General features: G+C 41.0%; 1 protein-coding gene across 1 annotated transcript; it reads right to left on the bottom strand.

The window, feature by feature from the left end:
• Window positions 1-9,920: 9,920 nt before the first annotated feature.
• sema3ab (sema domain, immunoglobulin domain (Ig), short basic domain, secreted, (semaphorin) 3Ab) lies at window positions 9,921-34,122 on the bottom strand. The gene is made up of 17 exons (XM_086108964.1): window positions 33,606-34,122; window positions 24,551-24,711; window positions 24,171-24,233; window positions 21,614-21,733; window positions 20,427-20,517; window positions 19,731-19,850; window positions 18,966-19,108; window positions 18,488-18,602; window positions 18,339-18,408; window positions 17,150-17,294; window positions 16,855-17,074; window positions 16,691-16,782; window positions 16,573-16,614; window positions 15,996-16,153; window positions 14,994-15,061; window positions 13,904-14,049; window positions 9,921-11,891 (listed from the first exon to the last, which is right to left on the bottom strand). Exons 1-17 carry the CDS (start codon window positions 33,724-33,726, stop codon window positions 11,382-11,384), a joined length of 2,385 nt encoding a protein of 794 aa, XP_085965090.1. The 5' UTR covers window positions 33,727-34,122; the 3' UTR covers window positions 9,921-11,381.
• Window positions 34,123-60,948: the final 26,826 nt, after the last annotated feature.

The following is a 60,948-nucleotide window of genomic DNA, read 5'->3' as shown; positions in this document are numbered from 1 at the left end:
TGCTCATCATAGCATAAGTGTGTGCGTGAGTGGAGCGGAGAGCCATCTGATGTTTAATGGTTGTATGACCACAAGAAAAAGTGTTGTGAAAAAGGTATATAGGTTTGCAATGTTGAACTGGTCAATTGCGGAAGTTTGACTGATTGAAAAGTAGATCTTCATTAAAAAAATTCCCCCTGCTGGTATGATGGTGCATACAGACTAATACCCTCATATTTGATGATGAAATACAAAAGATGGTCATAAAATAAGCTGAAGCAATATTAGTCGTCTCTTGATTTATTTATTTATTCATTTATTTATTGTAAAGAGAAAAAAAAGCTATTTATGTCGATCCCATCCATGACATCGATGATTTCGGAATCAGTAGCCAGTGTATTGGCAGTTTCCATGAAGTTTTCGGATTGATCTCGCTAGTTGTTTAAAAACCTAAGTTACATGTACTGTATTGTGTAAGTAAACATGTAATTCTCTTTGTTTTATATTTGGTTTCACAGGAAACTTCAACTGGGAGCTGCAATAAAAATCTAAAGCAAGCGTCTTTTTGGAGGAACCGTTCACGATCTTGCGAAATGGAAAAGACATTTCAATCGAGCACTCATGACAAACTTTTGCCTGTATCTCAAGACAACAACAATTGGCCGTGCAACAACGAGTAAGTCAGGTCGCTCAATCAGTTGAGCTGCATGTAAGTCTGTCGAAATCTCTTTCGAACGCTGTTAGTGTTGTGGCTAAATAATTTCCTATCACAATCATTTAGCGACCCCTTATGAGCTTTCAACATTTTTTTCTTATAATTTTTTTTCACTTTAATTTTCCTCCTATACCCATCATATGCTGACAACTGCAGACTAAACATCTGCCTCCAGCATGTACTTATGGCCTGTTTTCCTCTCGCTCGCCTTCGGGTGATTGATGCCCACACTGAAATGACCGACATTTCATACAACATCAAAGCACACGGACATTAGCGGATTGTCAGAATACAATAACCTTGAGAGGAATGTGAAATCGTTTCCAACCAAACAGTGAATAATATTATAGATTTGCCCACATTGGCCTCCTCAGCGTATATGAAGCTCGTGCAAAATCCGACAGTTACGCTAGACAAAAACAGACGTTTCATACCACACTCCACATATTTGGGCGACATGCTACGTAGTAGAACCTCCACTGTCTAGCGCAATGTTTCATGACATTGTTTTTGTTTTCTTAGTGCAGAACATTTTTTTAATGTGGAGAATTACAGCTACCCCTCGCCAGTTGGCCCTTCATGTTTTGCGGCTTCAGCGGTTTGTGGGTTTTTCCAAAATGCTGTATTTAAAAAAAACACTCATCAAATAATAAAAATACAGCCATATCGGCAGCCAAATTGCGGCAAGAAGCATTGTTTCATGTTGAAGCGCAAGAGATGTTTCCCTGCATGCCGAATAAAGAGCGGATGCAACTCAGAGGCTTTGATCATGCCTGTACTGTACTATACATGCCTCCTCATACAAAACGCATGATTTTTTTTCATGCAACATCAACCAATGAGAGCACGAGTGGATTGATCCCGTGAGCTGATTGGCTACGCATCATCGCAGCCTCACCCAGCACCTTCTCTTGTTGTGTCAAGTCACGCTTTTGACTGTCTGGCATATATGTATCGTAGTGTTGTGTTCGGGATAACTTTTTAATTCAGCTGGGCTCCAGTACCTTGCCGCCATTGAGGCAATGTTTCCCGTGTGTGTGGGAGCTGGGAAGCCCGCTCGTCCCTCCACGGGGTTGGCACCATCAACAGGGACACGGTGGTGTGGAGTTGGTTCGCAGCCTTGACCAGGTCGGGGAGCCTTCTTTTGAAGGTGATCTCCATTCACCGTGAAAAACAAGGGATTTCTGTACAGTAATCCCTCGTTCATCGCGGTTAATGGGAACCAAAACCACCCGCAATAAACGAAAATCCGCGAAGTAGCGACCAATGAACATATTAAATTGTTTTTGTTTTGTTTTTTAAGTCCGCAAACGGTCCGCGAGAAGCTGCGAAAGTCAGAAAAACAACAGCGAGTCACATAGAGCAACATATACAGTACTGTACTCCATGTATATGATTTTTATTATTTATTTATTTTTTTTATGAATACGTTTGAAAAAATCAGCGATGCACTGAAGCCGCGATAAACGAACCGCGAAATCACGAGGGGTCACTGTATTTCAGTATAAATATTGCATCATTTGATTGATTGATTGCCAACACTTGCCAACACTTTGATTCGCTCCTCTTTCATCTATAACTGCTTCAGACAACAAACTGTATGCAAGAAAGTGGTTAAGATTGCACGATTGTCTGTCTCATGTGTTGTTTTGTATTATTTTGTCATTTTTTTAAACTTTATTTTGATGGCGGCGCGGACACCCGCAGCAGCTCCTCTTGTTTTATGTTTTCTTGAGGGGGAAGAAATTTCATATGTGCTGTATGTTACACATTTGACAATAAAGTTGTATCCAATCCAATCCAATCATTAAACCTTTACTGTGCAAGCAAATTTTGACTTCACATTTGAGCTACTCAGAGTCAGTTATGGTCTTGCTTGAAACTATTTTTGAGTCAAATTAATCAAGTGATTGGAATAAACACGGCGGCCCTAAAATGATTAGATGCTAAAGACTCGCCAGGTTTTATGACATCTGGCTTTAAGTTGCACATGATGATGATTTGAACTGTGGAAATGTTTTTTTAGGCATATTTTGTTTGGATTCAAAATGTAACCCCTTTTGGGGCATTTGAATCTTTCCTAAAATTAATTCCATATAACAACCGGTACATATACCCCCAAGAAAGTCCTTTTGTGAGAAGAGGCTGTCCTGAGAGCTTTTTGTCTTTTGTTAATTTCACAGACATCGATTTTTCTCCCAAAAACAAATAGATCTCTCTGTTTTTTGGAGGAACACCACTAAAGGAAGACAAATGAGTTATGTTGAAAATCAGTTCTTAATAAAGTTGCCCACAACCATGAATCAAGTGTTGAGTCACGCTTTGGGTGTATCCTTCCTGAGTACATTACAGCATCCTGGGTCCTGTTTTTCATATGTGTTTGTTTTTTTAGTTTTTTTTTTTTTTAAATCTTTGACACCTATGCCCTGTCTTAACTCACGCCTTCCTTATCTCCACCTGCGTACACCATGAAGACCTCAACCTCCACCCAACACATCACTCACACCAGTTAGCGGCATTAGTCACTGTCACCCCTCAGCAAGAATACGAGGTGAAAAAAAGAGAATGTCATTGGGAGCATTCGGGCTAAACGCTTCTTCCAGATGTCTTCCGTCTGGCATTGTAAACGTGTTAAGGCTCAATAAATTCCTGGGACCGCTTGAAATGCCATTATCAGTGACCCACGTGAAAATCCTCCAGATATGGATGACACAGTGTTTACAGTTCTCCATGGCAATTGATGAATTCCATAAGTCTTGAATGTGGAAATCTTCCACATTTCTCACTGCAGGCTGACAATGCCTTTCTGATATAAAGTGTAAAGTGTTGTGCGGTCGAAATATGTCTTCTAACTTGGCCATGGAGAGGCGTGTTGTGAACAACCCTTCCGAATTGGAAAGTTAGAAAAAAAATATGTGAGGGTGAAGGCATAGCCAGCTGGTTAACTGTACGTCGCTGATACGAACAAAGGTGCTCAAGTTGTTATGCAGTATACGTGGGAGGGGAACGCAACTTATGCCGGATTTCATTTTAGCCACGCCCACAACAATTGGGAACGCTGAAATGGTGTCAAACCATTTAATGTGACAGCTCCACAATCCAGAACTACATTGTTCTCAGTCTGCTCTTGTTTTAAGCAATGATAAAAATGGATCATATCTTTGGAACAAATCTCAAAATTCACTTTTTATCGTCTTTTTGTGTATAGCCCGAAAGACAGTATCATAAGACAATTTAGTCTTCAAGGAAGCTACCATGCATGTTTCTGAAATGTATGTGTGTGTGTGTGTGTGTGTGTGTGTGTGTGTGGTGGGGGATGGAAACCAATGTTTTGATGACGTTTTTGAGGGACGGGGGAACACTTGAGGTTTTCATCGTCAAGAAATTTCAACAGTATGTGTCAGTAGACAAGCTCTCTCCTTGTCTATCTTTTATTTCAACCCACCCATCAAGTGCTGTCAAGAGAGCTGTTCCAGTTGTGAAAAGTTAATTCGTCCAAGGCTCTCTGGACCTGCAAAATCCACTGCAGTGAATATGCAGAAAGCAACGTTTTATATAAATGGAAAAAAAAAAGAAAAATTGCAGTACTGGCCGACACCAGCCAACTTTAGTCCAGAGGCGGGAATGGTCACGAGTTAAATCAAAAGGGATTCATCGCATACAGTATACACTCCTCCCAGAAAGTATTCGGCTGTTCTTGAAGAAGGAGCTCAACAGCAAAATGTACAAGTGTTTTATCCATCAACTTTTCCAACAATGTGATTTCTCTGGTTTTCATTGCCATTTCCGGTCTCTTTGCATCATCTTGCAACGTGTTAGTGACACTCCGTGATACCTGGAGCTCAGTGTCCACTTGGAACATCATCTGTGGCGAGGTTCTGGTGACCAAATGTGTCGTCTTGGTCCGAGGACTGTAAAGTAACCAATTTGTGGATCAAACAGCAAATAGTACTGAAACATTTAACAGTCGAACATTTGCCTTGAAAAGTGTTGACCAGGACAAACTAAGTATCTGTAAAACCTATAACGCATTTTAGGTCCATTCTGATATTTCACTCAAAAGCCCCAAACCCAAAAGTGTATGTGTTACATTATACAAAACACAACAAAATGTTCTTGATTGTTGATCTCCACCTTGTTGATATTGTACTGTGCTACAATAATCCATACTAAAAAACAATCAATAACCTTTTGTTCCGCTATGATAAAGTCCATATGGCCCTTGCATTTTTCATCCGGTGTCAGCCAAGCCTTCCACTTGATCAGGTCATTCCCAACCAGAGATTTTTATTTTGTTCATCTATTTATGCCTGTGTTGTATAAAAACATTCACAACAACTAAATGTTTCTCCACCAAGACGCAGAAGGTTCACTTGACTTGTATATTCACTTTCTGTGGCGTTATTGTAAGGTGGTGTGCCGACAAATTCTTTGAATGTCAGATATGTGCCTTGGAAACACCGCGCTAGATGATAAAGTATGTTCCAGCAGCTTGTGCCAACCTGAAGAATTCTGTCAATTTATAGACAGAAACAGCCCTGAGAGCAAAAATTCACAGTACGCTACCAGGACCTTTTTGTTTTTGGGATTGACCGTTGACCCATAGCTGGCTCATGCCTCGATTGTCCAATCGTATCACACCAGTTTCTTGGGCCTCTGGCAACATATCGTTGACATTCACCTCGCATGCGAGTGTAAACTAAGAGTTGTCAGCAGGATTTTTCACATGGAAAATATCTTAGTTGCAGTATTTCCACATCTGTTTCAATAGTTTCCATGATGGTAATCAACATTTACCTCTCATGTATTTGTGACATTGCTTGCCATAGCACACACCCTTCTTTGCTCTTGGCGGTCAAAAACAGAATAATAAAGCAGCAAATCCATACAAACCATGGTCATTTTATCTTGGGTGGGACCACGATGAGTCATAGGTCTACTTTGTTATTTTCCATCTTTGTGTACTGTAGTATAAAGTGTCTGACAGAATATAACAAATTCTCTCCGACGGTGTTGAGACTTGCCATGCGTCAAAACGGTTGTGATGCCACTTTACAGGACAACTTGCGCAAATAAGTACTTGACAACTACCAGTGGAAGTTGTTTAAAAGTCACACAGAGGATGACGATTTCATTGGATTTAGTGATTTGGTGTGACACTGATGGTTTGGTAAACTTGTACATACTATAGTTATCTGAATATGTTGTTGTTTATGCATCATGTAACATTAGCATATCATACACTTATTCAACCTGTTGTTCTCTATTTTATTTTTATTTAAAATTGCCTGTAAAGATGACGTCTGTTCTCGGTGTTGGATTTTATCAAAGAAATCCCCCCCCCCCCAAAAAAAATGTGATTTATACTCCAGTGCGATTTATAATCCGGAAAATACTATATATATATATATATATATATATATATATATATATATATATTAGACCCAGGCTGGGGAAATTTCCAGCAAAAGTGCAGACAGGAAATTAAAAAAAACAGCTTGCAAGAGAAAATGGCGTGTGAGCATATTAAATTAGTGATCAAACATGATTTTGTGATACTGTCGTGTTGATGTTGGAGCACAATGGGATGATAGCAAAAGTAGGTATAATACCAACTTAATGAAGCAATATGTTTGATAACTCAAGCAAGATGGTTATTTTTATTGACTGAAAAGCAGTGGTTTCAGTGATGCAGGGACTCCCCCCGGCAGCGGAGATATGGTACTGTACAAATGTCATACAATGCAGTCGTTTTTTTCAGCTCATTCTAATGGGAAATGTCATTTTCTTTCATCTCTAATATGAATTTATTTTTTATAGAGGGATCTACCTGCAACATCATTAAGCTCTGACCTCTGAGTGAGTGAGAGTTAAAGCATAAATCAAAACCTTTAGTTCAGACGTTCTACTTTACAGCAGAGGGATGGGCTCGCACACGCTTGTTATTTCTCACCAAGCTAATGCACTGGAGGTGTCACAGGTCATTCTTAAGAGTGCATGTCAGACATGTTTCGTCATCTGTCAAGGAGGTGTTTGACTGCCCACTGGGTCCCTCAGCTGTTGGGCTGAATGGAAAAAAAGCTAAACATTTGTGTTTGATTCACATTCTATCCTTTGAAACTGAAAGCATGAAAACATCACAGAAGTCATGAATTACTCCAAAATAACTCAATAAAAGTCCCATTTTAGGCTCCAAGCCAAGTTTGGGGAAACCCTGATCTAAGCCAGTGTGTTTTTTCTCTGGATCAGAATTGAAGGAACATAAGTGAGCAGTTGCGTTGAGCAGAGGAGTCGCTGTGGCTCGATTAAAGTCATCTCTTGTTACTTTTAAATTTGCAAACATCTTATATTTGGGTCAATTGGAATTAGTGATGCATCCTCGAGAGAATACTGACACTAGTATTGTCTCAAGGATTGTTCAGCGCAATTCTAAGTGCTATGTGGACATGATGTATTTTCTCTCGTGTAGTTTGTGTGTCGTCAATGAGAGAAAAAAAGAACACAGAAAGTGTTGAGAGAGATGGTTGCTGGAAATATTGCACTTCCAGTGTCAACAGCTTGCTTTCATTCATCCTTTGACTACTACAGAATGAGCAACCCAGTGTATGCTTGCAAGTGGGTTACATCCAAGTCTTTCCAACTCATCACAAAAGATGCCTTTTATCTAAGCAGACACATTTTTCTATGTCACTGTCATTGTTGTAAACATGGTCGCTTTCAGAGTGTTGGACAATACAAAGAAGAGGGAGTACTGGTAGTCGAACTTGAACTGGGAGTTTTAGCTTCTCAGGTAACCGTATTACGGTAGCAAACGATTCTTTTCACAATGCCAAGTAACTTGTGAGACACATTATGCAATCACTTAAAACAACCATTTACTCCTCCTCTATATGGTATTTATCAGCTTCAAAACACTTCCTATTGTTCCATCACAATCACAGAGTTAGCTTTAAACTAGCTTGGTGTCGACTGTTTTGGGGGTGGGTCATGGAAGCTCACACAATGTCACAATGCCAAAATTCAGACCTCTACTCTACTTGCACAAACTACCTTGATACCGAGACTGAAAAAATAGAATGAGAAAGACCTAAAACATCGGTGCAGCAATGGAGTCATAGATAATAAAACTTGCAAGATTTTACTCAAAATCATCATGTTTCCTGGTGATAATATTAGCGATTAAACATTGAAATGCTAATGAACATAATAATAATATTAATACAATTTTTCATGGCTGTTCCGATTCGAAACTTTTGGAATTGCTTCACAAAAGATTTTTTTCCCTTAATCACAGAAATGTTGCCTTGCAGGCTGCACTGTCACTATCACTCTTAAACTATCGGTACCGAAAACACTAGTATCGTGTTGCTTTTTTTCTTGTTGTTGTTGTTGTTGTTTGTTTGTTTTGTTTTGGTTTCTAACGAGCTATTGGTACTTTTCTTGTACCAGTTTCTGTGTAACTCTACACCCCCTCACCACAATATAATCACTCAAGATAATGTTTGAGAGACCTATAGTAATCAGACATTTCATAAGTGAACAAAAATGCTCAAATGTGCCTTTGTGCGTGTCTGTGTCCCCTGTTTAAGGAAGCAAGTCATCTTGTGACATGAATGCCAGATATATCGCAACTATTGCAGTGGTGTCCAAAGTCGGTCCTCAAGGGCCGATGTCCTGCCTGTTTTCGAGCTCTCCCAGGAGCAACACACCTGATTGAAATAATCAGGATCGTTCTAATGCTGCTTCAGAGCTGGTTGATGAGCTGATCATCTGAATCAGGTGTGTTGCCGCCGAGACAGCTGAAAAACAGGCAGGACGGTGGCCCTCCAGGCCACCGTCCTGCCTGTTTTTCTATTGTATTGTGCTTGTTTAAGCATCCCTGAAATCACATGCAGTTTTCTTCCCTTCAGCTGTATATTCACATTTTTCCATTGCAGCATCACTTGTGATACTGACACTTTTATCTTTTACACCTTGATCCCTTTTTTTTTTTTCTATTAAAGTGTTAGCTAGCAGTCCCACACAAATATGTTCAAGCTCCCACACAAGAGTTTCATGGCCCAAATAATAAATGAGAAGGTTTGACATTCCCCTTAATCTAAGTATGTTAGTCACTTCTCCGTTTCTGTGTTTTGGCACTTGTATGAGAGGGCGACCCCACTCTTCCATGGGTTGGGACTCACCAAATTTCCATAATTCACATTAGGTAAGTTTGCTGTAAATACAGGATATTATATCAACTCTTGAATAAGGAACTGTTTATCAAACCTTGAACAAAAATACGGTGCTTTGTACTTCTCCATGACGACCACTGGAGGGAAGTAGAGCAGCACAATGCAAGTGTCTTGTTTCTTTCTGACCGGGCGTTTATGCTTTGCAATTGATGTGGGTAGTCAAGATTATTTCCAAGTGTTTTTGCGCAGCTTGAACTATTTGATACTGTGCGGGTTAAACAGCAGAATGTGCTAAAAGCGGGAGATGTCATACAATATTCACATCACCACCTTACTGTCGAGTATGCATACAAAATAAATTTAGAAGTGTCAAAAGTGGACTATGAACTGTTTCCAACATTTGACAGAACATCTTAATGCTTTTCAACTCCAGTCAGTCGGGTGAGTTATGAGCTCTGAAGTGAGGTACAAACAACTAATTGATTATCAAAGTAATCGTCAACTATTTTAAGAATGGAGTAATGTTTTAGAGCCGTTGTTTAACTTAAAATTGTCCACATTTTCTGATTTCAGCTTCTCGAAAAGTAATTTTTCTCTAACCTTTGTCGTCCTTCATGAAAGCAGAGTAAGTATTGGAATCAAAGTAATAAAAAAAATAAGAAAGAAAAACATCTGCTTGTACTTTGGAAAACAATGGCAGAACCCGCGACTGGATCATTTTCAAAAAGACTTCAGTCACTGTCACTCTTCTGATCTTGTGTTGTTGTTTAGTTATTTTTGATCAGTAAAATGGACCAAATAAACAACATCGATTGGGTCACAGTAGTCGAAGAAAATTAGTTTTGTAATACACTTCTACAAACTAAAATGTATCCACTTTTTAGATTCATCGATTGGGAGATATATTCGATGGTGACAGCCTTACAATTTGCTCTTCACACCTTGGGAACTGGTAGCCTTCCATCTCTGTAATCAAATGGGGGGAGAGTGAATGTAAATTATTTGCACTGAATGATTATATTGTAAATGAAACCAAAAAACACTTCAGGAAGGCATTTTATGAAGAGACATTTATTTAAACAGTAGAATATATCACAATGGCAACGCAGCAGCAGAGGTTGATATCCTCACTTGGAACCATATATTATCTCTTTATGATCATCAACTTATCACATTGATGAATTTTGTTACCTTATCGTTGAGCTCACATTGTGTTTCTCATCTGCCACAGTCAAAATGATCAACAAGCTTTAGAAACACTCCAAAGACGACATACTGTACTGATGTGCTGCACATTTGTTTCTAAATATTATACATTGTTGCTTGGTACCATGTTAGCTGGTGTGTAGACGTCTGACTAGATCTTTACCCCGCGTTAATAATCAGGGAATCAAACACCCAAATAAAACAGTATTTACATTGTTACTGTGTGCGCTCACTATGGGACGATTACATTACTGCCATCGCAAAATGGAAACGCTACAGTAGAAGTCACATGCACGAACACGCCGTGTCCTCAGAAATGGAGAATAGCGTCTATATTTACAAACTGTTCACAGCTACATTCCAGCTTGTGGGTGTGCTTCGTAGAAAGATTCTGAGGATATTTAATGAAGCAATACATGGCGAGGGATATTGCGTTATTGCTCAGTGCACATCATTGACCCTTAGTGACAAATGTCTCCTTGATACTTCCAGTCCTAAAGTACTTGTGATAATACGCTTGGTCCAATAAAAAAGCCAGACATTGTAATCAAGAAGCATTTCCACAATGCACATAGGAGTACAAGCAATAAATATATAGGTAGCAGAAGATTATATTCAGCGACGCATTTCATGCACGGAGAACAGGCGTTTGAAGAATTTGAAGGAGCGCCGTCAAGAATCTGCTGAGATGGACGAAACAGCAGCATTTTGTTTGTGAAGCTTATCTCTGTCACAGACACACAGACAAGTACAAAATGGCTTCTTAAATAAATCTCTATCATGAAGAACAACATGGGGAAAAAAATGCATTACACTCGATCCCTTTTTGTATGTCATCTCGTATGTACACAATTTTAGCTACATATTTGTGGTGCCGTTGCGTTGCTCCACAGTGCCATGCAGTGCTCGGGCTCTCGTCTTGTGATTCTATCAGCACCTTATTGAAACCACATCGCCTCCACCAGTTCAGTCACGTCCGTGTCGTGGCCAGTAAATTGTCATTGGACTCGCAAGCCCACAAAGCCACCGAGTGTCTATAAGGCGGGTTTGTGTGTTCACTCCTTGTGCTATTTGACACTTTGTGTCCCCAAGCAGCTGAGGCCAGCTGAGATAACATGACTCAACCATCCGTTGCAACACACCGGTACGCCCGTGCAAGGGAGACAGCAGCTGGCACTTTGGGGCGGAAGAAATATGCTTTCAAAGCCAGTCACTGCGGAAAGAGTCTGCAGTTCAGTTAATGGGAACGGTCATGAAGGACACAGAATGAGAATCGGGGATGTGCTTTCAGATTTATGGTTTATGGGTCAGACACTGCGGGGGGCCCGCTCCAGCTCGTGGGTCCTGCGGTTGCGCCCCCTTTGCCTCTCTTGCAGGTGTTTCCACTTGGCTGCCAGACCTTGATTGTGCATGTGACCGTGGGTGTTCAGCTCCGCCTTCTGCTGGTGCTGCACCGGGTGGGCTTTCTGCTTCTTGTGCTTGCGTTCTCGCTTCCAGACCTGCTCGCAGAACTCGTCCATGCTGTTCAGAGTCGGGTGATTGACCAAAGACAGGAAGTCTCGGTACCACAGTTTGTGATTGGCCGTTTCCCGAGGCGGTAAGAGGTCCTGGACTGACGTGTTGGCGATGGCCTCGTCATCACCGTGCAGCAGATCCTCAAGGTGCTCGGTTTCGATCACCTCCAAGGTCACCTTTAGAAGAGTCTGCACGAATCCGTGCTCCACAGCCTGGCACAGATAGATTCCAGTATCCTTCCTGTTGAGCGTGCGGATCAACAGACCTTGCTCAGTGTGGATGAAGCGTTCTTCTGATTTGATCTGTGTGGTGGGGGAGAACATTTTCAAATGAGCAATGACAGTATCATATGAACCTGGCAATTTTAACAGCGAGCGTTTCCTATGGCTGGATTTACACAGTAGGCCCAAGTGTGAAATTACAGTTGAATGCCCATGTGTGATTATTTTGACTGTCTTCCTTTATTTCAAGTGAAATATATCGAATATGGCTGCGGTAGCACTGTAAGAACATATGGAACAACTTGCATGTGTAGACCGCCAAGTTGTAATTTCTCGTGTATAGGACACTTTTTTGTCTTTTTATTCAAACCCTTTGACGTCTAAAAGCGTCAATTAGCGCATAGTCCCTGCCTCCCTATGACGTCTAAAGGCGTATTTTTTCATGGGGGAGGGTGCAAGAGAGTCTGATGCAACTTCTCACTGAAGGAGCAGGCTTGACTGCAATGTTAAATAGTAAAAAAAATGGCCAGCAGATGGCAGTGGTGCAAAAGTCCACCAGGATCATGCCGCAGAAGTCGTTGAGGGGGCGTGATAGTGGAGGAGTGATGGATGTGGATAGTGAATTGGAATATTAGCAACTAGCAAGTTAGAAACGATGGAGAAAAGAATTTTCTAATGCTGATTGCCAAAAGCAAAAAACAGTGTCAAACTTGAAATGATGCTTGAAATGCATGCTTTTACAAAAAGCTAATTTTCTCTGGATTTCTGAAGAAAATCAGCCTTTTCCATAAAACTTTTAAGGAATCAGCAATTTTCTCATGCTGATTGCCAACAAATGGAGAAAGATAGAAACAAACTTTTTTTTCTGCTTAAAGAAGGGAGTCTCACCTTTCTTCTGACAGGATTTATGCATGTTTATATACCCGTAGAACAAAAAATTCTGTGGGTCTTGCAAATCAGTCAAAATTCTGTAAAATGTGAGGGATTGAGGGCGTTGCTCCAGTAAAAAAGGGTGGCATTCAATGGTTAATTAAAAGTTAGTGGTGCGTAATAGACATAAGTGCAAGGAAAATTGGCGAAAGAGACGTCCCATTGTGTCGACTGGTACTTGGGGTTTGTGAGAAATGTGTTATGTAATGCCAAATGAATTTATGTAGAAAAAAAAGGTCAAAGAAACAGTTCCACTTTCCATGACATCATGGTCTCTAGTTGGCTACATTTATATATTTTGCTTGGGAAACTGAGCCCTTCTGGCATTGCTTCTATGCTTTGCTATCCAAACTAGCTATTGCTGCGAGCTTCTTGAGACGTGCAGCACAACATCAGTCGGCAAAATAACAACGTCTAGGTTGTTATACACAAACGACTTGACTCATCCAAGTCTTAGGCTACAAAGGGAGCCCTCACATGTACCCTAGTGGATTTTTATGCCTGGTACCGGCTGTGCTTTTCTCACTATGAGTTTCTTTATATAATAGCATGATATTCAAATTGGGCGGCCCGGTAGTCCAGTGGTTAGCACGTTGGCTTCACAGTGCAGAGGTACCGGGTTCGATTCCAGCTCCGGCCTCCCTGTGTGGAGTTTGCATGTTCTCCCCGGGCCTGCGTGGGTTTTCTCCGGGTGCTCCGGTTTCCTCCCACATTCCAAAAACATGCGTGGCAGGCTGATTGAACACTCTAAATTGTCCCTAGGTGTGAGTGTGAGCATGGATGGTTGTTCGTCTCTGTGTGCCCTGCGATTGACTGGCAACCGATTCAAGGTGTCCCCCACCTACTGCCCGGAGACAGCTGGAATAGGTTCCAGCACCCCCCGCGACCCTAGTGAGGATCAAGCGGTTCGGAAGATGAATGAATGAATGATATTCAAATTACTGTAGGGCTAATACCATCCTCTATTTTTGAGCATGGGCACCAGCAATTTTGATGGGCGGCATATTATACGTAGGAATAAGGAAAATCCATCTGTGAGAGGATGATTGTTGGCGGTACATATTGTATTCGAGTGTATATTATACTTGAGAAATTACGGTAAATAACACCACAAGTGTCAACACCCGGCAGTGACTACATAGAAGTGTCGAGGAATCGCCAACCTCCTGTTTGCGCTCATCAGGTGAAGGCTGAAACTGCCAGTAAGTCAGCGCTCGCTGAGACTTGGGGCTGCACTCGAGGAAGGTGCTGCTGTTCTCCACACCATAAACACTCTTGTCCTCCAGGGTTGTCTGTTCACTGAGTTCATCTAAGACAAATAATCAAAGCGTATAGCGTAAGTCACGCATGTTTATACCTCACTTCAGAGCTCATAACTCACCCGACTGACTGGAGTTGAAAAGCATAAAGATGTTCTGTCAAATGTTGGAAACAGTTCATCGTCCACTTTTGCACAATGGGAAACACATGTTGCTGTGTCAACTCATCTCTGTACTGAAACATGATGTGGTATCATTTGGATAGCATGTTGGCTAGACAGGAAGAAAGGCTTGTCTGTCGTTACTTACCACTTAAGTGCTAAATATTAGACTGGATTCAACTTTTTAACACCTACTGTCAAAAATGTATCAGAACAAAAATGCTGACTACTTCAACAGGCACCAAACCCTCGATAAGTAATGAATATAGAGCCAAAATAGGTAATTTCTTACTATAACGTCAGATACAGTTTGCTGTTTTGTAATGTTTTTGATTCCACCATTAGGCAGTCCAGACCAAGCCGCTCACTGTTTATTAGCATGCTATGCGTGTCGATTAATTAATTAATTAATTAATTGGCTTTGTTGTCGAGAGCCTCTGAAACTGTCTTTTCCATTTCTGCCACCTTCACTTTACTCAATCTAAATCTTGTACTATGGCACAATGTTATTTGAATGTTGAGCACAAATCTATACTTTAGAAAATGTAAATGTTCCAGTAGAATCCGGCCTTCTGTTTTGGATTAGTCATTTCTTTTGTCTGCCTTCATCCAGTTTCTACCAACGCAAATAGTCGCCACTTAAAAGGCATCATAAATTCACATTCAGGCACATACTTTCATTGCACTCATTAGACTGTCTCAAATTTTAAATGAAAAGCACATTGTGGAAATCTAGGCCCAGTTGTTTGTTCCGGTCTTTCAAAGAAAGATGCTATCATTCAGTTGAACGAACACCAACATCTTCAATTCAACCATCATGATCATTGCTGTACCGTGCTGCTGCAGATCTGAACATTGCGTAAGAGGGTCTCCATTCCTGATATCTTGTCTCCTGGTTCGCCTGCAGAAACACAAAGGGCAGTCAGCAGCGACCTTACGCTTGTGTAGATCATGAATCCCGAGGTTGGAGCTTCATCTTGCTGTGTTTATCATGTAAGGGTTTTTTTTTTGCCCCCCCCCCCCCCCACACACACACAAAATAAGGTTGCTGTTGCGCATGAAAATCAATAAGCCCCAGGCAATTTTGCGTAGGATTAAATCTCAGAAAACGAAGAGAGTTTCACAAAACTGGTTCTTGGTCATGCTGACCCCGCAACATCACCAACATTGGTTTTGGTAAACCCAGAAGTCCATCTTAGGGATTTGAACAAAACTTGCGCTGTAACTTGACCCGTGTTTATGTCTTCTCTGCAATCGCCTGGCTCATCTCTGTGATCACTGTCGTCATTTAAGTACATATCTTGTGTGGTCGTTTGTGCTATGTGCAATGCTTGAGTTGCGTGTATGTGTCGACTTTATTTGTATGAAAATACAGATTGTTTTGGAATTTGCATTACTTCATCTCAAATTGAATCTTCTTCATTAGGACATATATGGGTAAGGTGCAACCCACGGTCCACATCTAGCTCATCCTCTGACTTGCCCTCACAGTGGTCATGAAGTCAAAATAAAATGTCAACAATGCAGTGCTTAAACAGGTATTTTGAAAGTTGTGCTTTTATTTTGATGTGCTCGTGTGAGGTCTCAACTCAATTAACTTGATTTATACATTTAAGATTTGGGATTCCCGACCACAAATTGAGTTAGGATGCAACGACATGGTAGCAGCTTATCAAAACAAAATAATGACGTTTTATATAACTGAATTCAGTGAATATTGCACAAGGTTATCACCTTGACAACAATTCCAGTTTCTCATGTGCCCTCCTTGGAAAATTTACTAACTGCCCCTGGCTCCTGATTTAGTATATGATCATAAAAGATGTGCCCACTACCTCTTAGCCATGGGGAAGTATCTAGAGCACTCGGTCCCATCCCAAGCACAGTAGGGGTCCCTTGCCAGGCAGCATTCGGCGCAGGCCTTTCCGTAAACCTCACAGCGATGCAAAGGCATTTGGGACACACCCATATCCGAGCCCAGGTACAGTTGTTGCTGCGCAGATAAATCAGAATATAGGCTTATTTCTTTCAGAACAACGAAACATGGATGGTTTGTGCCAAGGTTCTAGACACTTGGATTTGACTAGACACTTCGATTGGCCTGTATTTGTTTTCCTGACCTTTTCAAACAATAGCAAACGATTTGGATATTTATGCAGTAACGGTTTACCCCTGACGATCCAATCTAATGACGGGTTTGCTGCCGATACCAACACCCCACTGGTACATGAAATAAAAGGCCCAGTCACATGTTTTGACTACTTATAGAAAAGGGTTAGTTCACTGAATGTATTATTAGGTTGTTAAAATCAAATAACACGAATTACCGTCTCTGACTTTATCTCTGGCTATACAACAGACTTGTTTTGAACACTTTAGCATGACTATTGTTTTTCTGTTGATTATAAATACCTGCTTTGTTGAGAGCTCCATCGCTGTAATGGCTGTCGGCTTCTGTAACACACAGTATGGTAAGCTTAGACAACTTACAAGGATAACGGTTATAAAATTAAGGCGAGGAAGAACTTACTCTGAAAACAGTCATTTCCTCCAGCAGCACTTCCTCCAGGTCATGCCACGAGCCTCTTGGGATTGATACCACTTTCAAAATTGTTCCGATGTCTGGTACAAAACGACAGTATTCATTACGTAAATTACATTCAGTTTTCCAAAGAGCCTCATTACTAGTCATACCCGTGCCAATGAACATGACGTCATACTGGCCATCTTCTGCTTCTACTTTATCCACCACTATCTGTGTGAACTGATAGTCCACGTCGGTTCTAACAATGATCGGTCGATTGTTGATTGGGTAGACAGGATTGAACATAGCTGGGTGGCTTCGTGCAAAGACTACGACTTCATCAGGAAGGTCCTTGGTCGTACCGAATCCTCCGAACGTCTTGCTGGGACACTGCCGAGAAAGTGAATCATCAGTGAATCCCATCCATTCAAATTGGAATTAGTTCATTTTGATTAATACACTCACTGTGCCAGGCCTTGGGTAAGGAACTCGCCCCTGGAAGGGCACCCACTGATAGTTAGGTCCATCTCTATGAGCGTAAGGACCCAGGAAGACTCTTCGAATGTCAGTCATGCTGTACATGCACACGGCTGAGCCTTTGAAGATGTTGCTAATGGAATGAAAAGAACACGTGCAGCTGTGAAATCAGTAATTCTAATGAAATTATTGGGCCAAATTACATTTAATTTTAGCCATGGTAACCATTTACGGCAGATAAACACAAGTAACACTGGCCTCAATATTAACTACACGTAAATATACACTGTAACCTTATATCATGAATTTTGTATGAAGAATTTCATTAAAGGTCCTGGTGGACGAGTGCTTTAACGGGTCGACCTCACAGTGCAGAGGTCGTGGGTTCGATCCTGTGTGGAGTTTGCATGTTTTCCCGGGCGTGCGTGGGTTTTCTCCGGGTACTCCGGTTTCCTCCTACATTCCAAAAACATGCATGGCAGGCTGATTGAACACTCTAAAGTCTAAATTGTCCTTAGGTGTGAGTGTGAGCATAGATGGTTCTTCGTCTCTGTGTGCCCTGCCGGCTGGCAACCGGTTCAGGGTGCCCCCCGCCTACTGCCCGAAGACAGGTGGGATAGGCTCCAGCACCCGCCACTACCCTTGTGAGGATAAAGCGGATCAGAAAATGGATGGATGGATGAAGAATTTCATTGATGAGGTTACTCTTTAGGTCGCGGGCGTGCTGGCGCCGATCGCAGCCGGAGGAAACCGTAGCACCCAGAGAGAAGCCTCACAGGCATGAGGAAAACTCTACACAGGAAGTCCGCAGCCAAAAATGGACAAGTGCTTTCACAAGACAGTGACGATGTACAGGTGTGTGTATATATACATTATATATGTATATATATACAGTATATATATAAAATGTCAGTGATGACATGCTTTGTTTGACTGACTTTTTGTGGCCAATAGATGTTTCATTTAATATTTTAAAAAAATATATTTTTATTGTGAGCTCTATAGGATGTCCGGAGCATCTTCAAAATTACTTTATTCTATGCATGATATATTATTTAAATAATCCACGGATTAATCAATCGATTATTTTCTGCCAAAAATCGGCATCACCTTCAGCCTAAAATAAAAATCTATTTTGGTCGAACCGTAGAAATTATTCCACAGTCAGCCCCAGTACCTTGATGTGGTGAAGACCGCATAGACAATTGGGCTCTTGGGATCCTTGGTGCTTATCAGAAAAACATCCTCTGAAAGCCAAAAAGAGAGCAACATATAATAAAGACATTTCCTGCACTGAATAGTACAATTTATTTTGGGGCGACTTACGTAATTCATCAAAATGTGTGTCAATGCCGTTACTTCCTGGCACAGAGCAGACAAGACGAGCCTTTAAGAAGGTGGTCCACTTATTCACCAGACTCCTGTGGCCCCCGAGGTCATTCTGAGTAGTTAAGAGCACTATTCTAAATCTGAAGGTGAGTGATTAAGCATCTCCAAGTTCTGGAGATCATTCAGTAAAAATTCCAGTGATGCCACTGAGCTTCATGTGTCATTTAGTATTTCTCTCAAGGTTTTGTCATGTGAAGTGATTGTACTTTACACAATAAAGCCCCCTCTCTTATAAGAACTACGTAAATATGTCCATAGACAAGAACCTCTAAGAGCAGCCATTATGCAAGCCCCTCAGACAGAGGAAGAAAAAGAAAAAAACATTTTTTTTCTTTTTTTCATGCGCTAAGTATTGACGCCTCTTCACATAAAGTAGCGTGTGATTGAGCCTGTGTCGATTTCTTATTGTTCACACCTTGCAGAGCTGGCCAATTCGAGCCTGTGTGGCTTTCCCGGCGTACTCTCCATCAATGGCGTTCTCTCTGAAGAACAAGTAGATTTTATCGTCCTCTGGGTTGTCGCTCTCTGGAATCAGATGGACACCAACGAACCTGGGATCTGCCTCACATGTAGAGAGACGCACATTCAGCAAAATACACGCACTAAACAATTATTCATTTAACCCTCAGGGGTTGAGCTAGTCTTGGACCGTGTGGTACGCAATTCCAATTTTTATTTGTTCTCAAATGTCATAGGTGGGATATGCATCATGGCAGTGCAAAGAGGGGGGAAAAATGATGGAATTTAATATGTGAATCTGGTCTCGTCCAGATGTAGAGAAAAATCTTTTGTCATATTTGCTAATGCAAGGGCAGCGTGAACTCACAGATCAGATGTCGTCCGAAATACACCAATTGCTGAAGTACAGGCTACGTAATTGTCTCTGCTCGGACAACACAAATGAATCCAACCAACAGCAAAAGCCTAAACAAACAATTATGGACAATTGATTATGCACTTAATAGCATAGCAGCTCCTCATCTTGCCAGTCATTTTAGGGCTTTTTGACTGATTTACTCAGACCCAGAATATTTCCTTTTGGCTTGTCCTGATTGGGCTCGCCGTCATGTGTCATGTTTTCCTATCTCAGGATATGATGGTGGGAACACTTTGGTGAAGGCTATGTTCTATTCGAGCATAATAGTGAACAAATGAACTTCAAAAGAGAATTGTTTCTCACCATTGAGCCAGCGAGAATCATGCTGCTCCGTCCTGATTGGGTGGTGCGTTCCTAAGGTGCGGAAAATGGCAAAATCTCGTCCCATGAAGTCAGCCGACGTGCCCGCATACAATTCCCCATCTGAGACCATCGGGACAGAAGTGAGTATCAGCACAGTGGAGTCATTTCATGAAAGAGCTGAAGTGTGTATTTTTCCCCATTAAAAATGGACCAAGATACAAAAGAGAGCAGAAGTGAAGGAAGGACACATGGGAGAAGGACAGAATGCATAAAAATGGGGGTGTCCATAATAAGGTGTGTGAGTGAATAGACAGAAAAGTAGTGATAAGAAGTGGCAGGCTGCAAAGCACCCATCTGTCGGGTTGAATGGTGTGATGTCACAGAAAGTGGCAGGCAATAATTGGTGACAGATGACTGTCTGGTTCTTTGTTCACCAAATGCTGATTCACGTAAGACAACACAATAGCTGAGTGACATCTGAGACTAACTACCAGCTCTCAGCAGGATTGTCCAGATTGAAATATTTTACAGTCATAGCAATGCGAAGGTTCCAGTGCCTAAATTACAACTACAAAGCACATCCACTTGGCGTGAATGACAGACAATATCAGTGTAAGATAAGGCTGCAGGTGATTTCAGGTCTGCCGTGTTTTTTTTGTTTTCTTTCAAAATTTTCCCGGCATGTCTGGGACTCACCGATCAGCATGGACGCAGTGAGAAGGTTCGGATCATAGGGACTTTTTCCTCTGCCGTTTTCAGTGTGAGGTAGGAGTCGGAAAATGTTGTCCTGAGTGAAGAAAATACAGTATACAGTACATTTACTCTGTGGTTTGGGGGATCAAAACTTTGATTCACTGGCATACCGCAACAAATGTGTCACTTGATTGGACTTTGTCAATTTGCCTTTAATATTCCATTTTAAATCCCATAGAAAGTAGTTGGTCAGTTCAGGTACAGGAGTGTAAACGTCGAGAGAGAAATAGTTCACAGACCTCTCTTGAAATGCATTTTTCTTTCTCAAATCTCATCAAATGCTGCGGTTGTGCTTATTCTGCAAAAAGTGTTTATTTCGTAACCCCAAAATTGACTCATCCTCTGAATCCGGTTTCAAACGGCAACTCGGAATTTGGTAGCCATGTCTATTTATGAGTGGACAACACCAAAATGTCTCACGAACCCATGCTCAAAAAGAGGCAAAGAGTGCGCCATTGTAATGGTGTTAGTGGGGAAAACATACATTTTGTCTGACTTCTACCAAATTGCTTCATTTATGTTTAGAATACAAGTAGTATCTCGTTAAAAAAAACTCATTTGCAAATAGCATTGTTGTGTGCATCCATGTTTATGTTCCGCAACATGTCTCCTCCTTTGGTTCTTGCAGTTTGTCTTGATAAATAGGCATAAATTCTCATCCATTGTTTATTACGATTCTAAAAATGTGAATGGAAAGAACCACGATGGACGGTAGGTTGAGTAAATAAATTATTTAAATACTATTTGTAAACCTACAGTATATGGAAAAAGTAGTTTTCAGCTCTGCAGTGATAGTGAGCAGCCATTTTTCGTTTCTTTTTTTTAATTTTTTTTTTTTTAAATAAACTCATGCAAATGTGAAATTGTGTTTTCAGTCTGACTCAGTAACCTTGACAGGCTTACAAAGCAATTCCCTTCACTCAAATACATAAACAAGTTCCAATAGGAGTCATATAGGATTAAAAAAAATGTTTAAAAAAGCGAGATTTCTTCATGAACCTGTGTGTCTATTGTTTATTGGATCCCCATGAGCTTTTGCACTAAACAAAAGCTAATCTCCCTTGGGTCCATTCAAGTGTGATTTGAAGAAGTGATTTGTAAAGCCAAGGTATGCAATATCAAAGACATACCTCTAATTTCTTTCCCACCTCAAGGTAGGAGCACACTGGGTGAAATGCGCCTGTTCCACACACATAGAGGTGAGTCTGGTTGAATGGCTGCAGCACCTTGACAAAGTTTGCGCACTCTCTCTGAAGGATAGAGACAAAAATGAGACATCATTTCGGACTGGTCCAAGGCTTATGCCTGACTTACTGTAAATTACACAATTGGACAGTGATTAACGCCTCCCATTATTTACCCGTGTTGAAAAAATGTGCACGTGGAAATGTAATACGAGAGATATTGCTCTGTATCTAACACAGGCTCTCATCGCTTGCATACAACCCCTTCATTTTGCATTTTATTTATGATGCTCCTTGCGTGTAACATCTGAATGTGTTTGTATCCACTGCTCTGCTGCCATGTGGCATATTTATTTCCTTGCGCACCCTTGTTGCACATGGCAGGCAGACCTGACCTCAAATGAAAGTAACTGTGTCATCACATATTAAAAAGGAAAAAAAACCTCACAAATTATGCATAACTAAGCTCATCTGGCTTTCATGGGTCATACGCAGACAGCAGTTTTGCAGCTGTCACACCCCAGGATTTATGATGTGCTTTTTTCAAAAGTAGTGCAATGAGTTGCAAGGTTGAGCATTGTCATCTGAAGTGTAGCACATATGTATTGAATTTTGTCATCTTAGGTGATTTTGTTTTTGTCAGGGATCCCACACATGATGTGCATATGAAGACTGACCTGTGAGATTGTGTTACAGGGCATACAAACTGTTGAAAAATACAAAGAATAAGAAATGGAAGAGTCGAGGCTGTCTAACTGCAAGATCCTCAATGGACTTCCACTTGCATTGCGCTTTTCTAGCTTCGAGGTACTCAAAATGCATTAACACTGACACCTTGTTCAACAACTGCCAACATAGCATCAGAAGCAACCGGGTGGGGTTAGTCTGTAGGACACTTTGACACGGTCACAAGGGCTGAGAATCTAACCAACAGCCTTCGGGTTGTGAGACAACTGCTGTACAACATCAGCCATGCCGCCCCTTGCTTGCCTGGGGTCTACATTTCACTCCCCTTAACAATTTCTATTACCAGTACATTGAACAGAGACTTAAAATACATGTTATGCAAACATGACTCAACACAACCTGTTGCTCTTATTTGTGTCAGGCACCAGCGTGAGCTTCCTAATTTGTTCTCGTTCATTTTATTGTCACAATCACAGAGTCAGCGGCTCGGGCCAACTCTGTGTTGGCCACATACAAAACATGTGGCTTTTCCATCGTGAATATTAATCAGGTTTTACAACTACGGAAAGGGAAAGTAGGAAGAAGCTTGAGCTTACTATGCCCACCTCATTTACAGGGCGACATCTAAACTGTCACAAAAATGTACGTTGTATATCTGCAGATAGCTAATAACAAGGAGCTGAACTCAGAAAACCTGTTGCTCTCCTCTAACGTTACATTTGTGCAAGCTAACGTTGACTCTCCAAAACTTCATCGCCGTCTGTTAACTGCATCATGTCATGCGGCAATAGTGAGCTCGTGTACAAACATTCTCAATCTGTTCTTCTTTATCGATAAGGGATAAAACACCCTTTAGGCCACTCAACTCATCTGTGCCATAATGTTTACAGATACCGCACGAAGGAGTTTCTGGGCCTTCAAATATTTCGCACAAAAGCCTTGTCCTGGCCAGTCCCCAACCTGTGAGCTCAGGTGCAAACAGCAGCATGGCCTGAGGCATCATATCATCTCCGTGAGCTAACGTTGGAGAGGAACAGCATGTCGATTTTTGATGGGCTCACCCTGACTCATGACAAGACAACCAGTATTACAGTTATGTTTCCAACGTATTTTGAGCCAAATGACTCTGAAGACATGTATGACATCCAGTAAAATTAAAATAAATAAATAAATATATATATATATATATATATATATATATATATATATATATATATATATATATATATATATATATGTGTGTGTGTGTGTGTGTGTAACCACTGCGGATTCAGTGAGTGATACTACTTTGCTGCTTTTTTACTTTGGGATGACTGTAACAAACGTATTTGCTGTTGCAGATTTAAGGTCTCTGTAGCACAAAGATGCAGAGTAATGCGGATGATCCTTGAACATATGACTCTACATATTGTTCATGCTTGGTATCATAGGAGTAGATTTAAGTAGAGTCATAGAGATTCACTCCATCTTGCTCTTTTAAGTGGAGCTTCTGAAAGGTCTAACGGCGATTAAGGTGAAATGCTGGTCTCCGAGTTGGTGCTGAGATTGCCATCAGACCTGAGGCAAGTGTGCCAGTTGTTGTCCTCATGATTGCTGAAAATATGGATGGAATTATTTTTCTTGATCAAAAATATGTAGTCAAACTATTTCCTCTGCACAAACAGACATTGTGTTCAAAGTGGGGCGTTATGGCCCGTAGGATCAAATTAGCCATAAGTAAATTAAACTTTATTATTCATTTTTTCCAGTAAATGGATTTGGTTATCAGCCCTGGTTTTTTTTTCCCCCCAACTTGAAAAAAAGGAAACTTTCGTACCGAGAGATCTTTTCCGGCCCACTTGCATTCGTCTCTCCTGATGGGAGACGCCGGCCAAGGTATCTGCAAACACAAACCAAAACAGACCAAAAGAATCATTCCTTCCGTGTGCACACATGTGTACATGTATACACTATATGCAGGTTGAAAGGGTCACTGTGCGATTTGTTCTCCACTTTGTTTCAGTTTACTCTATTATTCATCCATGTGAACATAGAGCGGCTAGCGTGCCTGGCGCAGCGTGCGATGGCGTGCGACGGCGCTGCCTTGTAATATTAATGAGACACTTTCCGGTCCAAGCTGAACAGAAGAAGCCTGAGGTACATTAAGCTCCGATTGCATGAAGTCGGCCAGACATGACCCTGAAGGCTTTGTTTTACCTGTACGATATCCTGACTGATGTTGAGGAGGTTGAAGGAGAAAATGTGGTCTTTGGCTCCCACCACCAGTCTTCCTTTCTCTTCATCCAGCAGGAAGGTGTGGTAAGACGAACTGTTGAGCAGACCTTCAGATGTCACGAAGTTGTTGGACTCCAGCATGTCTGCGGGGGAAGGTGGAGCGTTTTAAACCGCAAAGCCAACGTCTCTCAGACAACGTCCATTCGTTTTGGCTGATTGTCAGACAAATGCTTCGTTTTTCAAGATGTGCCGACGGTCTTCAACTTCAGTATGTCCGTCTGGTTGCTGCTGTCTTGTGCCGTTGCTTACTGGTTTTAGTGGTATGGACTACTTTTCTTTGCTTGTCTGTTGTCCCTACAGTTGTGAATTATAACATGTCATAAATGGGATATTTGCTGCTACTTAGTAGGGAATAGACTAAATTTGGTCAAAAGTGAAGCAGTTCTTCCTTTTTAATATATTTTTAGAAGCATTGAGAATTCCTCTCTTAAATTATCTGTCCTACCTGTCTCAATTCCACTGGATACTGCACACTTCCCGTAGGTGACAGTATATTTCTCTTTTGAGACTGAGTTGCTGATTGCAGACAAGTATTGCACTCAATTGCGCCTCGATTTCTTCAACACACAGTTTATGGAATCAAAAATCAGTTCCCTACAACCATTGATGCCAAATCTTAGACTTAACAAAAAAAACAAAAAAAAAAAGAAATAGGAAATGACATCTATGTCATGTTTCAGTTTGTGACCAACAGGTGGCACTGTGGGGCTTTTCCCTGCAGCTGCACATCTGTTGGTCGTTAGGCAATTATGGCTATAAAAGGACTCACACCTGACTGCTCATGGTCGGGTCATTGTTGATGTTGGCTACTGTCATGTTTGTTTGTTGCTGTTTGTTGGCTGCTGTCATGTTTGTTTTCATCAGGTTTTGGTCATTGTAAAGTTTTATTTTCAGTCATGTGTTTTGTTTGATACTTTGGACTTTGTTTGTTTTGGATTTAGTTTTCTTAGTTTTGATACAATCTTTCAAGTTCACCCTGCTCCTCCCTCCTGCCTGCTTTTTGGGGTCCATCACCACCTCGCAAACGTGACAGTATAAAGACGTTACATTAGTATTTAATTCATTAAGAATTCACTAAATTGTGAGTAGCTAAAAAAAAGTGTCATTGTAAGGAGCATTCAAAACTATGCTTGTAGCTACTTTCCAACATCGTGCCTTGGAAGTTTTTTCAAACTGACACTTGCCAGCGCATTCATGTTTGCTCTAATACAAACCTTTGAGGTGCCTGGGCCACTACTACAAACACGGAACAAAGACACCTTTCTCCTTTGAAGGTGTCATTCCAGGGTACAGTATAACACACAGTGTGACACTGAATATGCCACTTGTGTCAGTTTTACCACAGACTTGTGGTGGTTTTCTTCATTTCTCATAGACACCGTCATGCTTGAAAAGAGTTGTTAGAAATTGTACAGCTGAGCCAAAAAACACAGCCGCCCAAACCCAAGGAGGCAATGCCAAGCTTAACTGAACTGCCCAGGTGATGCCAACACTAGCAGCCAATGATCAGGTTGCCCGCAGAGTGAGGGTCACCTCACCAGAGCAGCCAAGCAGAACTTGATGCGTCGACAGTGGAAAACTAGGAGGAATATATATATATATATATATATATATATGTAATGTAGGAATATAGTCCACAACCCAAACTGCAGTATTCGCAGTATTATGCTGAACCGCAGCTGCTATTTGGACACATTAAGTATGGTTTGCAGATCACGTTTTGCTGTGTAGTCGGAGGGTTTTCCAAGGCGACATTTGCTTTAACAGCGGAAAGCTCAACTTGTCTGAATGACTATGAAAACCCTCATCTCTGCATCTACTGCAAGCATACAATTATCACATTAAAATGTCTTTTGCGTAATGCAAATAGAAGACGGGCTTAAATCTGAAGCGTGTGAGAATCTCATGGAATGACGACAAAAAAGCTAAAACCAAAAATGCTTTGTAAAGAACCATCCTTTTCTGTGTTTTTTTTTTACACCACTGTATTGCTCAGCTGTCAGATTTCTATTTCACCTACCCGAATAGTCGTAACCAAGACATGTACAAGAAACCTCATGTATCTCCAAAATGATCAAATTTGAATCCCAAGCCTTTGTTGTCAATGCATACAAACAATCTGCCATTCCACGTATGCTCATGCTTAGCAATGTTATTGCTTTGATTTCCGGTGCCTCAGCAGTCGTGGAGGACTTAGACTGTCTACCAAATGTAAAGCCAGATTGTTGCATTAACCCTAAGCCCTCAGGTACCGACTGCCCCATTCCCATCATTCGCCGAGAACCTGATATGTATAACCAACTTCATGAATCCCTGAGGATTTAAAATCATTCACGAAGCTGTGAAGCCAAAAGGAAGCCATAGAAGTCGAATTGTTTCAAGTCAAACCATCCCGTCACTTATCCACCTGAATATCCATTGATCAGTTGATGATAACATCCATTCGTCATGCGTTCGGGATGATAAGTTTTACGACGGGGCGATTGGGCTACTACTCCCAACACAGTTAGCATCTCTAAAATGTGTTGCTCAATCCAGTCCAAAGCTGTTATCCCAGATCCATGTTGTCTTCTGGTTATGGTGATCCATCGCGGGTGAATGTGCTCACATAAAGTCCTTTTACTGACAGGAGTGTAACATCCGCCTGATCCATTTTCACCTCCACCAAGGCTGCGGTTGTCAAGATGAATCAGAATATCCATTACATATACGATAAATTAATGCTGTGTAAACATCCAACGCGTCCTGTGAAGCAAAGAGAATTGTTGTAGGATGGGGTTGGTACCGACTTTATTACTTCACAATGATGTTTAGAGCTTGACGTCGACTAGTTTCTCGCAAAGTGTCTGTAACGCATTTCTGATTGTACAGCTTTGGTGAATCAGAGCGAACCAATGAAGGCAACAAAAAAAAAACAACAACAAAGGCAGACTCATAATAGGTTTTGGAACAACTTTGGGCCGCCACTAACAAAGTGGAAGGAAAGCGATAAATTATTCCGCCAAAGATGAAGCAGTTTGTGATTATTTGCAAACACCACAAATTCCCACCATGCAGAACCCTGCTGATCTGGTATGGTGTTTCCCATTAGACTAAGTTGTGCAAATGTGAGCTGGCTGTCACAACGACAAGCACACTGCACGAGAGGGTTATTTTTTTTTTTTTCTGGAAATATCATGAAGCAGGCTGTTTCTGTTCTGAAATGTTTGTTTTGCTTAAATTTGCTGAATGAAATCTCCGTAACTAGAGAATATACAGTAAGTTCCCGGTATTGCAAAACATTCCCTCTTCCTATCTTTTAATGTTTAAATTTATAGTCCTATAAAAAATGTGGCTGACATCACATATGGTTCTGATCTTGTCACGTTTATTGTTTTCTTTAATAAAATTGTCTGATATTTAAGCTTCAGTGGGTTCAGTGACACGTCACAATGTCAAGCTTTCTCCGATGCCTTCTTCATCCAACTCTGCTTTTCTACCTTGGGTCCTCAAAACACTTTAACGCTGTTGCCTCAACTGAGGCTTCGAGATGTTGCTCAAGGACACTTTTCACAAGGGTTGAGGATCGAACCCACAAATTCTGGGTTGGGAGACGACAACTCTATTATTGAGTCCTGCAACTCCCATTTTAATGCTGCTTTGGGTCCTGAAATCAAAAATACGAAACTGCCAGTCTGTTTCCAATCTAGCACGTGTGTTCTTTAAAGGCCCTACAGATGCTTTCTTGAATGCTGTGTTGCTACCTTCATCCAATGCAACATACAGTAAACGTCAGTCCGCATGATAAATTTCTATGGGAGTGGTGTCCAAGGCGACAACATGGGCATTGCGTATAACTCAAAGCCAATCATCTTGGGAGAGACACTGTTGCGGGTGGTATGTCTGTTCATGGTGCCCACTGGGATTTATGCCATCGGAAAGAAAGAGGATATTTTTCCCCACATGGTATGGGCCTCTACATGTTGGATCCCCTGCGTCCCCTCGGCTAAACAACAAACATCTATTTTCTTTTGTTCAACCTGCTATTTCAAGATAAAATGTGGAGCACATGCATTCAAATGAACCACTGCCAAACAGGGTAACAACATACAAGCAGGTGAATTGGAGGATGTGCCGCTTTCAACAGGTGTCAGCTGCCTCAGTGCCAAGAGTTAAGTCTTCTCTCATCTGTTGGCTTTTCACCAACTGCTTGTCTATCACTTTCTCTATCCTGCACCGTTGCTGTTTCAACAGCTGCCCTTTCTTACCCACTCGCACTAAGTCTCACTGCTTTTTCTGTCGCCAAAATATTTTGTGAGGAGAGAAGAGACAAAACACAGCAATGGGGGGCAGACAGAATTAATGCATGGAATCAACAGTCCCATGTGAGACTGATAAAAATAAACTATTTTACCCTACATTCTCACTCTTTCTTGACTGGGGAGAAGGGGCGGGGGCAGCGGTAGTGTTATCTAAGTGCTTCCAGAGAAACAGAAGGAACACATCTTGACAAAAGCCCACGCGTGGCATATACTTCTGAACACTGACGCATCGCTCATACTCCTGATTGTGCGAACGTACACGTTTGACAAAACACAAGCAGTCCACATATGGTTCATTTACGCCTGAGGAAATGTAACACAAAGCTTCATTAGTCGAGTATGTTCTCCGGTAGAAAGACGCTGAAATGCAGAAAACATCTCCGCTGCCTATTTTTATTTGCCGCATGCTGGTTGGTCTGCTGCTAATCCGGGCGCACACGGGAATGTTGCGGATGTCGTCATTATTGTTCTGCAGGATGCAGGCCTCGGGACTACGAAGTACATCCTGGCGCCCTGTGCTGCTTTCAATTCAGATTCAGAAACATGCTTCTCGTTTGTCTCTCTTGCCTTCTTCAGTCTATGCGTTTGGCTACTTTGTCCGTTGTGGTGTTGAACCCGTCCTGTGCACTTACATGTATCCATTTTGGAAATCTAATGTATATACTTGTGATTCTGTTCCATGCCTACACCCCTCATGACATTTCAAGAGTATATAATGTTTGAAGCAAAGTTGCATTTTATTATAGTTTGTACCTATACGTATACCACAATAAAATAGGATCCAACAGTTGGAACACCGATAAGTGAATGTTATTGTATCATCGAGCCACAGTCCTCATGAGGTAGCTGGAGTCTGTACCAGCTGACTTGGGCTGAGTGAGTGGATACACCCGGGACTGTTTGACAGTAGATCGCAGGACAAACAACCATTCTCACCTATCGACAATTAAGTCTTCAATGTATGAGGAAGCCAGAGTAATCGGGGGTGGGGGGAACCCAAGCAATGTCATTTAAATGCTTAGGTTTACTATTGAAAACAAAAACATACCACAGACATATTTGATCAAACCTCTTGTTCAAAATTTTACATGGAGGTGACAATCCAAATACAGGGAAATTCCGCTCCACGAGTGGCGATGTAAGTTGATTATGCAAGTCTAAAGGTGTCAGAGTCTGTCACTAAACTATGCTGTAGTCAAGACACAATTCCATTTTTTATTATTGTCTATGGATAAAGCATACTCCACCCTCAAGATTACTTCCATGTTTATCTGATCCCAACTAAGCGGTATTCCCTCTAAGGTTAGTGGGTTTCGCAAAAATGTCTTCTCAAAATAAAAAAAGTTGCATTTCAAAAGACGACATTGATTGAAGGCATTGTGTTGCCAGGCATGAATTTTTGAGCTTCTAATTTGGAACATTTCCAGCATATCCCATGGGAGTTTCTAGGAAAATTTCCACCCATTCACAACCCTTGTACCGCATGTCCGGCAGTACATCCTATTAAAATAAAGTAGCATCTCATCACTCCTTGGCAGTTAACACCACCTTTGACGAATAAAGCACACTGATGGTCATTTACTTCCAGGGTCATGAATTCCCCCGCAGGCTGTTAATTGTCCCAATCTCCATTCCTGTTGTCATTTATGATCAGCAAGTGCATTTCTTTAATGCATTCACCCCCTTTAGGCGCCTTGGCATCACCTCACAGCATGATTGTTGATACAGTTGGACCTTAGCTCGTGTTTAGGTAGCCGTGGGGTATCGTTGTTATCTTTCCTCCTACGCCGCTGACCTAGTGACCTTCAGTTCTCACTTCTAAAGATCGGCCTGAATCTCGTGGGGTTCAGCTGTGTGTTTCTTTGTGAAAAAAAAATTCAGTTCGTATCAGATCGTATAACTATGTTTAGTGAGGATCTATGGAGGCGCGGGTGCTCTGAGATACACATCTTAATGCTACATTCATAGGAGGGTAGCCTTTGTAGTCCGCGATCACACTGGTTGAGACCTGCATCGTGTATTGACCTCTAGGGGTCAGAGTTCTTGTAAGTTCAGTGCCCCACATGCCGCTGAGAGTGTAGGTTTGGACCACATGCCACTGTCCAGGAAATATTAGCTTTGAATGCTTCAGAGAGTCAAAAAAAAAAGAGAATTCAATATTCACAGATGTATTCATTTGTAATTGGAGTTAATGTTACTGATTTCAACTGTGTATTTTACAGTATATCGAAATATCCATGCAGTCATGTATGGCTTTCCATTTATCTGCATATATTTATGTGTACCTGTGTTCTGGTATACGCAATGACACTGAACATACTTTTTGATTTTATTCTCATTCACTTTGGATCTATAACAAATCTACTTCCTAATTTCATTTGCATTCTTATCTGCGCATATAGGCTATTTGATACATGACATATCTTTTCACTATGTACAACCCTGCTGCCTATTCTTGCTGTTGTTCACATTCACATCTGCGTACAATCAAAGCCTGCCGTCACAGCACTTTGGTGTGTATCTCATTCAGTTTCATTACTTGCCGTAATATGTACTCAGAATTTTCAGTTTTTTTTTTAAATATTCTATTGCTTTAGTTACAGTATTGTACACATTGCAGGACTAAAACAGGCGTATTCTGTTATTGTGTAATAGTGAATCAGTCGACTTCACCTATCACAGGGTAATACATCGACACAATTTATTTGACGATATGAATGATTCATAATACGATAATCTGACGTCTCATTTTGAAACATACAGGGGGATGATTTAAGATGCTCTCTCGTACCTTAGTTAGGCAGGTTAAATCTGCTCGTAATGCAGTTTTTCAGGACAGCGCAGTTGCTAAATAGTGCCCCCCAAAGGGCCAAATGCAAATGATGGCCTCGTAGAGATGTACACAGTTGCAGTTGGCTTCCACTGCGTGTGGGCGTGCATCTACCAACTGACAGCGTGTACTTTTTAACTGACTGATATGCTCACAGGTATCATTAGCCGTCTACAGATGGCAATGTGAACGTGCGTGTGTGTGTGTGTGTGTGTGTGTTTGTAATTATGGATCTCCCAGGAAGGAGTGAGGACTATTTCTTTTGAGGGTAAAGCCATCTGCTTAAACAGACCTGGACCATTCATTCCAAGCATAATTGCCCCACGTTGCAGGGGGGGGGGGGGGGGGGTATGACACATGGAAAGAAAAGAAATAAATGACACTTTGCACTTTGCTGGCAGGGAGTCGGCATCTGGCACTACTTTTCACGATGCGTATACACTGGCAAACATGGTTTTGTCATATAATTTAGGCGAAGATAAGATAATGACACCGAATCTCACACAGGCTTGTATCATGAACAGTTGACTCGTCCATGAATGCATGACAGCCACATGAATCTAAACTACTACAACCGCAGCAACATATTTTGGTTGGATGATTATCCCAAAAACATCACACAATTAGGACGTTTTTAAATTGTGCATGTGTACGTTTGTCAACAGTTGGGCCCAATTTGAGCATTTTTCCTCCCTTGCGATTAAAGTCAGCAGAGGCGTGGTTATCGGATGTCCCGAAGAATTATCCTCAAGGACTGTCATGTGGTGCTTTGTGCGTTAAGAGTGATTTGATTTTTCTTCATTCAAGCCAAGTTATTTTTTTTCATATGTTTGATTGCAAATCTTGAATTGGGGTACACGCATACCGACAATCTGACTAATTTGGGCATTTTTCCCTTCCTTGCGATCAAAATCAGCAAAGGGCAGATTATATGGTGTCATGAGAAGATTACGCTGAGTGATCATCCTGTGGTGTGGGATGTGATAAAGGTGATATTTCATCCCCGCTCAGAAACTGCTCAGACTCCAGAAATTGTACATTTCAAATTGAGTCACAAAGAGAAGAAATTATTGTGCGTGGTTAACAGAGTTGGGATGAGCCACAGACTCAGCGGTTGTCACATGAAGCTCTTGCTATTGTCTGAACACAAGTAAATGAGCAACCAGTTCTGTTGAATGTTTGAAAAACACGCTTCACGAGTGATTCGCCACAATAAAAACAACAAGAAGAAGATACTGCCACCACAATCTAGTTTCCAGATAAGATAACGGTTGGCTGATGGTGTCTCCTACTCCTACTTCTTATAGTACTCTTTCTTCTTACATGTTCATTTCTAGCAGTCTGGATTCCTTCGTGACATTGAGTTGCCTCAAATAGGTTGGTCTCAGTACTATGGGCAGATATCATTATTTGTGTCGCATACTCTGTTCATCTTGACCACACCACACATTATAAGGGCAGTCAGAACACATGGCAATATTTTTCAATGCCCATGACGTCTCTCGCACACGGAATTAAAAATAAGCGAAGATGATAAAAAATCATGATGTACCCCAGGTTGGTCAAATATCCAGTAGTTGCAAACATGTCATGTATGCCGTAAATAATAATAAGGACTCATTTAAACAACATACTGTTGAGTCACATGTAACTAATTTAGTCGCTCATATAAAAAAAAAGTTGCTTTCAAATTAAAGTGATGCATCTCGTCATTATGAGTGTTCTCTTCATTTGAGTAAATTATTGTTATTATTTACAGATAAAAACAAAAAAATTGACAAGGTGTGGACAGTGTTAGAATAATTTTAAGATGGTGCAAAGGGTATTAAAAGTGCACAAAACTCACCTTTGTATGAGAGTTTTAGTCGAGGGACATTGGCTTTGGTCTGCTGAGCTCCGTCGCCCCCCTTCCGAAACAGAATCACGCCACAGGTCAGAACAAAGCTGCCCCAAAAAAGAGAGCCCATGGTTCTGAGGTAAGCAAGTCCAGCAGCGCCTGTCCTCTCCGCACCTCCGAGGTACCTCTACAGATCCACACACTTTTGTGGGGCAATCTGAACTAAAAGAACAAATTTAAAAGCCAGTCCAAAAGATGAGTTTGGCAGCAGGTGCGGGGGGTTGCGGTGACTGCATGAGAGCCCGTCCCAGCAACAAGCCCAAGGTGAACTTATTAATGGGCAATGGAGAAGCAGCAAGGTAAATCTTTCCTCGTCACTTAAATCGCCATCCAGGCCAAATGAGGGAAAACACTGTCCTGTTTGTTTTCTGCTCTTAATCCTTAGTCATCTGTGCTGAGTGCTCCTCTTTGTCCACTTTTTCTCCCTCAAAATCTCCTTTTCCTGTTAGCACAGCTCTGTGCTGTCCACGCTGCACAGGGCAAGTGAGCACAGCTGAAGCAGACAGTGAACACACAGTCAGGAGGGCAGAGTGAGAGTGCAGTGAAAGAGGAAGGGAGAGAGAGAAGAGGAAGCGCAAGTTAAGGTTAGGGCAAGGCGCGCGCGCACACACACACACACACACGCACAGGAAAGTAATGGATCATGAAAGCAGAACATCCTACTGGATGTGCCGTTAAATACATATTTTGGCCTGGGCTGACCCCTCCCTCCATTGATTGAAGTTACAGGAACCTTCACAATATTCCAGTGGCCACAAGTTATGATTAGGTTTCCTATTCAATGATGGAAAACAATAAAAAAATAAAATTAGACAGTGGCATGCATGCACTCTCCCCATATTGTCACCCAGCTTAACATGATGTCAATAAGTCATGCAATGCAACACTTTGACTCGTTGAGCAACTTGAGCCTGTTGTTAAAAACAGAAACATGCTCTGTAGCTCTGAGTTTTTCCAGCAGGTTGCTCCACAAACACATGCTGTACAACTAAAACTTTAGGAAAGACTAAAAGGCCAGGGGTCTCGCTGATCAACACTGCGTAAGCACAAAACGGGGTCTGAATAGATTTTACAGCGACATATGCCAATTTATTATATTTTAATCATGCACAACCTCCGAAGACAAGTTAGGTAAATTGAATTGGCTTTTTTCAGTTTTTTGTGTCCTTCTGTGTGAATGCATACTTGTGCCTGCCATCATTTGAGGAGCAGCAAGTCCCAAGGGGTTGTCGCATCGAATTGTATCTTTTTATTTATTTGTGTGTGTGTGTGTTTTGCGGGTGGAGGGATCCGACCACTTATTTTTCTTTCCTTCTGTCAGGCCTGTCATGTTTGTTGTCTTTTTTGTATGACAACAAGATTCCTTCCCTTGTTTCCACTGCGCTGAGAAGCACCGTCATCATGATTCACCTTTGACAAAGTGTTTGCCAGCATGGCTCATTCATTTTTGTATACTTCTATTGCATTTACCATGTATGGACAGATTTGGCCATGTAGAAGCCAGTACGTGCGAGTTCCCAAATTCAGTGAAGGGAAAATGACCTACAAGTGCATGCAACGTACCAACTTGTAAGTCCGATTTCTTTCATACGCTATTTCCAAATTTTGGGCGTTGGTACACTTTTAGTTTGAATTGTACGCACTCTTTGATAAGTGAGACCCCAGAACCGAAATTACACTACACATATGCTGATGTTAATTCAACATCTAGTGCTCATTTAAGTGTCAATTTGCATCCACACTAACTGGTGTTAAAGTAACATTTCCAATTGTGTTAAATGTTCACCATTACGTAAGGGAGTGAGTGGTTTCAATTTTAAATAGGCACCAATCAGGATCGAATCCAGGTGACACCTCTGTTTACCTGTGTTACATTCTTGACCACACAAGTGTGTTTATTACTGAGTGGCGTTAACACAACATTGAAGTTCAGTTTTTAGCCCTTTCGCTGGATTTTTAAGACTGGCCGATTTGCAGTGTACGACATGTTTGACTCTTCCCTTTGGATAGTCAGCTAGCATGGCCACTTTTGAGCACCTCATTTTCAGCCGTCCGTGGGCACACATCACTGAGAGAAGTCAGAAGTGTGAGGGTCGGGGATTATTCTGACCTGATCGCCAGTATGAGGGGCCTAGAGATGGCTTCGCCGAGCGATGACTCCTTGGGACATATTTCAGCCATTTAGGCTTCAAGCAAATATGTTTTTGCAGCTCACATGTTACACGTTCGTAAGCCTAGGAAAGATGGAACACGAAGTTACATACATTTTTCCAGGTAACAGTAGTGGTGTTTGATTGACAGTTGAACAAGGAGTGGTTTCAGCTCATTCAATGAACAAGCCCCTATTATTTTAGAGAATGACTTTTTATGATTTTTACTCATTCATATTTTACAGGGTTGTCAAATTCACAAGACATTTATTTTCACTTTATTGTCGCTTAAAATGATTCTGATCAACCACACCAATTCATTTTGTCACATTTTAAACAATGCAAGCCACTAGCAGACCAAATGAACGTGCTTAAGTAGTGCAGACAGATTGACTAGCTCCTCCATCATTGTCAAAGGGGGAGTTCCCTATCCTTTCTCTCCAAGCGTGCCAAATGTGATGTCAATCTCCCTGCAAACAGCGGACACTCTCAGTGAGCCCATTTCTCCTCGTGGTGCATGATAATGACGGCAGCGACCATAGTGGTGTTCAGGACCCTCTACCGGGGTGGATCTGTGTGGATAAAGAGCCATCAGACAGTGGGAGGAGAGCAGAACTAATCGAGTGGTGAGTGGATGAGGCCTAGCCGTTATGCTAATGTCCATTGGGAGCCAGCATCACGCCACTGTCTGTGCTTAACCCTGTGGGATTTTCATCACGATGCCAAGGATCTAGTGATGCAACCTGCCATTGCTGTGGAGCAATTGTTATAGACAAATTCGGACTGAATGGAATGCTTGAGAACTTACTCTATTGTTCCTCTTGCATGGACTTTGCATGTTAATTATACAGGGGGTCCTTGATTTACGATGGAGTTCCGTTTCTATAGTGGCAATGGAACCCAAATTTGTACACAGGTCAGAAAGCCTTGCAGTCTATCAATAACCCGCAAAACATGTGTTGGAAAAACACTGCATGGCCATTAAGTGTTGGGGTTTTCCTAGATCTAAAAAAAGCTTTTGACACAATAGATCACAGTATATTATTGAAAAAACTAGAAAGATATGGCATTAGAGGTGTAGCTTATAAATGGATAAAAAGTTATTTAGAAAACAGATATCAGTACGTGCAACTCAACAATAAAAAAACGAATCAACTAAAAATCACTCACGGAGTTCCTCAGGGGTCAGTGCTTGGTCCAAAACTATTCATCTTATATATAAATGATATCTGCAAGGTCTCAAAACAATTTAAATGTGTCCTATTTGCTGATGATACAACTTTCTACTGTTCTGGAATAAATCTGAAACAGCTCCTGACAACCGTAGAAAACGAATTAAACAAATTAAAAAACTGGTTCGACAGAAATAAATTGTCACTTAACCTGAAAAAATCGAAGTTAATTGTTTTTGGCACAAGACCAATCAAACACCAAGCTAAAATTATGGTAAACTCAATTGAGATAGAAAGAGCGTATGAAACCAAGTTTCTCGGATTAGTAATAGACTCAAAACTATGTTGGAAGCCACATATCGATAACGTAAAAAGAAAAATAGCCAAAACCGTAGGGATCCTCTACAAAACCAAGGAAGTGCTAAATAAGAGATCTTTGTACACATTGTACACTTCATTATTATTACCATATATGACCTACTGTGTGGAAATATGGGGAAATGCCTGCAAAACAAACACACTCCCTATTCTCAACCTACAAAAAAAAGCAATTCGAATTATTAATAGATCAAAATATACGGAACCCACAAATCCACTATTTATCAAATTAAATACGATGAAATTTTATGACCTGGTTGACTTTAAAATCGCCCAATTAATGTACAAAGCACACAATAACCTGCTCTGCCAAAACATTCAGAAGTTTTTCGAAATTCGAGAAAGCAGCTATGATTTAAGAGGTACCAACTTATTCAAAAAACTCAAAACAAGAACAAACATCAAGCAAAGAAGTGTATCTATCAAAGGTGTTAATCTGTGGAATAATCTCGAAACGGACCTGAAAATGAGTAAATCGCTTGCTGAGTTAAAAAACAAATTCAAAAAAATAGTACAAACAACCTACATCAATCAGAGTTAAAATGATAAATTCAAAACATTAAATATAATGATAAATCAGAACTAAGTTGATAAATAGAGAAAGGTATATAAATATCCATTATGAATTTAAGAGAAAATTGACACAAGAGTGTCAGGGTGTGGAAGTATATAATCCCGATACAAACCAAAAGTTGTAAAAATATCACGGTTAAGGGTAAAGTATGAGCCTTAATGGAGACTTCTTTCTTCTTACTTTTTTCTTTTCTGATTGATATAAAAATGATTTATTAGATACAATCACATAACGGGGTAGGACTAGATAAGTTTTTTACTTCTTCCTACTCCCTTGAACATAATAACTGTGTTGAATGAAGATTGATTTCTTTCTTTTTACTTTTTTTATCTACCTTATTTTCTGTCAAATTATTACTGTATATATGTTTTATGTTCAATAAACAAACAAACAAACAATAAGTAGGCCATAAAAAAAAGTATTTCAGTGGTAAATTAGCATGACCTTTTGTGCCACATAATCATGTTTTCTTACGTGACCTAACAAAGTAGCTCAATTGTGTAACCTGACTTCCCCTAAAACTATAACGAATTATTCAAAAATATTTGGAGAAAAAAATCTTACTATATGCTGAGACACATTGGCGGTAGAAGATGGATGGATGAGCACATAACGTCCCTGGAGTGAACGAGATTGTGTTTGCTGTAATGTCTCATTTCACATATCCGATCAATGATGTCATTGATCAATTAGCAAATTGTGACATTATAACCGATCACCAATTTTACATAAAAATGCAAAATATCCACCAATCCAATCCAGCCTATCAGATCTGTGTAAAGTCAAATGACAAACATATTTTTCTTATTTTGAGTACCTAAATCAACCAAAAGGTTCAAAGTCAATCCTCTAAATTCACATCCGATGCCAACATGTATTCAAAATAATTGTTTTCCTGTACGACTTCAGTGGAATCTGCACAGATTTTTCAGGAAAAATACTCTTTCGAGGCCATACACATTTAGTACAGTGGGATTGCCATCATTGCGACTCGCTAGTCTTCAAAGGATGCAACTGGGCTTGAGTTACAGATTTTAAACAGTTTTAGCAGGAATAACTCCTTGGGCTCTACTTTGTAGACAGGCGCACATGTACTCGGTGTAAAAACTGCCACATCTTAATTTTTGTGCCGGGGTAAGTATGGTTTATTGTGTTTGGGAATTTGACAGAATGCGCTGTGTCGTGCTGGGTGTTCCGGCAGACCGAGGTCGTTTTCTCTTACACTCCGCCGGCCCACACGACAATTTGATAACAGAAAGTAGACTACACCTTTGACTAGCTAAAAGCAGGTCTCAGTTGTGGTGTAAGTGTAGTAATGCAATTTTGGCAGATTTGATCAAAGCACAGGCAGAAAGATTTAGCGCTACACTGAAATGTGTGGTGGATGTGGTCATATTTAATCCCGTGCATCGACCGTGAATCCTTATAGAAATAAATTAATTTAAGGCATTATTATTATTTCTTATATATTTTATATTCCATATTTTTGGAATGTGGGAGGAACCCAGAATACCCGTAAAAAAAATTGATGCAAACTAAACTAAACACAGGACAGCCATGGAGACCGGAACCTGAACATTAAGACTTTAGGCTGACGTGCTGACCATTACTCCCACCATGTTGTTTATCTCTCATTGTTTCTCTGTTAAAATAAACTCAATAACATGACTCGTCAAAAGAATGAAATCCCGTTGACTATCAATCAAGCACAGTTTTTCAAGGATGGGGTTGGCTTCTTTCAGAAACCTCCACTTAAAGGTTGAATCTGTCTTTGTCATCTGAAAGCGGATCCTGTCAGTAACAATTGAAACTGAAACCCCATCACCCAGTTCACTTAATAGAGTGCACACCTCAGCACACATATTGACAACACAAGTGCTGCCCAAGCGTCAGATCTTTCTCTCCAGCCCACAGTACACCGATTCCCCAACTGCTCCCCGTATCCCACCACTCTCCACATGCACCACTGAAAAGCCACTTTCTCCATTGCACCTTTTCTATGGCATGGCCCCTCTGACCTCAACCTACTCGCTACACAAGCATGGGAGCATAATCCTCTCAATGAGAGGATTTGGCTCAGCAAAATGAACCACACGCTTCCAGACAAGCAAATTAACCACATTTGCCGCCCACCTACCCTTTACAAAATCAACCCGACTTACTGCACGTATCCACCCACCCATATGGAGTTCAGATTAGCCTTGTGGTGGGCCACCTCTGTTGTGGCAGGTAAAACAAATTGCCAATCAATAACTTCATTTGAGAAGCTGCTTCTGCATAAGGAACATAAAGCTTCCTTCTGACTACCCGCAGTAGGTGACGTGAGCCCAACAAAAGTTATTTGGATTATCTAGGTGTTTTTTCTTCTCTTGCTACTTCCTTTTGATGCTTGTCCCAGCATTTAATTCTTAGTTTTGCGCTTCGATGTGTATTAATGTGGTGTAAAATAAAAATTTTGACCTGCAAACAGCAATACTGAAACACTTATTCTGCGCCTTGACTCTTTTACTTGCCTTATTGTCTGTCATTACTCTATTTCATACATTTGTATGAGTAACTGTGCAACATAACTGTGGTAACTACAGTATGTGTCAGTTTTAAGACTCTGAGGTCCTGTGATTGCTATCCCACATATGCTTTAAAGTCGTGATTTCTATTGCATGAGCATGGTTTTGTTAGGCCACACATAAATGATTATTTTCAATTACGGTTCAGAAAATAGATGGCGATGACAACATGAGCATGGGATTATGCCACGCATAGCTTTGAAGATGATTATTTTGACAACACAAGTGTGGAATTGTTATGCCACACCGCTTTGAGAATGAATACACTTAAGACACGAGTGTGAAAGTATGCCGCACGAAGCTTTGAAGATTATTATTTTGACCACGACTTTATGATTGTTGGGCCACACTTACATATGCCTTATATTATCTTAATTTTCCATGCAAAAGTGTAAAATGCCTCACATTGTCGACATGTTTTTAATTGTTTAGATTTCATTTGGCGGATGCAGTTTTGCCTATGAATCAGAAGAATAAAGATAAATAAAGACACTCTCTTAAGAAATAATTTCACCATTGCAGAAATTCCACGACGCTTTGCACCTTTGTCCCGCTTTTCCAGCATTGCCTTACACAAGCTGCAGTTTAGGGTGTACCCTGCCTTTCACCCAAAGTCAGCTGGGAGAGGATCCAGCACATCCATGTTCTAATGAGGCTAAGCAGTACAGAGGATGCATGGATTCCTTACTCAAGCCCTGGGGCAAAATGGACGAAGTAATTTTCTGCCTTGGGGGGTGTATGCATGGGGAAGTGAAGTTTAACATGATATTCACTTATTTACCATGCTGTCACCGTCCGACTATTTGTCACACAATGCTGATGTAAAAGTTCACACATTTCGCATATATCCTACCTAACAGTATTCTGTTTAAAAAAAAAAAGCTAAATCGGATTAAATATGGTGGCTTTGTTTGGAATCTCCCCGTTAAAAAGCATATATCAGTGCCCGCCTCTGTTACTTCAATTCTACTTGCAAAATGTTGGAAAATTGACAGGTCGAAATGGCTAATATTCTGTCTTTGTGCTCATTTGTGGATCTCAATCAGAAAAAAAAGAACAAAGTGGCCCTCTCTATGGATACTGACCTCCACTAAATGACAGCAATGACGCACTTATATTCTATGCATTTTTTTCCCAATGTAAACCTGCTGTGATGGAAGACAGCTGTGTGTGTGTGTGCAGGCATGGATGAAAAAGGAGGCCATGTCTACTCCTTGCAAACCGCTTACTCTTCCCAGATCTGACCAGCTCGCCCCAGGCAATCTTGACAACATACTATGAGAGAAACACGTGCAACTTTGCGCTACGTGGCTTTTGCGGCGAACTGGGACAAAGCAAAACCATAACTGATCTGACATTTCTGTCTTTTAAAACAAATAGCGGGAAAGTATTTTCCACGCCAGCTCTTCAATTTGAGATGACACGCGAGAGTGGTACATGCACAATTCATGACTACATAAACCACACACTGTTGGTTATTTACTGTTTCGTAATAAAAAATGGATGAAAATGCCGCAAAGACCTCAAAGCCATGAATTAATTACTGCCAACGTTGAACTGTATCAGAACATTGAGCTAACCACGCCCTCGCCATGGCGACCACATGGCCCATGATAGCGTGCAAAGGTGCAGGAACAAAAACATTTGTATGTTCACCTAAAATATATTCAGCATTTTATATAATTGCAGGACATGTACCAGCATCATCCATCAATATTTCAAATGCTGGGGCCACCTGACTCTCGTCTCCATGGGGATCAACAAAAACACACACACACACGCTCTTTCTGACTTGGTTGCTGTCTGCGGTAGCACCAGTACCCGCAGACGGGTTCTACTTTCCATCCATTGGCCTATAATGACAGCAATGTTCCTTTCAGGAGACGTTCCAACCACTTTAAGATCCAAATGTAACAATAATATGAAGATATGTTGATAATGGGGAAATTGGCAAACCCTTTCCGGTTGTGGCAAGGCAGATATGTTGACTTTTTCATCACATTGCCGTATAATTCTTGACGATTGAGCCCACTGGTGTATACTCGTTGCACCCCCAAAATTTAAAAAATACAAAATCACCCCTACCCTCATCCCCCACACATACGGTATGAAACACATATTACACAAACTGTACCGGCTTGTCTGGTATGTGGCCTTACCTGGACTGTGGCACAAGTGTCACACAGGTAGAGTTGGTCGACGATGTCAAGAAGCAGTAGACAGTCAGCAAACTAGACTGACGCTTAACTCCAGCAGTTGTGATCGTTTCCACATCACAGAGACGCAGAACAGAGAAAATGTATGACAGACTACCATCTTTGGTTCTGTCATGCAAACATTAATTATGGGATTCCCCATGATAAATTAGCATTAAATTAGTAGGTTGTTATGTCAGACAAATGATGGCAGCACGGCTGTAGAAATTTATGGCTTGACTTGACTACTATACTTGACGATGGTGATTTACATATGAGAGTCTGACCTTTCAAGAGAAATTCTGTACTCAGAAGACAAGTGCTTTATGACTGTACACTCTACTTGCCATGTCTCGCTGAAGCTCTTGGAGTTTCACCCGAGCAACTCTGGGTGTGAAGCAGAAAAATGTTTGGAAATGGTGGGTGGACATGAATCATAAAGTCCTAAAAACCATAGCTGCAGCAGACATAACTCTCTGCTTCGAAGCAAATGTTACTGACTACGTTAAACCCCTCTCACCCCATTAAAAAGCCACGCCAAAGTCTCAGGATTACAAATCTGCTGAGTCTTTCATTACGGGTCAAATCAAAGATGGCGGTGTCACTCATGCGTTAAAGATAATCTTCAAGCCTGGAGTGTCACTAGTTTGAAAACAATAACTGTCATCACTCACATCAAACTAATATACTGCGTCAGCAACTCCAGTTGACATACTTCATCTATTTGTATTCCCGTGAGCGCTCAATTGTAAATACTGAATGTACTCCATGCATTCTAATAGCATTGATGTTTCTTAACCGACCCGACACATGCACCTAATCAGCATCCACAGATCCCTTAAACGTCATTCCTTTCGACAGCTAATGATGAAGAAGAGTGACCTTGTCTCAGAGCCGTGGAGTCTGAGGAGCACGATCCATCGATTCGCGGTCATCTTTTTTAATGTGGCTCCTGGTGTTAAGGCGGGGTCAAAACAGAAGGGGATTATGTGGCTGCAACCTTGCGTCAAGAGTTATACCCTCACCCACAACCTTGACTTGCACATAAACCCACTAATCTTTGTGCAGCCTTGTGGACTGTCATGTACACTACCACCGTTAACTCGGTGAACTGGACAAAATGATGCCTCGGATGTCCCGTGCTCTCCTTGGTAGAGGTCAAACCATCCACCATGTCTTTTGTTGTCTGCTTCTATCCGTAAACTAAGGTCACACAGTTAAACAGTACTGCGGCGCGATTGCTGTGCCAGTAGATTATTTGGTCTAAATGTGAATGCTGAAATCGAAGCTATGTACCCGGGACGTCTCGAAGAGGGAAGGGTTGAGTTAGAGAATGCACGGAATAAATACACAGACCAGACTTAAATATTTGCCGAAAGCAGCGAATGGCCATTATTTCATGACGCTCATAAGCACTTCAGCGAAAAGTGAAAATCCATGAAATTCTCAAATTATATTCTGAACATAGACTCCAACCTCATACAAGCCCATAACAAAACAACAAAACCAGAAGCTCTGAATTGATTTGTCACGTGCGCTTACTCATAATGAAAGTTAATGTCTAAATTGTTTAGTTTTCCAACAGATCATAATGGGTCGAATTCAGGTTATGCTTTTCAAGAGAGAAAAATACTCTTCAAAGTTGGGAAAGCTTTGAAAGCCCCTTTTCAGTCCAACTCAGGAAATGTAGCCTTGACCAATTGTCCTGAGCCTCATAGAATGCGTCGAGGTAAGGGCGGGGATGGATACGACAGGCGCTACCTGCGGCGTGAGGCATGTTTCTTGCTGACTGTTTTGACTGAGATGAGACTAGAAAGGAGTTATTTTTCAGCCCACACTGACCCGTATAACAGACACTAGTTGAGACATATTTAAAGGACCAGATCGCTGCAACGTTTTTTTAGGGCCTGTGCGGCAACCACTGCAACGTTCCAATTGTTTTTTCAGGAATCACTATTATTATTATTATGATTGTTGTTGTTGTTCTTCTTCTTCTTCTTTTTATTATTATTATTTGAAAGGATGCACATTTTTCAGAACATAAACATTTTTTTTCATATTTTGGAGTTGTCATACAAGATTAAACAAAAGCACCCTGAGATGTACAAAAAACCTTGTTTAGCCATCCTCTCAAAGGTACAGGAGGTGAGTTACAAATACTTCAATGCACAATTTTGGCTATTTTTGGGACATTTACAGGGGTCATATTTTTGTGGTCATGTACGAGGGATTGCATCTGATGAACTTCAAATTTAGTCGCTACCATCGCAAGACCTGGGACATGAAAGAAAATAAAAATCTTGAGAAAATGGGTGGGTTTTTCTCCTTAACTCGTTTTAAACAAGTGCAAATGAATTAGAATACCGAGTACAGTATAGCCTCGTGGGGGGCACATTGAACATAGAAAAATGTTGACCGCCATTTTAAAGAGGCCATTTTTGCTCAAAAATCTTCCAAGAGATTTGATAGTTTGATGTACATCAAACTTTGGGTGTTTCATCTAAAGATGAAAATAATAAGTTACTTGAAGCTTTATGTGTCGTTGTACTACTGTTGTGTGACTGTGTACTAAGAAAACAAAGTTGTTTTTGAGAAAAAAATGCTGCAAAACTCATGAACCTCACAAGATGTTCCCTCTTCAGAAAATAGCGAAAAATGTGGTGTTTCTTTGCGAGCAGTGAATGGAGGACACATAATTACGTTTTCAAGCTATTGATGCACACATAACATTCCGTTTCTGTTTTGCAATTTTTCACTTAAATTATCCTGCGGGCCTGATTGAACCTCCTCGGGGGCCGGTTCCGGCCCGCAGGCCGTAGTTTGACAACCATGATCTAAAACAAGCAGGATATTGGCCCTCAAGAACCATATATATATATATATATATATATATATATATATATATATATATAATTTTTTTCACATTTGCCTTGGAAGCCTTGAAGAGTGAATTGCACCAGCTCTCCATGGATTCATGATGGGTAAATTGCAGTTCAGTTTAATTTATTGTCCAGAAATGAGGAAAAGATGGCATGCAACAAGTCACTCTTTGCTGTCAGTACAGCTGTTCTTTTTCAACTTTGCCAGATACAGTACTTTAACACACTTAGTAAAATTAGATTGAGCTATAATCAATTCACCATTTTGGATCAGTGTTACATAAATGCTTCAAAGCAAATATTTCATCAATTTAAACACGGCTTCCAAAATGTGTTGATCTTATGTCACATGAAAGGGATTCTTCAAGCCACCTTGAGGTCAAGAAAAGCTCTTTATTCAGGAAAGTGTTTTGCGTTTCACTCGTATGTAGTCGACACCACCAGCATTAATGTAATGTAAGTTCATACACATCACATTACTGACAAGTGAGGGTACCAGCTGCAAACTTAAAACTGGTAGAACCCTTATAAACTCCAGGATGTAAATCAGGCGTTAGTGTTGAAGTATGTGGGTGAAAAGTTGTTTCATCCGGAGGGGGGAGGCCAACAACACAAATTAGTGTCTGATTACAGTCCTGATAACCACATTTTAGTCCTTCTTGAATGATTTCGAGAACAACTGCAAATATGGCAGGGCATGGCTTTTCGGCTCAAAGTGTAATGCTCCAACCCAGTCACACTCGTTTCTGGACCGATATTCTCCAACTCAATTTCTCCGTCTCACTTACCATTCCCTTTCCTAATATCTACATCAAAGCATTTGTCTTGTTTTGCTTGGGTGCCTCATTATAGCACCCAGAGAGTCTTCAGTGACCTACGGGTGGAAAAACACAAAGGGAGCCTTTGTTTCCCCTGAGCGGACGCATTGTAATAACACTGCCGCTTTGCACTGAACCCCAAACAAAAGAAAGCAAAGGAAACTACACCAACATCCGCAGTCTTTCTATTCTGGAGCATGACCCTCTTGGGTCATTCACTCCACAGCTCTGGCCCTTTTGCTCACAGCAAATGAAATGTGGTGATATTAAAGGATATCAATTAATCATCGCAGTCGTTTAATGATACCAGAGTTTGGGAAGTCAAGATTCTTTTTCAGGTTTACATAACCAACGATTTCTGATCATCAAAAATGTAAGGTGGATATGGCAATAACAGAAGAATAAATCAGAGTTACGATTCAGTCCATGAAAGGAGGGAGCTCATCAGGTTGAGGTGGCTTCCCGTCTGAGTATCATAAGGGATGCATGGATGTTTTGGAGTGTGACATGAGAGCCCAAAAATGAACTTCAGTGCTGCTTCATGAAGCTCTTAATGATATTTCTTGAGCCACGAACTTCAGCAATTAGACGATGTGTAGGAATAAAAGGCGTGTATGAAGGTGGAAGGGAGCATGTTATCTTTATGTATGTGATTGACATTCTGTCCAGTCTCTGCCAATGTTTTGATTTGTTTTCGAATATATAAAAGAAATTGGCACGAGTCCGTATTGAATATGTGCCATTCGGATCGTATTATACCCCTTAACTTAATGGATGATACCTTCTGGTGTGGAATACTTGGGCATGACATTCAATTTAAACTTTCCCCATGTGAGGAAATTAACATGATTGAAGTGGTGCTTGCCCCTCAGTTTTTTCCATGATGCCATCCTTTGGTATATCTGCAGCAGAGCTGTTTAAGCAGTTTGACCAAATTGTGAAATACTTTTTATTTTTATGGGACAAGAAGAGACCCAGAATTAACATTACAAAAATGTGGTCACCGAGGGAAATAGGTGCAATGTCTCTCCCCAATGTCAGACTTTACAACTGGTCATTTTAAATAAGCAAGCTGGCTAAGCACTGGAAAGGGACAGCCTACGGGCTAAGTTGGATTCAAATCAAGGAAGAGCTAACGAGCCCTTTTGGACCTTTGGATGTTGTCTCGCATGGTTTGACTTCGAACGGAAAAAACTCCTCCCCAGATCAAGTGCTGGCTCATTCAAAGGCAGCCTGGAAGGGCAGACACAAGATGTGTGGCTCATCACATTTACCGCAACCCTACGCCCCTGTTTGGCCCAATTCCACCATACGGATTGGGAAAGATAACTTTTTATTTGGAAAGACTGGTTTGTCACAAGATTTGTTCATATCTCTCTCAGATTTTGGAGAGAAATACGGTCTGGAATGTGATTACTGGAAACGAACTGTATTGCAGAAGATTGCTTTACTGAAAAGAAAATGGACTGACAAAGTTTTTGACACCTATGCCTTATGGCCTTAAGGCATAGGTGTCAAACCTTAAGGCATAGGTGTCAAACTCAGGTCCTGGAGGGCCGCTCTCCTGCATGTTTTCCAAGTCTCCCTGTTGCAACACACCTGATTCAAATGAACAGGTTCAATGTCAGGCTTGCGCAGAGCTTGCTGATGATCTGATCATTTGAATCAGGTGTGTTGTAACAGGGAGACTTGGAAAACATGCAGGACAGCGGCCCTCCAGGACCGGAGTTTGACACCTATGCCTTAAGGAATGTGTAAAAGTCTGAGCATTATCTGGCAAAGGGATCACAGTGTGTAGTTTGGGTGAGGAGGACTGGCTAAAATTTATATCAAATGCTGCGATGTTAGAGAGGCTAGGGAAAGGTTCACATATGGGTCGATTCCACAATACCTGTCTAATGGGAGAATAAAACTGCCCAAATATCGAAACATGATTTTACAGTGATAAAGATTGCGACAGTCGCTGCTCGCATTGTGGAAAGAATTCCCCCCTCCACCCTTTCCCGCCCACCGTATCATTTGAACATTATGCTGGTTGTGATCAATGACGATGTTGTGCACTTCGGGCGAACATGGGACCATTTTTCCTCACACTTAATAATGTGATGATATGGCGATGAATCTGTTGGCTGTTCTGTTGTAAATGCCAACGATCGTTGGGTTTCGACCATCATTAATTGAGAGAATTTATGAGCCTTTGGTTGTTTGTTGCTTGACGATAAATGGTCATACTGTCCATTTGTGAATGTTTTTCATATTGCTTTTTTTTTTTTACTGTAGTTATGCTGTAAAAAGTCATGCTGGCATTTGACTCAGCATGACTCAGATTTGATCTAAGTTTTCCTTTTTGGTGCCTACTGCCATCTTTGTTACTGATTATTGCTTTATTGTTGTATATACAGTATGTTAGTTGCATGTACAGCACAATGTATGCAGCAATGGCTGTTTGAAAGTGCTCTATAAATATAGTTGAGTTGAGTTAAAAATCCATACAAAAACATGATCATATAAAATAAGATGCCTGAGGAGAGATGTAGGTGTCACAGCAACACACAGCTTGTTGAAAAACTAAATAAAGATCACAACTACAAAAATAAGTAGCACAAAATGACAAGCTAAAAACCTACTATGCACAACGACTACAAATACACAGGCACTGAGTGTACAAATGGATATCCAATCCAGTGAAGATGTGAATCCAAGTCGTTGATCAAAGTTCATATTGGGAAATCTCTCTTCAGTTCGATTCCAAGCTAGCCATCTGCAACAGTGTTTTCCCCCCGCTCCACAGAGCATGTTGTCTCGGGTTTACACACCGCACACCACAGATGAATGTTTTTGTCTGTTTGCCGCGACATAGGCCGATAAGGACATTGTGAACTGCTTCGATGTGAATATATAACCACACCTAAATGAGAACACAGTGTTTCCCACATTGCTAGATTGAGTAATGAGCCAAACCTGCAGCATTGCATTATCATCTTAAGATCTGTCTGTCTCTCGATGCCATGCGGTGGGCCAGCAACTGCATAATGTATTGCGTTATATTGGGCTAGCTAGCGCTAAATGAAAACAATACCTCGCCTCATTGGCAATGTTGTGATAAATCAAGCTCAAACAACAAAAAAATGTTTTCTCAGTCAAATCCCAATTCTATGTGTTACAATATTGTTTATGATAATTATTTTTGCTTTAGTGATTTTTTTTTTCTTCACCATTCTGTTTCAGTTTCCAACCGGAAGCTGTTCAGCAAGCGACACACACACACACACACTCACACAATCCTATTATCATCACCCCATCCCATTCCTGCTCTCCCTCTGGTAGGTGGTTAGCTAAATAAGAGGATTGGTTGAGAGACAAATAATGGCACACATGAAAATGAAATTCACTCCAGGCCATTAGAATGTTTTATGACACTGTGGTGGATAAAGTTTTCAAACAAAGTGAATCCCCAAGGACACATTATGAACGAGTGTGACGGGACCCAACAAGCAGTTGAATTGGATGGTGAGCAAACGTAGAAACAGGTAGAATCTCAAGTAAATACGTCAAAGAACTTTATTTCTGTCAAGTTTCCTATTTTGGAATTCTTTGGGAAATCCTATTTTCACAAATTTAGCATGTGCCTGAAAAGGTGAACATCCAACTATAGTGGTTATTGCGTCTCATAGTATACTCAGTCAGTCAAGTCAGTGAATGCTATCACTTTTTCAAAGGTTTAAACAGTCAACCCTTTTGAGAATTCAGAGTTGGTGAAGTAAATGCTATGTCCCTTCCACAAAGGCAGTGGCTTGTTGATGCTCAACAATGTAAATGCCAGCAGGACTACGATAAATTGTACTGATGATTATATATTATTCTTGTTTTAATTTAGTATTTATTTTCACCTTTTTACTTTATCCATTCATGTTTTTATGATGCTTATTGTTGATTGTGTATCTGTATTGAAGCGGCTATTTACATCTGGCAAAGGAACTACTGGTGAAAACTACCTTTGAGCTCATTTGTGTGTATTTACTTTTCACAAGAAATGCTGATACATACACTTTTTCCCCTTTTTTAAAATGCAGAAATTCAAGCATCATTTCAATTGCAAAACTGTAAAAATTATGATATTCTAGCTCATGGTCATGTTATGGTTAGAATCTGATTCCGACTCATCCGTGCCTGAAACGTTAACATGCAATTTGGCATCATAAATGAGCAATTCAGATTGAGAGAACATTTTACTAAATATATATTTTGCGCTAACTATCCCTGTCCACATGATGATGATTGTCTTGTTCTGCATGCCTTGTGAACTGCCAAACAGCCAAACACATTTTATAGTATCTCATTGGACAGATTTACAGTTCTCCTGGTAAATCTCTTTGATAATAGTATCATGTGATGGGATTTTTTTTTTTTTTATGAATTATGTCACTGTAAAAAAACTTTCTGTTTTGTGTTCCATGTGATGTTGTCATTGGGCAAAAACGGTAATTCTTGACGGTTCTGGAGACAGTTTAACGTCCTCCAATTATGTTACGAATAAAAGTTGATCTCTTCCATACTGTTGTTATAACATCACACAAACGTCAGCCGCATCATTGCATATTTGTTCTTTGCATAAGAATCTACATCGCATCGAACTTTAAAAACTGATGTAGAACATCCATTATCTATAAAAGTGCTTCCAAGATGGATAAAATGAATTTCCTTCAAAGTCAGCAGCACTTCAGCAGAGACAGTAGTCGACTGCCAGTATATTGCAGTAGCGTGCAATAACAGCGGAAGATAACGTGCTAATGGTTCCCCAGACACGTCAATTCATCGGGACTTAATTAGCCTTACCTTCATTAACTTTATCTTAAGAACACCCTGAAAATAATGAATGACTCATTTGGCTAATTAGGATGTCTTAAGTGAGGACTAAGACAGACTTTTTTGGCAACTTAAGCAAATGCCCAATGATGGCTTGTAGGCTTTGTCCTTCAGCCTCGTTCAGATGGTTCAAGATTCACATGCATTCAAGGGCCACCCTGGAATGCATGTTTAGTCAGAGTGACAGCATGCACAGGCATGTCCACATGCATGTCTTTGTGTGTGTGTATGTGTGTGTGTGTGTGTGTGTGTGTGTGTGTGTGCGCGGAGGGGGGTGGGGGGTCACGATGGATCCTGCAATGAAACCAGGGTCTCTGTTCTTCCACGCTACCCGCACATACAAAAAAAGGGTAAATGTGACATATTTGCAAACACCGTCCGTCGGGCCGTTTCGGTTCACCTACGAGGGCTCTGTCAACTGAGCCTACGCATGGCTCTTGGGAAACTGTCAAAATGAGGAAAAATTACAAAGGAGGCAAAAGAATGAAGAGTCATTGGTAAAAAAAATAAAAAAATAAAAATCTCCACTTCTCCTCAGGTATCATGAAACGATTGTGATGATTGATTCTTATACTTTCATATCAATGCATATGTCTTGCTGGCGGATTCAACACTTCCAATTATCGACCTTTGTGAAGAAAAGCGGTTTAGAAAATGGATGGATGGATGTCTGAGAAGTGGACAATGTCGATCCTATCAGGTGACATGCCTGTCAATTTGTCCCCAAGGATACAATCTCGACCAACCTGCAAGAGATGAATGTGATGTAAAGAAAGAACTGGTTGCCAGCCAATCACTTTACATCGGATTCACCTCTTGTGTGAGGGTCTGGACTGTTTCCTCTCTGACAAATTCACAGCAATGCCCAATGATGGGAGCAACAGTGCTTGAGACTCCACCACTCCAATCTCTGGAATTCCTTCCCGTTATGCAGTACCACACTGGCAGAGACCAGTTAGCGTCTGCTTCTCCAACAAAGAGGCTTCAGTGAAAGAATTATGTGCAGACATTGAATGAGAAGGATTGTTGTTTGGCAGTGCAACCACAACAACCACTTAACTTGCATTTGCTGTGCATGATGGTGACAGACAGCGCTGGAAGCTGGCTGACAGCGCGTTTCTACTTAGCCATCTTAAGGCCCAATTAACTCCAGCGCTTGCCGGCCATAAGATGGTAAATAAGTGACACAGTGCTTCTGGACATACTTACATACTGTAAGTATTGAGGGCATTCCCAATTTTTTTTTTTTTGGAGGGGGGGGGGGGTTGATTGAGTTTCCACAACAATAATGATGAGTGTCTTGTTTCTTTGGGTTTTTGCCAAGTTTAGTGTGTATGCAACAAAGATCCCCAAAATGTCTAACTTTTTTTTTTAATACATTGGTGCCTTGAGATAACTACGACCCTGCTCGGAACTCAAAACACTCATATGTTAAATCGTCTTTCCCCATTAAAATAAATGGAAGTGGCACTAATATGTTAGAGAAGCCCCGTGATGGCTTGTACCCTCATTTTTGTTTACAAACATCTAATGGCCTATATCATACATGTCTCCTTGTATATATGGTCGGGGAAAATAGGCCTACATCCACTCCTCTCTCAAGTCTGCCTTGACTCCCCCCTGATGATTTTTGCCTTATGTGTTGTGAAAGTATTCATTATTGTGATCAAAACAATCGGACCTCTCAGCAGATCGTAGCTGCGGACGAACTCACACACTTTTCCCGAGAGCAGCTATTGGTTAAACTTAAGAGATTGTCACACTCACACACACACACACACACACAAGCATGTTGGCTTCATCCTCCATATTCTCACCGTGCCAGACATACTGGCTTTTTGTTGTGAAAACAAAGTGAAAGGATTTATGACGATGCGGTATGTTCTTCTGGAATACCATCCATTCGATGCGTGTACTTCATGTGTTGATGTTGGACACCGCCGAGATGATTTAAATCCAGCAATAGAAGGGGTGTTTTTATTGCATCATGTTACAGAGGCATTATAGGCTCTTGCACTCGGGGTTGCGCTTGCAGCTTTACTGTGTTTGTCCGTATGTCTGTGTTTGGGTGCTCACCGACTTGATTGTGGAACGCATGAAGCAAATGTCATCATTGAAAGGAGTTATTTGGAATATTTCTTCCAGTTGGGTTTTAACACACAATTTAATATAATTAATGAGGCCTGAATGCAGGAAAAGGAAAGGATGTTGACAGGGATGTTTTCTCCTTTTATTTTCATGTTGTCAAAAGAAAGAAAAAAAATCATTCTTTATCAAGATGTTTTGAACTGTAAATAAAGTAAGAAATGTGAAGCAAATGCAAGAGGGGAAGAAAGAAAGTATTTGAATGTCCATTTGCTTTTTCTTTATGTTGATGGGAGGGGGAAAGTCAATTGTAATCAGATTTTTTTTCTCTAAGTTTGAGTTCATTTAATATGAGAAGTCTACGAAGCCCCTAAGGGGACATGGAAGGAAAAAAAGAAATGTTACGTTCCCTCGCAAAGGTTTGCATTCCCTCACAAAGAATGCGAGACATCACAATCTTTTTTTTTTTTTTTTGTGAGAGGGCGCTTTTGTTTAAATGCGCAATTTTGTACTATCGGGTCAGCTTGCCTAATGTCCGCTTCACTCTCATGCACGGCTGATTGAGAGACGACACTACTTCGGAAAGGAGAGAATCATGGAGGAGAATCAAGAACAGATTTAATGTGTTTGTATTTCAAACCAATTATCGAAGTAAAATTCAATGAAACTCGAAAATTTTGCTTAAATTCAAAGTTAGCACGATTGCTGCAAACGAGATACTGCTGCTCGTACCAAGAGTTGTGAGCGTTTGGATTCCCATAAGATCAGTTTCTCTCATTTTAGCAGCTTTTACAGATTCCATAAAAGCAAGTTTATGAGCAAATATATGCCCTCATAAAGCGCACACCGGCACACTCCTAGTTACTACCCCCATATTTACCACACATTTACATCTCGCTATGAGATCACGTCACGTTTTCTCGCCCCAAGGTAAATTCTCTCCTACTGTTATCGTGTCTGTTACCGAGTGTAACAGTAATGCAATGACTTACTTTACTGCCATGGACAAAGGTGTGAACCTGCCACCTTGGCAACATGAGAGAATGGATAATAATATGCATGGAAACCATTTTGAGGTAAACAATGCTTTCATGTATCAAATGTATAATATCCATGGCAAGAAGTGTTGCACCTTGGAGAGGACTGCAGTCCTATACAAAGCAATGACATGTCTGATTTCTTCATGCGGAATCTGTTGGAATGCATCAAAAGTAGTTCAAAATACCAACAACAACAAAGAAAATGCTTTTGATGGCAAAATAATATTCATTAATTTTCTGAACCGCTTAATCTTCACTTGGGTCGCGGGGGGTGCTGGAGCCTATCCCAGCCGTCTTCGGGCAGTAAGCGGGGGACACCCTGAACCAATTGCCAGCCAATTGCAGGGCACACAGAAACGAACAACCATTCGCACCCACACTCACACCTAGGGGCAATTTGGAGTGTTCAATAAGCCTGCCATGCGTGTTCTTGGAATGTGGGAGGAAACCGGAGGACCCGGAGAAAACCCACGCAAGCACGGGGAGAACATGCAAACTCCGCACAGGAAGGCCGGAGCCGGAATTAAAACCGGTACCTCTGCGTTGACATGTGAAGTCAACGTGCTAACCACCGACTACTGGGCCGCCTGGCAAAATAATATCTTTACAAAAAATAAATAAAAAAATAAATGACAACATTTTACATTTGACAAACTTTCCAAACTATTTGCATGCTATTGAATAGTAGTAGTAGTAATTAGTAGTGTGTGTGCGTGTGTGTGGATACATTACATCATCAATTTTATCTCTAAATTTAAATAATCTTTCATCTTTTCTCTCTCTTGTGAAGCTCTTTATAGTAGCTTTAACATGACAATCACTTTTATCAATCACAATGTGCTTGTGACGTATTTCCAAAGATCTATTCAGAAGTGTCTTCTGCATTTTGATACACGGTGTGTTCAAACAATCTACTGGCCATAGTTAATTTTTTTTGTTTTGTTTTTTTAACTTTCCTAGATTAATAATCAAACCAGCGCCTCCCAATCCCATCCTTGCCCATAAACAAAAACATAATTGACGACAATTGGCATCAACAGCGCTCCTCTTTAGGCTCAAAGAGTCGACAACACCAAATTTATCCCATCTCGCAAGTGAACTATTTGTTAAAAGGTGCCCGCGGGCTACTCATGTTGGTCATCCCTGTTCCAAAGCGAGTAATTGGGAACCAGTGCTACATCATTGGGTTTTTGGATTGATTTTGCTAAACACAACGGTTAGCCTGCTAGCTAAAATAGCTACAGCAAGCTATCGATCCAAGAAACAGATGTCACGATCCTGTTTCTGTTTATCTCCAGTAGGTGGCATACGAGGACTTTCCCTCATGAGCCACACCTGTCTGTAATCATGCCTCGTTACCAGCTGCCTTAAAAGACTGCCTCACCGAAAACTGGCTGTTGGATTTAAAGTCTTGCTCACGACTCTGTTCCCAAGTGCTTCATTTTTGCCTATTTAGTTTGTCATGTAGTTCATTGTGTTTCTCTTTTATCTTTATTTTTTCATTACCGTTGTTTCAGTTTTGTATTCTATTGTTTTGGATTCTCTTATCCTTTTAGTTGACAAGCTTGCTTTTTGCAAGCGCTTTTGATTTGTTTCGCATTCTCCTGGTTCTTTGTTACCTATGTCCTGAGTTGTACTTGCAGTCTTGCGTTTTGTTAATAAACCTTTTTTGTACATGGATCTTATCCCTGTCTATGTTTGTCAGATCCAGCCGCCCTATGCCGATTCTTCCAGAACTTAACAACAGAAAGTAAATTAATTAGCTTAATTTTTATCATTGATCACTGTATGAAATATGTATATGTATAGGTCTGAGTTCCCACCATGTATGTTTTTGAATCAACTTGCTTGTTTCAATGTGAAGAGTTGCCAGCATTTGGTTTCCTTGGGAAACAATTTCCCTGACACTTCACATCAAAAATACGGCGGTCGCGGAGAGAAAACGGCTAAAATCATCTTTGAAGCCATTCCCCCTGTTTTCTAAATCCCTCTGCCTTGGCTAAATAATACGGAAGGGTTTGGCAACTAGTGGTATGTGCAATCAGAGTTTTTGCCACGCAGATATTTGTGGGATGTGACTGTGAAAAGATCTAAATCAGTGTATCGCAATCTAGTGTGGGTAGACTATGGCTTACATTGTTTGATATTTTCAAGAAATCACCATGAGAAGGGGGATGCGAGAGCCCATTCATCACTGCTTCGCTTTAATTTATCATTATTATTATTACCTCTTGGATCCTATTCAACTGTCCCGCTTAATCCATCAACCATAACCTCCTAAATCATAATATGAATCATGAACAAACTCCTGATCGTACTCAAACATTTATTTAACATACTGTAAGTACAGTCCAAATCAGAACTTTTTCCGCTGTTGGTTTCCCACTGTCCTGCAGTTAGTAGTCCTGAGAGATAAAAGATTTTGGCAGGAGTTCGGATAAAAACCAATATACAAAGAAATTGTTCCGATGATTTTCACAATACTTCTCCCTGTGGTTTCCCGCAGAGACACCAGTAGCTGAGGTTACAATCATGTATTTTTTTTTAAAGCTTTAAGTTGAATTGCTAGAACTGCTGACACACCTCATCTTCATCACTAAGATACTCGGTGGACTTGTCAATGCAGTTGTCAGTGCAGAGCAATTCCAGTTGCACAACTGCACGTTTCCATCTCGTCTTGAAATAATAAACAGCAAAGGCAGGCCTAGTCAGATTAGAACGGCAGGCTGGTGTGTGTTTTCATACAACTGTGGACAAACACTAGGCCCTGACACTCTAATGCCATGCAGGTGGTTCCACTCACTCAAGTGCGTAAACAGGACGTACACACTCTCCATATTGGCTATTTGATATGCTGACGCCTGACCAGACAGTCTGATATGACTACGGAAAAGATATTACACACTGGACAGAAATTTTTCATGCATGATGATCTGGCTTAATGCGTGAAAAACCAAGTCGGGGTTGGGGGATATTTTGTGTTTCAAGAAATGTGGATACCTGATCAAAAAGTGTGACACAATGTGGCAGGGGTGGCATGGTGGGCGACTGGTTGTCATGTTCGCCTCACAGCGCAGAAGTGGAAGGTTTGATTATGGCCACGGCCTTCCAGTGTGGAAGTTGCATGCTCGCCCTGTGCCTGTTTGGGTTTTCTACGGGTACTCTGGTTTCCTCCCACATTCCAAAAACATGCATGGCAGGTTGATTGAACACTCTAAATTGTCCCGAGATGTGATTGTTCTTCTCTGTGCCTTTGATTATCGAGCAACCGGTTCAGGGTGTCCCTTGCCTGTTGCGCGAAGACAGCTGGGATAGGCTCCAGCTCGCCCGTAACCCTTGTGAGGATAAGCACATTGGAAACTGGATGGATGGGCATTGTGGCAGCAATGTGACCGATTTATGGACAGTGAAATGCTCTGAAAGCAGTTTTAAGATTTTCCAGAAAATACAGGATAGATTTTTTCTCATGCTTCCTCCCATGTTCCAAAAACAAGACAAATTTGTCCAGGTGTGTAAATGCGTGTTTTGATCATAACCATCCCAGCCTGTACCTCACCTTTCACCCAATGTACGAGTAAGTGATGACGCAATCTGTCACAGGATTCACCCGCAGTTGTAAACATACTTTGCCTTTTTCTAACAAATAGTTTTGCTTGTTCTCAACCATTTTGAGCAATATGACCGAAATTATTTTACTTAAATATCCGCAACATTGGTGTTAATAACATTTGGCAGCTCCGCAGTACTTGTTTTGGCTCACTCAAGCCATGCTGTGAGTCAGTGTCACTCATTATATAGCTGTAAATAAATGATTATTTTGCCATCAAAAGGCATTTCTCAGTTTTGTTTTTGTTGTTATATAGTTTGATGTGTTACGCAAACAATATAAAAACATTTCCGTCAGAGTCTCTGTTGTTTGACATGTTCACAAAAACCTTCTTGTCTGCGCTTCAGAAAACAGCGTTTTGTGGTGAAATCAACCCATGTTCTATTGCCGATGCCTTCAGAATGGAAAAAGCTATAAACTTGCCCTGTTATTTACAAACACGCAGACACATACGAACATCAAAAGACATTTTACCAGCCAAAGTTTAACTCTCTCTCTCTGTGGTCAGGGTAAGGCAAAACAAATGTCAAATGTCTTCAATTGTTACATTAAGCACGTCTGGAGGAGTAAAAGCTTATTTTCAAATCAGACAGTTCATTGCGAATGTTTTATGTAGTGCCATGAAATGAGACCAAAGCTAACCATCTCACGAGGATGCTTCTGGATTTTAATTCCGCGTGCTAACGGTGGCCCAATAAGTCCCATGATGACATCTTTATAGCCTTGCTGAGCATGGAGAGGGCTGGCGACCAGGACACACGCTAACTTTTACTTCAATTCCCACACAAATTACATTCCCCAGAACAGATGACGATTGCAGATGTTCGCCATTTTTGACTCGGTCATCTCAACCACATTTTGGACCGACGAGCCTTAAGAATACATGGCTAGGAATAAAAACAAGGATGAATGAACAATAGAGAAATGCCACTGGTGCACATCATACCAAGTTATAATAGGTTGCAATCTATGATGTCCTGTTTTCCAAGGAAACCTTTTATGGGTGACACAGAATTAAACTGCTGTTGTTGCTCAGCGACGTGATGCTGACTGACACATTTGAATATTTGGTCACCATTTTATCGTGGTGAGATGTCACTATGCAAAAGAAATGTGAATAAGATGACCTCAATTCTACTTTAGATTGATGGAAACAGATATTATCGGTCAGTGGAGGCCTCCTATTTCGACTGTTCTCTATTGATTCATTTGCACTTCGCAGAGCGCCGATGCATATGTGGGACTGGGAGTCGCAGATTGGATTGGAAGCGGATTTACATGGGACAGGAGAAGAGAGCCAATCTCTCTTTTTCGTTAATGGATGCTACAGCTTCTTTTTGCTTTCAAGCTTAGCTTGTAGGAGACGTGCGCACTTTGATTTGCTCCTCTTTCATCTATAGGGGTGTTCACACGGCAAGATTTGGTCCGGTGCTACGCCGGGGCTGCCCCAGTAGAGCGTTCACACGTGCAAATTAGCTCCGGCGTAGCCCCGGAAAAGAGCTTACACCGGACCAAATTCGATCCACCTCAGGGAGGTGGTTTAAAAATTTGCTTCGGAGCAAATGCTCGTTTGCAAAGCAGCACCGATATAAATATGCACGTGTGAACGCAACTGGGTTAAATTTGCTCCAGAGCAAATGCTCGCTTGCGGGGGGAGTGGCCTCGCTACGCGTCAGAGGAGTCCATACGGGTACTTGCAAACATGCATCCTGGGTATTTTGCGCTTGAAAACATGGCAAGTAACAACAATAACAATAACCGCACGTGCGAAAAAAACGAATACAGGGGGGTAAACTGGGGCGACGATAAAACTTCAGCCCTGATATCAATTTGGGCTGACAGGACCATCCAAGCCCAATTAGAAGGAACCGGGAGGAATAAAGCAGTTTTTCACAAAATAGGTGAGAAGATGCGTTCCCAAGGTTTTCACCGCACTGGCGATCAGTGCCGCCAGAAAATTAAAGGCCTCAGGCAAGAATACAAAAAAATAACTGATAACAACAAGACGTCCGGTAGAGGAAGAAAAACGTGCAAATTTTACCATCGACTGAATGACATCCTAGGGCATACATACAATTTAGGCATTTAAATGCACTAGTAGGGCCTGCCGTATGGCTGCTGCACTGTCACATGTTGGTCTTTGGTCATCTCTCGTTTCATCTGTGGTCTCGTCATTTTCACAACTTGCCACCATCCATTCGTTGTCAAAATGTTCTCCCCATTTTTCGCACAAATTGTGAAGTGCATGCTGCAACAATGTTATTGAGGTTCACCAGGTGTGTTTCCTGTATTTTGAGCAGAATCCTCCATCGACCTTTCAACCTGCCAAATGCATTTTCCTTGCTATGTTTATAGTTGAATTCTTTTTGAGGTTGTGTCAGTCTACCATTGTCTGAAAAAGGCTTCATGAGCCACGTAGATAAGCGATATGCTGCATCACCCAACAGCACCAATGGTACTGGCACTCCACCAATATCCCGTTTATCTCCCCAAAACAATGAGCCAGATGTTCTGTTTTGATATAAGGGAGAGTTTGCAAATACTCGTGCGTCATGTACACTACCTGGCCAGCCAATAAAAATGTCTATAAATCGATAGCTGCTATTGACAACAGCTTGCATAATAACAGAATAAAAACATTTTCTGTTGTAGTAGTCAGTATGACAATCGTGTGGTCGAATAATAGGAATGTGTGTACCATCGATTGCACCCAGAACTTGAGGAAAGCCCCAGCGCTGTTCAAAATTTCGGACATTTTCAACCATCAGGTCACCAACAGGCCATTTAATGAGTCTTGGCTCATTTCCGAAACAATGGCAGAACAAGTCTGATGAACGATGACACAGACTGTGTTTTTAGCAACATCGAAAAGATGTCCTATTGTTCTGTAGCACGCGTTGGTAGCCAGTTTCCAGAGGGTGATCGCGACTCGTTTTTCCACGCTGATCGGCATTCGCATGG

This window comes from Hippocampus guttulatus, chromosome 4 (assembly GCF_054856545.1).
Source record: "Hippocampus guttulatus isolate MCC_2025c chromosome 4, RoL_Hgut_1.0, whole genome shotgun sequence".
Lineage (NCBI taxonomy): Eukaryota > Metazoa > Chordata > Actinopteri > Syngnathiformes > Syngnathidae > Hippocampus > Hippocampus guttulatus.
The sequence above is the reverse complement of the archived record's forward strand: the minus strand, read 5'-3'. Positions and strand labels throughout refer to the sequence as shown.

What these genes read in the sequence shown, in the direction of transcription:
- sema3ab (XM_086108964.1), bottom strand. Translation starts at nt 33,726, where the DNA reads ATGGGCTCTCTTTTTTGGGGCAGCTTTGTTCTGACCTGTGGCGTGATT. An exon ending in ACTAAAACTCTCATACAAAG is followed by an intron (nt 24,712 to 33,605) that starts GTGAGTTTTGTG and finishes CTTCCCCCGCAG; the next exon opens with ACATGCTGGAGTCCAACAAC. An exon ending in GCGGTCTTCACCACATCAAG is followed by an intron (nt 17,295 to 18,338) that starts GTACTGGGGCTG and finishes TCATTCCATTAG; the next exon opens with CAACATCTTCAAAGGCTCAG.